Consider the following 51,826-nt stretch of genomic DNA (forward strand, 5'->3'; position numbering starts at 1 on the left):
AAGACATGACGTTTCAAGATTAAACACAAGTTGCTCAGCATTTCAATGTTTAGTAAATACATTTAGTTGTTTACTATTTAGTATTTCAAACCTTTAACAAATAGACCTGCCTGAAACAAATCAGTAACATTATTGCTACTGAGTTGAGTCAAAAGTCACAATGTGTCACAAACCCTTGTTGTTCTTTTTTTGTTGTTATTCCCACGCTGTCATGTCTCTCTATACGCGGTCATACAGGGGCATCAAGGAGAAATGTTTGATACTTATCCTTGATGCCACGCCAACTGACTGCATGTCACATTTAGCCATAGGTAAATCTGCCACACCAAGGAGGCCATAGAATGGCCGATAGCACGAGCTGTTTGTTTAGTCGCGCGTAGGGACAAATCAGTAGCCCGGCGTAATTCTATTCAATTCAATTCAATTCAATTTTATTTGTATAGCGCTTTTAGCAATTTTCATTGCCGCAAAGCAGCTTTACACAGTCAAAAGAATTATTTAAGTTTGTATGAAATGTGAATTTGTATGAATCAAAATGGTCAGTTTGTCCCTGGTGAGCAAGCCGAGGGCGACAGTGGCAAGGAAAAACTCCCTGAGATGGTAATAGGAAGAAACCTTGAGAGGAACCAGACTCAACAGGGAACCCATCCTCATCTGGGTGAAACAGAAAGCAGTAAATGATCTGCATTTATACAGTGTGTAGGGTGGGAGGCAGTTCAGCTATAACAGCTGATGTTAATTGATGTTAATATGGAGTCCAGGTAGTTATTCTGTGAATGCTTCCTGATTCACAGTGCCGCTCATGCTCAAACCATTCAGCAGATCAGTCTGGTACGTCTGCATAACCGCCATGGTGTGCAAAGAAGCGCCGGCCTGACCTGCCGCTTGGAATGCCTTCCCTACCAGGGTAGAAGAAGTTCTACACGGCTTGGAGGGAAGGGTTGGCTTCTTTAATGAGGATGATGTTCCAGGAGAGAGATAGCCCGCAAGTGTCTCTTCTATCTGGAGCATTACCACATAACCTCGTGCTTTTGCATCAACGATGTTCGAATAGAACGAAGTCAATAGTACAGAAATACGGGCTGAGAAAGGTTTTTACCAATAACGAGATAATTCGTTATGGAGGTCATCAAAAAAGGGGAGAGACAGCGGTGTGGTGGCGCCCTCTCCTGGCCACCCGACAGAAATCTGTCATCTAATTTTAATTGTTTTGGGTGAGCTTGCTCCTGTGGCCAATCAATGTGCAGTTGTTCGACTGCATGTGTTATAACTTTAAGCAACTTCTCATACTCTCTATCATCTTTAGAGGAGCGTTCTGAGGTAGCTACTTCCATTTCTACAGAAGAAAGAGAACGAATCTCTTCCGTACACCTATGAGAAGCACCGAAGTGCGCTTGTGAAGTGGAAGGAGAGACTTCGTGATCGGGGGAGAGAGTAAGAGAAAGGAGGGGCTCCGTCTCTCATGCCTCGGCCAGATCAACTTGTGATCTCCAAGAGTGCAGCGTGGCTCGTGGTTCCTTAAAGAACGCAAGGCGCGCGCAAAGTACCTTCCTCGGAAGATCACAGTGCTCACACTCTCCTCTAAGTCCTTCGAGAGCGTGGCTCTTGACCAAACATTCAAAGCAGAGAATATGTAAATTTGGCGTGTTTGATACACACATGCTTCACAACCAGCAACATGACAAGATGTTCCCATATTGTTTTCACGCAGCATTAAGTGTAGCCTTTGAATGGGAAATGCATTTTGAAGTGGTCACTGTGCAGGTGAAGAAGTGCCAAGATATTACAGAAATGTATTTTGGCTATGCAAACTTTCTTTACTTAATTTAGGCAAATTGTACCATAGACATCTTTATTGTATTGATATAAGCAGAAATAAGTACATATAATTAAGTACATTCAAATTTAACTGGAAATATACTGAGATTACCTTATATTAAAATTTGCATTCTAATGTATACCTGTACATTGTCACAACAATTATTTCGAGCATATTTTTTTTAAATATGCCAAAAATAAATTGAAAACCAAAGTTTTAATAAGTGTGCTTTGAAAACTAACTTTTCACTTAAAGTATATTTTTCTATAAAATATTTTTGGAAAGTGTACTATAATGCAATTATTTTAAAGTAAGTTTTCAAAAATTGGTAAAACCATGATTTTAGTATAGTTTTTATGTATTAAATGATTTATTAAGTGTATGAAGTTAATATTCTTTTATGTATTAATTAGGTACAACTTTTTGTTAGTATATTTGCAAATCGAAGATTTGAATACATTTGTCATGCACTAAAGTGTATTTTTTTTCACTGGGGGTCCCCCCTCACAGATTAAAAAAGCTAGTAGGAATTAAAGAAACTGTCCTCTTCTGGCTTATATTCTATTTGACTGATTGTTATCACTTGATTCAAAGATTTAAGTGGTGACTATTCTACATGTTCTCAAGTTAAAAGTTCCACAGGGTTCGGTTTTAGGCTTACTTACTTAAGAGGTTCTCTTTACATGCTTACTCAAGAAAACATAATTTGTAAGTCTGGTATCAATTTTCACTGTAATGCTGATGACACCCAGTTATATGTCTCAGAAAAAAATAGATGGGGAAAACCAGCTTAATAAAGTTTAGCAATTCTTGAAGGCCGTAAAGGGCTGACTGTGAATTAACTTCCTTCAGCTCCTGACAAGACAGAAGCTCTAGTCATATGACCACATGCAGCTAAAAGAAAATTTTTTTGACCACGTCTTAAGGGAATAAAAAAAATTTTTTAATTACAGTTGGACTATTGTAACGACTTACTGTCTTTGTTCAACTAGGTGCTTTAGGAAGCTTTAGTCAGCTCAGAATGCAGTAGCAAGCGGCATCACTAGAACCAAAAGACACCAGCACATCACGCCTATCTGATTCACACTACATTTGTCAAATTTCACATCACCACGCCTACTTTGATCAAAAGTTGCTTGTCACTAAACATGCTTTTACTGAGCTGCCAGTGTTCCAAGGCCCCATCTTCCCTTCCTGTCTGACTCGTCCTGGTGCGCGCTTCTGTTTGGAGACGTCATCGCATGGATGCCCCATGTAATCAGCTTAGGATGCATGTGGTGACTTGGGATGGTTCCACTTTACCATGAAGACAGTCCAGGCCTTGGCTGTTCTCTGAGGACTTTTGACTGCACTGTCTACATTATACCTGAGCCTCGAATAACAAAATGGACTCCATATTAACCTAAACACATCATCTGATATTGAACTTACAGTCGCCTAAAACACAGTATGACTACAAAACATTTTCCTGCTATCCGTTATCACCTAAATGAGGGTGGGTTCCCTTTTGAGTCTGGATCCTCCCAAGGTTTCTTCCTATTGCCATCTCAGGGAGTTTTTTCTTGCCGCTGTCGCCATCTGACTGCTCATCAGGGACTATTTAATCATTTAGATTCATATACAGTTTTCACATTTCATACAAATGACTTTCATTTTATCCGGGCTTGGGACCGGGAATGCATCCAGTGGCTGAGGTTTGGGCACTGGCTCGGAATCGAACCTGGGCCTTCGCATGGCAGGCAAAACTATATACTGTATAATATATACAGTAAAGTGTTAGAAAAATATGAGCAATCGCAGCTTAAAAAAAAGTAATGAGGGAGAAAGAAAAATAGAGGACCCATATTCTCATTGAACTTACAAGGTGCAGCTGTTTTCTATCAGTAATCTCCTTCATTACTGCCTTTATACAGTAAAATGAGCCTGTCATGTGGCTATGCTACAATATAGAGTTATTTAAATTTTTGTCTGGTGAACAATACAAAGAAGATAAAACACAGTGTTACAATGACTTTTTAGTATTAGCCTACTTATAAGTGCAAATAGCCTATCCCGGCATTAAATAGCCTAAAAAATTTTGTTTTTGCAAGGACACAATAACAAAAAAATGTGACTTGTATAAGTCTAACATAAAATTATGTTGCATTTTAATGTCTGTCTTTGCCAGGCATGACCTGTTCAGACATGTTTATTCAAAATCACACACCTTTTTTTTTAAATATATATATAGTTAAGTAAGACAAAGCAGAAACTAAATCATTCAGATTCATACATTGTTTTTGATTTTATAATATTGTTTGTTCATTCAGCACTTGAAAGTTTAATCTGCATTATATATTTAACCATATAAGCACTTTTATTCAAAACAAATAAATTGTATTTAATTTCGAGATTGTTCCATTTTTGTTTTTGTTTTTGTTTTCTTAGTGTTTTTATTTAGTGGATTACAGTATAAGAGCCATTTTTTTTAAATTAGTTTCAAGTGTCATTCATTAATTTACAAAACAATTCAGATTTGGTAAAATAATGAAAACTGATGTCTCTGTTTCCTTACTTTTGTCTGCATTACAATGAATTCGAGCTGAACATGTCTTCTTTCCATGTTTTAATCTGAAATATGCACACATTCATCATGAACGATCTATTGTAAAGCAAAACAAATTCATGTTTGCATTTAGCATTGGAAACAATATTGTTCTAGGCTAACTTATAATACACAATTCTTGTTGTACTTTATCTTTTTGCACGCATGCATCTTTAAATTTTAACAGAAAATAACAGTGAGCCAGTAGGCACTTTATTTTTCATATAATTTAAACAACTGAATAAAGTTAAATATACTCAATAAATTAATAGTTGTTTGCTTTTCACTTATACACTCATGTGTAAATAGCTTTTCATACTACCATATCATATATTTGTATCTAGTACTGTTTTATGCATATCTTACAACATTACATGAGGTTAATAATTTATCAGATTGAAATGTAATCTATGTGTCTATAAGCATATTTAACAATCTGAATAATAGAAATGAGTAAAGGAGCTATTTGGTCTGGCTTTTAGATACAGTGTGTTCTTTCAGGCGCCATCTGCTGGATGTTCTGTGAAGCACAACACATTTATTTAATTTCTAAAATGGTGCTGCAGGATTCAGCAGCACTCTCTAAGATGAATTCCAGACTGCCGCAGGAAAAAAACACTCATTCTTCATGGCTGCATCTGTAACACAATACGCCTCACTCACCAAACTAACACTTTAACAGCATTTTATCGTGTAGAAGCATGTTGAGAATGGTGAGTCTTCATGCGCTGCCATCCATGCCAAGTTTCATAACACCACTCCTTGAGCTGTCACTGCTGAGATGACCTTGGTGCTTAATATCAATTTTGCTTTCAATTTTTGTGCAAGGAGTGGCAATATGTGTGGGCATGCTAGCTGTCACACCTCTGAACCACTAATTAAGTATGGTTCAGATTTTGCTTTTGTAAATCTAAATTACATGGTGGTCAAGTTTAAATAGCACCTCACTTTTTACAATAATGTTAAATTTAGTAGACAACCATATACAAGTTGGCATATGTTTGTGTGCTAAATGGTACTTACAAAAATCCTAGTCAAAATAAATAAATAAATATACGTACGTTCTAAGTGTACTAGGGCATAAGCCTGAAATCAGAAATAGGCCAGAAATCTCATTTCTCCAATCTCAAATAGGCCAGAGTCATCATTTCGAGGCAATTGATGTGCCACGCGAGAAGATGACCTCTCCAGATCCCTTGGGCTGGACGGCCATCTAAGGCCACACCCCAGCCTCTGAGGGAAGCGTCTGTCGTTAGCAGCTTGCGACGACAACAAGAACCTAGAGTGGGACCCAAAGTCAGAGACCAGGGTCTGAACCACATAGAAAGGGTACGGAGCCCTCGTCGCGTAACCCTTGTTGCCTCTGGGGATCGGCCCTTGGATGAAATCCCCTGGCTCTTAGCCACAACTGAAAACACTCTGGGGACCTGGAAAACTTCCAGTTATTCAGTTGGATATAAACCACCTGTACACCAAAGAATTCTAGGAGCAAAAGTAAGGACATTTGTCCAAGTTTGGTTGAAATTGGGTCATGCAACAGGTCAATGATGTTTGAGGTTTATTAAGGCTTTCTACGCATGTGCGTTTCAATGGAATGTAAGTCTTGTGTATGTGAGGGATGTGAATGGAGCTGCCACAATGCTAATGAATCTACCGCAAATGTTCCAAACCCTAGAAAAGAGCGTCGTTGAGGCTCCTCCCTCTGGCCACCCAACAGAAACCTGTCATCTAATTTTGAGCGCTTGGGGAACTCCTGCTCCTGCGGCCAATCTCGAATAACTCCTGATACGCCCACTCATTGCTAGAGGAGCGCTCTGAAGCGATAGTTTCCTTCTCGGCCGAAGCGAGAAAGGAAGTTTCTTCTGCCCCTTCACAAGAAGCGTCGGAGCGCGCTTGAGAAGTGGGCGGTAATGGCTCATGATCCGGTCAGAGAGCAAGAGAAAGGGAGAATTCCGTCTCCGCTTTCACCAGATCAGCACGCTTACCCCATGAATGCGTTCTATTGATGACGTCACCTGACCGAGGTTATATAAGCCAAAGTTTTTGGCGTGTTTAACACACATGCTTCACAACCAGGGAACAAAGAGACGTTCCCATAGCGTTTTCACGCAGCATCAAGTGTAGCTTTTAAAAGGGAACATCATTTTGCTCTCAGTGTAATTTAAGTAATCCATTTATGGTAGTAATTTAATGCAGCTTTTCAAAGAGCAAAGTTTAGTCATGATTTAGCAATGGGGGCAATTACTTTTTTTCACATGGGCCAAGTAGTTTTGAACAGCTTTTTTTTCGTTATTGAATGAAATCATTGAAAAACTGCAAAAAGAAAATGCTATTTTAAAAAGGAGATAAATCGTTTCCCAGCATTTTATATTGCACTGTATGAATAAAATCATTACAGCTGATATAATAGGCTTTGATTGATTAAACATTTTAGCACCTACACGATGCACACTATAATCATGCTGCTCAAACTACTGTACAACACACACACATGGTAATTGTAAAAAGCATGCTCATTGGCTCACCGACACTGATGAGATTTACTTCAAAACGTCAATGCTGTATTAAAAGTCGATGCTGAATGACAAAGGTATTTTTTAATATTAAAAAAAATCAAAAACTCAGACTCAGAGTATGCAAGTGCAGTTAAGATATTTATTAAAATACTGTTAAAGTAACAGGTAAATAATCGGTTTTTCAGCACATAAAAACTGTATAAGCTCAACTGCATTAGCATGTAATCTTTAGAATCATAAAATGTAATCTTCAAACAGGGTGAACGGCTTTTCTTTGTATTTGTAATGAAACTGATTGCCTGAACACGTGTTCTTCAGCCATACCACTGTGTCACCTAAAAATAAAATATTTTGATAACTGTTATGATTAAGGACTAAGTAACGCGAATAAGATTTAAGTGGTGTAATTAAGGGTTTGATTAAGTACTGATAATTCAGTACCTACCCCATAATATAAAAATCGTATTACCAGTTGCTGGAAAAAAAAAGCTGGTTAAATCAACAATAAAGCAATATGATTAAGACAAACATAAAAACATGTTTTAATATATACTGTAATTAAGTTACATAATTATATTAACAGTTGGCTGGAAAATAAAATAAAAAAGTATGACATACAGTATGTCTGAATTATTTTTTTTCTAAACTGGTGGATGGACATCGACCTTCATCCAGAATGATGGAGCTACTGTATTTGTCCTCTAAAGGCTGATTCTGGAAGCAGAGAAAAGTATAACTTTTACAGAAAAAAATTACATACATTTTACTTGTGCTGCAACATATGCAGCACAGCATGTAACCTAATGCACATACATGTAGTCAATCATTTTTCTGGTTTTGACATGTTTTAATTATTTATTTTTTTCATTATTTTATTTATATAATATTTTTTTATTAAATAATTTAATTAAATTGTTATAATTTCATTACTTCTTAGATCTTATTGCAATATCATATTGCAGTACCCCTGGAAAAGACAGGGTTAAGGGCCTTGTGCAAAGGCTAAACAGTGGCAGCTTGGTCGTGCTGGGGTTTGAAATCGGAACAATAACCAAGCCACCACTACCACCATTCTGGGTTGTTGCTTCCAATTTCCCACACTACTCCAACTACACCAGAGAATTTCTCTAACTTTGCCAACATAAAATGTGTAATTTTATTTAGCCTGATTTTTTTTCTTCTAAATAATGGTTTATTCAGATAAATTTAAATGTACAAACTTTGCATAGGATAATATAGAAAATGTATTCCAATAACATTTAATAAAAGCATTTATTCCAACTGGTGCCATCTCGACTGCCTGACACAGTTGTTATGAATTGCAAATAAGAAAAAGAGAAATTTGAAATGGTTACTTAAAATTTATATATATATATATATATATATATATATATATATATAATGTTTTTATAAAATGTCTGATAAATTGATAAGAAAACAATAAAAGCATTAGACAATGTTTTTTTTGTGCACCAGTTGTTACTGATTAACTAATCAATTAATGTAATCTTTAATGGTAATAACTTACTAATGTAAGATGCTCCAATTTGACTTCATTTGCAATATCAAAGGGCATGTACATGAAATGGCGGGGGCATGTCGAATACAAGCGTCCTGGTTTTAAAGTTCTCAAGTCCTGCAATCTGAAAACATCATAAAAATCATTGTGGAAAACATTGCACTGTATGCTGAGCCATGGTGTCTGGCTTATAGAAAGATTATGATCAGGACCTGGTGTAAAAAAATGGTGCTAAATATAAAAAAAATACTGTACAAGACACATCACAAAATCATAACATTAACAAATAAAGAAAATGGAGCGTACCAAATACTGAATTTACCAAATTTACAAGACTGATAAAATTTAATTGTAAAATATTAGTTTATTGATCTATTCAAATTCAATTTATTCATCTTTTTCATATAAATAGACAAAAATAAACTTTTAATGAAAACATGAAATATGACGAATGAGATGAACCACAAATGTTGCACACTTTTGTGAGCTAGAAGTATGCTGTTGTTCACAATGTTTTTAATACTGTGCAGTACCATGCTGTGATGCTGCATAGCATGGTTTAAGCAGGAAATAAAGAAAACCTTATTTATCACATTTTGAATACATAACTGAACATTAAATGACAGAGACAGACTAGGAACATTAGGTTAATCATTGTCTGGTTTTAATATTATGCATGATATAAGGAGTGCCTCTGTTTAATAGTTTTTTGCACTGATTCGAAGAAAGTACATTTCAGTGCACATGAACAAAATGCATACTGTATTTATGTGATGCATGATCTTGTTCAAGAGTAAACACTGTTGGTCATTGCTATTTTTAAAAAAGTAATAAATGGTTGTTCTTCGTCCTGACTTTTATCGAGAAAAATGGCCAACACCAAATCTAGCAAGACACAGCCATACAAAGAGGCATCTACCCAGCTATGTTAACAACTGAGGGAGATGCACGATGCAACTTTATCTGTGTGACTGATTACTGCTGAAATACTAGTTCATTTAAGTACTGTTTCTGCAGTTCGTAGAGTTTTTTATGTCCTGTTACATTTCATCCTCTCAAAATTTCTCCACTGACACTCATTTTGGCATGGTGGTGGAGGGGCTTACATGAAATAAGTAATTTTTGATCATTATCTTCACTGATCATTAATGTTAGACTGAAGAGAACAAACTCACCTTGAATATCTCCTCAGTTTTTCATTTTGCTCCCTATAAAACCTCTCCTTCCTATTTTCAGATTGATTGGTTTCCATCTGGTTCCATCTGAAAGCAGTGTAGAAAAATATTAAGGAAGCCAAACAATATTATATAATATTAAAGTTTATCATTTTACATTGAGAAAGATTAGATTTATATATATTTAAGTGGAAAGCATTTAAGACATCTCCTTATCTATCCAGGAGTTGACGTTTCAGCACGTTTATCTCAAGATCAAACCATGTAATGTTCAGAGAAATACAAAAAACCCAAGAGGTTCATCTCTGATCAGAATGCTAATTGCATAATTATAACAAGATGGAGCAAATATAAATTGTTTGGAAGGGTTTCCAGGAAAAACATTTCACTGTAAAATAAACACATAAGCATGACATGGTTTGAAAAAACTGCACCTAAACAAACCACAAAAACACTGGAACTTCCTATGGTCAGATAACTCCAATGTAGAGTTATTTGGTCGTAATGTCCAGCATCATGTTTGGTGAAACCAAACACTGCATTCTGTAAAAACATATTATAACCACTGTCAAGCACGGTAGTGGAGCAGTGATGATTTGGGTTTGTTTAGAGAAAGGACCTGGGAAACTTCCAGTTATTTGTCAGTTGAATATAAACCACCTGTACACCAAAGAATTCTAGGAGCAAAAGTAAGGACATTTGTCCAAGTTTGGTTGAAATTGGGTCATGCAACAGGTCAATGATGTTTAAGGTTTATGAAGGCTTTCTACGCATGTGCGTTTCAATGGAATGTAAGTCTTGTGTACTGTATGTGAGGGATGTGAATGGAGCTGCCACAATGCTAATGAATCTACCGTAAATGTTCCAAACCCTAGAAAAACACTGGAGCTTCTGTCTGAAGGTGGGTGTGGGTCAGTCAATGATGGCCTTGAATTTGTATGAATCCATCTGAATCCTGGAAGGAGATATTGTGAAACCATTACAAGAGATGGATTCCTAGTGGATTTACACCTTTACATGCCTTAATGAAAAGTAAAAACCTCTGTAAAAACCTGGTGAACATGGGTTATGAAAGAGCGAAAACAGGAGGTTAACCCCAATGGCAAAGCCAGATATTCGTAGTGATCGGTGGGCATGTTAAATTCAGTTCCCTTTCAAAAGCTACACGACAGCACTATGGGAAACGATTCCTCGAGAGACGATTGTGAAGCACGTGTGTGTCAAACACGCCAAATATTTTGGCATGTATAACCTCAGGCAGGTGACATCAACCAATGAGGTGCACCTGGAGGTTATAAATGACATGAACCGGAAACACCCTCAGATCATTTTCTCTTCAGGATCCATGTTGTGTGTGTGCAAGCATTTTTTAACAGAAAGCGAAAATAGAAAGTGTCTTACTACTCACCAGAAAGATGGCAGAGTTAGACACGAGTCCGTCCCTCTCTGTAGAAGAATATCACGCTGAGGGCGATCTCCATGTTTTCTGTATGAGTGTTTGGGGAAAGAGCCCGCTATCCTCGGGCTTCAGGGAGCAGGTAAGTATTGCGATTTTCTCCCTATTAAAGTCCCGCGCGCTCGGGTTCGCCGTCTTAAAGCGAAACCGCGACCCGCAGCGCATTTCTTGCGTGCAAATCTGGCGGAGGCGCACGAGACAGAATTTTCCTTTTCTCTTGCTCTCTCGCCGGATCATGAGTCTTTTACCTTCCACTTCCACTTGCTTCCGCGGAGATGGAAACTATCACTTCAGAGCGCTCCTCTAGTGATGAGCCGGTGTGTTAGTTGGTGTTGCAGGTGGTAACGCGCGGTCTAACGCGTACACCTCGATTCGCCGTAAAAATAAATAAATTAAATAAATCCCCCAAACGCGCAAGGTCAGCCGACAGGTGCCTGTCAGGTGGCCGGAGGAGGGGCCTTAATGATGGCCCCTCCCCCTCCTGGCGACCTCCATGAGTTAACTCTTTCATGAAATAAGCCGTATTTATCCTGTGTTTTTGTGCTATTGACATTTGATTTGTTCCAATGTCATGGATGAAAGTGCGGTCCTTTATGATGATGTCCCAGATCAGAGAGACGCTCACGGGCTATCTCTCTTCTGGAAGCTCATCCTCTTGGGAAAAATCCACACTCCCCACCAAGCGTGCAGACTAACATCATCGTTGGTGGGAGAAGATTTTTCAGGCAGCGGGTCAGCCTGGTGCAGCCCTGCACACAATGGCTTTGCAGGCATACCAGACTGACCTACTGAGAGCTGCACCTTTTAGAGAGCCCGGCAGCGGGGAACCTACTGCCAGCTATGTCTCTTTAGGTACGAAGCGATGAAGAGGACCAGCATCCTTAGGAGGCCGCCATCAATCCATCAATCTCCGCCACCACTGGTGTTTCGGAGAGCAGCGATCTCCAGTGAATCGTTAGGTTTTCAGTCCCTTCCCTCTATGTTCAGGATGCCAAACACCTAACACACCCATCTAGCCGAGGTGTCAAAGTTCGAGCACCTTTAGAGAGGCTGGCAGCGGGGCACCTACTGCCAGCTATGTCTCCTTAAGCACGAAGCACTGTGAAAAACCAGTATCCTTAATACAAAGTGTTAGGTGCTTGGGTTCCTCCTGTCGTGTTTCAGGACACCGAACACCTAACAGCCACCACCATCACCACCCCTCTGTCGGCGTCAACACGTCGCCCTAGCTCACCTCACTTCTTAGGGTGCAGCCCTAACGCCACAAAGCGTTCTCCTTCTTACATGAGGTATGAAGTTGAGTGTCATGCGGAATCCAAGCGCAATGCGGGCACAGCTGTCTCTTGCGCGCGCCGAATTCATTATAGCATACTCTAAAGGAGTATATGCTAGGTGAGGTGGTAACAAGGGTTACACGCCGAGAGCTTCATACCCTCTCCACAGGACACTGGGTATATCCCTCCTCTGTCACATTACCAGCAATATGATGTGGCAGCTATTTGTTATTGTACCTATCATACATAAAATGTGTGAATGTCTCCTCCACTGGTCATGTGGAGCAGCTCTCGATACTGTTGTACGCATTGCATACCAACTTGAGGCAAATGGACAGCGGCTGCACGGAAGGCAAGACACAATCAATGCAGATCTGAAGACTATACACCTACACACAGATATCACATTTAATCATGCAAAATGGCATTTAAAGATCTGAACATTGGCCTCTGTGCCAGTGGGACAATATTAAGAAGAAGAAGGAAAAGGAGAAAAAGAAGAAGAAGGGAAAAAAAGAAGAAGAAAACTGTTGGCTTCATCTGCGATTCAACAGGTAAGAGGTTGCAAGAGTTGACTTGCTTAGTTTCCAACAAGATTCTATTACTATATTGTGATGCTATATGGCAATGTCAATGCTCCATTCAAGGCAGTGTGGCATGCCTTAATTTGTCTTCAGAGACAAAAAGGTGGTGAACAAAGGCAAATGGAAAACTTAAAAAATGTTGTCCCAAGTTATCCAAGTTATATAAAGGGGCTTATTTCATGTTGAGGCAAATGTATCCTAAAATGGGGTTACAGGTTCCTGTCATGGTACTTGGCTAAAATCTTTTTCCTTGTTTCTACTTTACCTGAACATATAAAGTAGACCAGGCTTTAAGAATGGAAAGGCTATTACCAGGATAGCATTCTTTAACCTCAGAAATATTGCTAAGACAAGAAATATATTGTCACTAAAAGATGCAGAAAAACTAGTTCATGCTTTTATCACCTCTAGGTTGGACTATTGTAACACTTTACTGTCTGGCTGTTCAACTAGGTGCATAAACAAGCTTCAGTTAGTCCAGAATGCAGCAGCGAGAGTCCTCACTAGAACCAGAAGATATGAGCACATCACCCCTATCTTATCCACACTGCATTGGCTCCCTGTAAAATTTTGCATCGATTTTAAAATACTGCTATTGACGTATAAAGCATTAAATGGTCTCGCGCCGCAGTATCTGAATGAACTGCTAGTGTCTTATGATCCACCACGCCTTGATTCCCAACAACTGGATGAAGTGCCTGTCCCAAGCCCAGATCTGTTGTAAACCCTGTGTCAAGCTCGTGTGCGGACCGGATTGTCTGCTGTAACGACCCATTGCCAAGAGCAGACGTAGGACCAACGACAATTTATTTGATTTGCAACAAAAAAAAAAAGATAATTGCTATTAAATAGTATGAGTTAGGCTACTCATTAATGCAAGTAAAGAACGATTAATATGAATAAGTACAACAAACTCAAAAACTCATAGTTCCATTTACTTAAAACTGGAAACATCATTACTTTAAAAAATTGATGTAACTGATTACCTCAAATGTTTTGAATTTTGCCAACGTAGTCGGGTTTACAGTTTACAGTCTACCTGAGCCTCCAAGAATGAACTGGACTCCATTTTAACTTAAACACATCTCCTGTTATACTGAACTTCCAGTCTCACACAGTATGATGCAGATCAATCCCTGCTAGCTGTTTCACTCAAATAAGGATGGGTTCCCTGTTGAGTCTGGTTCCTCTCAAGGTTCCTTCCTATAACCATCTCAGGAAGTTTTTCCTTGCCATTGTCTCCATCGGCCTCAGCTTGCTTATCAGGGACAGTCTTATCATTTTGATTTATACACATTTACATTTCATACAAACTTTAAAAAAATCTTTTGAGTGTGTAAAGCTGCTTTGCGACAATGTCAATTGTTAAAAGTGCTATACCAATAAAATTTAAATTTGAATTGAATTAAAAAGGCAGCTCCTCTGTTATTTTCAGAGTATTCACAGTATTTTAAAAAATAGCACTGCAACCATTCTTCCAGGGTTTCAGCCCGGCCACCACTACTACAATCCAGAACCCCAGTGCTTCTAAAAAGAAAAAGAAATTTTCCTACATTTCCGACATACAGTCTGAATTTACCCAAATGTTTTTTTTTTTTTTTTTTTTTTAATGATCACAATTTACAAATTTATAAATCCTTTTTGTGTTTGATCTTATGAAAATTATAATATTTTGAGACACTAGATTTTTTTTACTTAAGTGTATGACCTTTTCCTGCTTTTTTTGTAGCCCTTATTCTATTATCTATGAAGGCATTGTTTGTTTGTTTGTTTGTTTGTTTGTTTTAATAAACACATATAGGGCTCAGGATTGTAAATGTATATACAGGGGGAAGAAAAAGTATGTTACCATTTTGGAATTCCAAGTTTTTTTGCATTTAGTTGTCTTAAGCCCGATTCGGACGGGACTAGTTTTACAGGGGGTCATTAATTTCTGTTTCACAGACGTACTTTGTGATTTTAATCCCGTCCGAATCTGCCATGTCTGTCTTTCTCTCACACGACCTCTGTAAAAATTCCAGAGCAAATTACCTACTGTTTTTTTAGCAAACTCGAAGGTCCTCTGAGAAATCTAATCCCGTTTAAATGCGAATGTCTGTGATTGCCGAATTTCACTAGCGTGCCAGTATTCAAGTTTGTGAACCAATAATGGATGTGGATATAGACATGTGATCTTGTGCAACGCCCACATGTAAAACACTGACACTCCTACCTCCGTAATAAACACGGAGATGTTAGTCCCGTCCGAATGCATACATGAAATAACAGACGTCGTCTGAAATTTTTTTTAACTCAAACGTCGTTTGGAAAACTAGTCCCGTCCGAATAGGGCTATAAAATGTGATCTGATCATTACCTAAGTCAAGGGTATTGACAAATATAATGTGCCTAAAATAATAACAAACAGACAATTCTGATTGTTCATGTCTGTATTGAAAAGAACTGTAACCACATTATAATGCTAGTGAAAAAAGTATGAGCATATTTGAGTTAATGACCTCAGAAAAGTGGAATCAGATGTTAGTATACCTAGAGTCTTGGTCAGTTTGGAGGTATGGACTAGAGCTACTGTACTTTGACTGATTAAAAAAAAATTTGGTAATGGCATTTTTTTTTTTTAGAACCTACAGACTATTGATAATAATGGCTAGAATATAATAAACATGTCAAAAATTAACAGCCATAAAATATGTTTCTTCTTTGTAAAATAAATAGTACCTCTTAGAGCATTTTAGAAATTTTTTGTTCTGCTGTTTTTCATGTAATAATCACATATTGGGCTTCAGGATTCTGTAGTGTAGAGTATGATGAACTTAATTGTATTTTTTAACCAACTATACAAGCATTTCTTTGACATCATAGTCAAAGAAATAGCACAGATGCACATAATCACTGTTTTTTATATATATTCTACATAGTTGCAATGTCATTCCACCTGTAGTGGTAAAATTTACACATTAGAAAAGTAATGATAACTTTGGTTCTACCTTAAAAAAAAGCATACAGTGGATAAAGAAAATAATCACCCCTGCATTAAAAAAAAACTCACAAAAACTACTGCATGTTGTATTACTCAGGTTATCTTTGTGTAATATTTGATGATCTTAATTACAGTACATAAGTATGACAAATATCCAAATTAATAAAATTTCTGGAAGGGGGGAAATTCCTTTTTTTTGGTAGTGTACATACAATTTTAATTGAAACTAATTACAGTAATCTTGGCATACGAATTAGATCTACTAATGCACTAACATTTTAATCCCATTATATGTAAAAAGTTTTACAAATATGTTGGCACTGTGTTCAGTTTTATTCTAGAGCAAATCAGGTGAAAACAATGAAAACTTTTGAATAAAGTAAATTGGAGCCTTAATTTATGGACAATAATCATTAATAATAATCAATAAACACAGCACCTACTGTAGTATCATGCTATCACTTTATTACCATACACACTTTAATATAGTGCTAAATGATCAAACTTACGGTAGATCACTTGTGTCAAATTCTCTTTTGAATGATTGACTTGCATTGACACTGTGATGTGCACATTTTGATTGTGCTGATGTACCACTTTTTGTTTCCCAACTGAAACCATCAAAAAAGTATAATTAATATAGACAGTAATCAATGAAAAAAACTAATTGTTTAACTGTATATGAGGTTATTATAAAACAAATTTATATCTATCTATCTATCTATCTATATATATATATATAATGCCAAAGTTTAAAAGTTTAAAACATCTAGTCTCAAGATGTTTTAAGGATTTAAAAAAAAGAAAAATTGTCTACTAATTTGGATTATGTAGAGTAGGTTTAATCAAGTAATGTACTACTAATGTGATTTTATTATGTAACATGTTTTACATGGATGTTGGCACTATGTTCACTTGCATTCCAGAGCAAATCAGTTTACTGAATTAATTAAATTTAAATGTCAATTAATGGATGAACTTTAGGTTAAACATGTTATTACTTTAATAATTAATTAATATAGTGCAAAAGGATAAAACTTACTGTGGATTACTCGTGCCAAATTCTCTGATAATTGTTGAACAAACAGATTTTGATTGTACTGATGTATAACACTTTGTTTCCCATTTGAAACCATCACAGAAAGGACCATTAATATAGACGTAAAACATGATAAAATGACCTTATGAGTTTATAAGACAACATTTAATATACTTTTTTTTATTAAGGAATAAAAGGAAATAAGCGATTTTCTAGTCTCAATATGTTTTAAAGACTCCCCCCATTGACAAAAAAAAAAAAAGAATTTTAAAAAGATGAGAGAGGATTTTTTTATCATAGGTATACCTCAACTATGAGAGACAAAATAAAAATAAATCCAGAAAATCTCATTGTAGGATTTTCAAAGAATTTATTTGCAAATTATGGTGGAAAATAACTATTTGGTCACCTACAAACAAGCAAGATTTCTTGCTCTCATAGACCAGTACCTTTTTCTTTAAGGTGCTCATCTGTCCTTCGCTCGTTACTTGTATTAATGGCATCTGTTATCAGTATAAAAGACACCTGTCCACAACCTCAAACAGTCACAGTCCCAGTACATGTCCAGGCCCGTCTGAGGTTTGCTAGAGAGCATTTGGATGATCCAGAAGAGAATTGGGAGAATGTTATATGGTCAGATGAAACCTAAATAGAATTTTTTGGTAAAAACTCAATTTGTCATGTTTGAAGGAGAAAAAATGCTGAGTTGCATCCAAATAACACCATACCTACTGTGAAGCATGGGGGGGGTGGAAACATCATGCTTTGGGGCTGTTTTTCTGCAAAGGGACCAGGACCACTGATCTGTGTAAAGCAAAGAATGAATGGGGCCACGTATCATGAGGTTTTGAGTGAAAACCCTTTTTCCATCAGTAAGGGCATTGAAGATGAAACGTGACTGGGTCTTTCAGCATGACAATGATCCTAAACAAACCTCCCGGGCAACGAAGGAGTGACTTCGTAAGAAGTATTTTAAGGTCCTGGAGTGGCCTAGCCAGTCTACAGATCTCAACCCCATAGAAAATCTTTGGAGGGAGTTTAAGTCTGTGTTGCCCAGCGACAGCCCGAAAACATCACTGCTCTAGAGGAGATCTGCATGGAGGAATGGGCCAAAATACCAGCAACAGTGTGTGAAAACCTTGTGAAGACTATAAAAAAGTATTGAGATGAAATTTTGGTGTTGACCAAATACTTATTTTCCACCATAATTTACAAATAAATTCTTTAAAAATCCTACAATGCAATTTTCTGGATTTTTTTTTCTTTCTTATTTGGTCTCTCATGGTTAAAGTATATATGTGCTATAAATTACAGGCCTCTCTCTCATCTTTTTAAGTGGGAGAACTTGCACAATTGGTGGCCGACTGTTTAACTTGGTACTTCAGCTTTGTAACACAAATATCTAATTCCGAAAGTGCTGATCAACTGTGATTTTCATGCACAACCATTTCAAGGGTTTCCAGGGAATCGTGTAAAAAAAAGAAAAAATATCTATTGTGGGCAGTTCTCTGGGCAAAAATGCCTTATTGACACCAGAAGTCAAAGAGTCTGGCCAGAGTTTGAACTGATATAAAGGCAACAGTAACACAAATAACATCTTGGTACAACCGGCGTATCCCCAAGAGCACCTCTGAAAGCACATCATGTTTAAGATCAGCTGAGAACAGGAAACCAAGGCAAAAATAGTTGTGTGCTTTATTTCAGACCAAATCAGTTTATTCATGTGGAAACAATGAAAATATCTGTATAATGTATATTTGATTAGCTTTTTATTAGTGTGCTTAGCATCTATGGCTTAGCTGTATATGAGTATTTTTATAGTAATGAAAATGCTTCTGTCGTTTCCAGATTTTTATGTATTTATTTGATCCTATTTTAACCTTAAACCTAGTACTAGCATTTTTCCGCCTAAAATTGTAGATTGGATCCAGATTTTAATGAAACCTGAAGACTTTATCACATTTACCAATAGCACTTGAAATAAATTTGGTAAGACCGTATTGCATCATTATTCAGGTGGGGTAAAACATATGGTATTAATCATTTCATCAATCCTATTCCCTTAGTGATGACGTAGACCTGATGATATTTATTACAATATTCTAAGCCTCAATTAATAATAAAAAAATAAACCAGATGGATAAAACCATGTTATCATTTCAGTATGTATTGATATAGTACTAAAGGATCAAACTTACTGCTGATTTCTTGTTTCAGATTCACTTATGAATTTTGAAACTTCACACATGCTTTGATTCCCATCTTGTGTCATTATAAATCTGAAACCATCATAAAGAGAATAATAAAGACACTAAACATTAAAAACATGACTAATTGAATCAAATTATATGAGACGAATCAGTGTCTGATGACTTTTGGGACTAAATTAGGTCTTTTCCTAAAAGGTAAAAAAAAAATGGGCCAGCTTTCAGGGAGTGTTTTCATAGGAACCATACTGTAAAATAATTTTGCTGTGCTGAGAACAAAATATAAGATTGTTTTCGCAATAAGTTTTAATGCACAATTTACCAACATAAAAAATCGTGCCATATGAGTGTACATTGCCATTAAATACCTTCATGACAGTTGCTTCTAATCTTTTCATTTCTGATCAGAAGATATAAATAAGAAGATAAATAAGTAAAACTGAACTTTTATTAGCCTACTGCTACAGAATATTTTATTACTGAAGCACTTTAAATTTACTCCTTTACTTCATATTTACACAATATCACTGCTTTTAAGGTCCTCAATTAATATTTTTTTTATAATAGTTTCAGTAAATATATACTAATATATACTTTTAGAGATTACCTCTCAAATTTTGTTGCTTTTGATGCATTATTTTTTCCAGTCTGATGCCATCAAAGTCAATTTATAATAATAATAAGACTTTTCCATCATTATCAGAAACGTTATTATTCACAATTGACAAAATCAAGGCCTGAAAAAAATGTATAAATCAGAAATACACTGGATGTGTGTCTTTGGAGGTCATGCTGTTGTTACCTCTGAGTTGGACTACTGTAATGCCTTTCTGTCTGGATGTTCCACAAGGTGCATGAATTAGAGCACAATATAGCAGCAAAAGTCCTCACTAGGACTTAAAGATATGAGCACCCATATTTTATGCACACTTCACTTCACATAGTTTTGCACTGAGTTTAAAGAAAGTTGCATTAAGTTATTGACCTTTAAGCACTAAATGGTCTTGTGCCATGGTATCTAGTGTTTTATGATCTACAACAACAACCTAAATCATAGGATCTAGGCTGCTTTTGGTACCTTGTATTATGAAAACTACAGCAGCGGCAGCTTTTTCTTACATGGCGCAAAAAACATTACTTCTTTAATTTAAAAAGCACAACATTCTTCCCAGCAGTAAATGGCACAATTATTACTAAATACAGATATGAACCACTTATTATCAAGATAAGATTTCTGTTAAACTAGACTTAATGCAGTCTGGAGTTTGTGCAAACACCATGTTACAGTATACAGTACAACAATCAGCATAGTTTCCCCTTTTGCTGGCTGGGTTATTCTGGCTCTTCACAAGTCCTCTGCTGGTATGCCTTGGTGTCTGGCAACATGACATTAGCAGTGCATCCGTTTGGTGCTTAATTGGACTGGGATTTGGCGAGTTTTGACTTTTTGGCTCTTTACCTGCCGGGCCCAATGCAAGGTAGGCAGTGGTGCACTGGGTGTTCTGGTGCTTTTGTATCATGGTCGGAATTGACATTTTTTTTCAACAAGTTGTTTTGCATTGGCTTTTCTGTGAATTCGACCAAACAGACAGTTTTTTTCTCTTCACAGACCTAAATAAGCATTAGGTGCCTATGGTCTTGTCAACAGTTTACTGGTATGTATTGATAATCAATGTTGATGTTATTGCTGAATGATAGGGTATTGCATACTTTTGTTATGCTTTGGTAAGCTATTAAAGAACATACACTGTAGAACCCCAGTGTCATGCATATTTTGTGGAGATGGATTCACTAGAAATGGGGAATTAATTAATTTAGGCTGGAACCCAACTGTGTTCTTCAGGGCAATACAGTTAATACAGTACTGTGTATCATTTTTATGACAGGAGCTTAGAATTTCTTTCACCTTGTATAATAACAGCCATTACTTTCTGATAGTTTGGGTGTTTTTATAAGGGCAGCCTATAATCAATGGCTTTAGGAGGGAGACATAAAATAACAGTACTGATCAAGCCGACTAAGACAGTACAGTAATACCCATATCTCACCTACACTACCGTTCAAAAGTTTGGGGTCACTTGCAAATTTCTTTGTTTTTGTTTAGTGATTTATTTTCTACATTCTACAACAATACTGGGGATTTCAAAACTATAAAATAACATATAGAATTAGGTAATTATGTAACAACAACAAAAACAACAGTTAGTTGTTATTATAAGACACAGAGGTCAGCCTTTCTGTAATAGTTCTTGCAAGAACAGTATCGTCAAGTGCATTTGCAAAATCCATCAAGCACCATAATGAAACTGGCTCTCATGAAGGCCGTCCCAGGAGGACGAGACCAAAACCTACCTCTGCCACAGACGAGAAGTTCATTTAGAGTTATCAGCCTGAAAAATGACCAATTAACAACCAGCACCTCAGATTAGAGGCGTTATGAAGTCTTTACAGAGCAGAAGTAGCAGAAACATCTCACCATTAACTGTTCAAAGGAGATTAATGCATTTTTTGGACGCCTTCAACATTCCTTTACAATGTAGAAAGGAATAAAAATCAGGAATGATCATGGAGTTAGAAAGTGACTCCAAACTTTTGAACGGTAGTGTATGTGGTTTGACTTACGGTAAGATGCGGTGTTAGGCACCGTGAGCTGCCGCGAGTGACCGCCGGACGTCCTGCCGAAGCTCCGCAAGGTCCGCAAGCTTCCGTGAGGGCCGGCAGAAAAATGAAACTTGTTTAATATTTTATGCAGAAAGATGGAAACGTAATCATAGCGCCAAAACTCGCAGTAAATCATCATGAACCGTGTAGGTGAGATAGCTGGATAAGTGACATTGTTTAAGTACTTGATGTACAGTATATGAAAGCCATTTTTTCCAGAGTACAAAAAGATGTGTGGATGGTGCTCATGCATCCATAAGTTTTTTAAAATTAAACTTAAAAACTAAACAACATTCCTGCATAAGCTCACACCCATAACAACAGTTCCTGAAAAATCTTTAATCTTCGCCTAATAAAAATAGAAACACTTCCTTCATGTTTTACATGTTTTTTTTTTTTGGAAAAGTCACAAGCATTTCACATGACAATATGCTTCTCGCATGGTTTATGTAAACACCTGTACATAATCACATGTGAAGATAAATTTCACATATGCACATATGATCAAAATGGAATCACATAGTAAATGGAAAAAAAAAAAAAATAATAAAACCACGCATGAATCATGCCAGAAAAACTAATTACATGTGAAAAGTTTAGGAAACATTATGTTAAGTGAATTTCGTGTTTTAATTTCGTGTTTTTACAAGTTTGTTATTTTAAAGTTTGTTGTTTTGTGATGTAACTTTTCCTATTTATTGTGTTTGTTTAAATTAAATTCAAATCCTCTTTTCAGTTAGGATTATTGTATACATTATATATTATACATTTGTACACACAAACAGCATATTACCAAAGTAAGTCAATATTTAACATTTTAGATATTAAATTTACTTTATGCACTTACCAGGAGACAATGTTCTCTTACGTCTGACTGTAGGTTTGGAGTAAACAAGAGCTTTGCTGTGGTTTTAGTGGCTTCCCCAGAATGTCACAGAAATAGAAAGTAGAAGCTGCAATCTGACAAGCATGCTGAACCTGTCAGACAGAAGTTTCAAAACAGAGTGGCTTTTGTGTTTAAGTAGAACCAATACCTTAATATTATATTTGATGCAATATTTAATTAATTAATTATTAATCATTTTTAATTATAAAATAAAACTTGTTAACTTATAACTCTGAACTATGTCTACTTTGTCCATGTTTTATGGTGGTGCACAAATATACTAATTACTCTGAAAAAGTTTTATATACTGTAACAATACTAGCACATGTCAAGTAATGCTGCAAGGCCTGTCTGTAAATATAGCTTTAAAAAAAATAATTTTTTTTTTTTTTTTTTTTTATGAAAACACTTTATCAAAGTAAATTTTTGGTTTGGCAACCCTTCTTTAAAATACTTCTTTAAAACTGCATTAAAAGTAACCATGTAAAGTGCATAAATAGTATCATTAACATTAACAGGTGTTTAATTAATGTGAAGAACGGAGATCTTAGAGATTTTCTTTTTTCTGGTAGTGTGTGAATAGTCTAATTTTTTTTTAGCATAATGTTTGTTTGTTTGTTTGTTTGTTTGTTTGTTTGTTTGTTTATACACATTCAAAATACAATCGCTACTAAAGTTGACCTGTGGTTTTCCGTTTGTGGAGTTCTACACCAGGCAGCAGAGTTAAGGAAACTGGGTGTGTTTTAATTGTTCTGGTAATTAATATACTGTAATTACCGTCTGTCCATTGTGTTTAATAGAAAGACGGTAATTACAGTATAATAAACAGGTCTTTAAACAGAGGCATGAGATGGAAGATTTGGAAGGGTATAAATGAAGTCAGTGAACACCGCTGGATCAACATTGTTAAGATACTGTAGCAAAAGGTGAATAATGAGATAAGATAGCAAACCTGCTGCGCCCGAGTAAGCATCAGTGGTATGGAAATAGCATAGTCGTATAATCTGAAATAGTCACCTGAGCTGTACTGAGCAAGTCTGTAATAAGACATGAGCAGCAAACTAGGTCCATGATTTTTAGAGTGAATTGAAAAGGCAACAAAAATAACCCAACTTTGCATTTAAGTCTTTAATAAGTGGACAGTTAGTGTCATTATAATGCACATAAGTCTACAAGATGTCAGTGAGTTTATGCAAAAATCTTTTTGAAATCTATGTGACAGCAAAGTGTTCCCACTACAAACCAGTGCAGAGCAGAATCGGGTATAAATAAACAATATTTATTGAACTAATTACTACATAAACAAAGAATATATGATCAATATTAACTGGCTATAACATATTCTCCTTTATTATGTTTTTTAATTATTTATTTATTATTTCTTTTTTTTTTTATTATTATATTTACATAATGAACTTTGTGTTCCCTCTACAACCTGGGCTTGGGGCAGTGGTTAGGTGTTTCCCAGGAGCCAGAGAAGCAGACATAGCAGGTAGTCTTACGGTTCTAGGATAGCATACTGTAGGTGCTCTAAGATAGTTGTACATGCTGGAGCTAACGATATACGCCTTCGTCAGTCAGAAGTTAGCAAGGTGTTTAAATTAGCAAAGGTGATGTCCGATGAAGTAATATGCTCTGGTCCCATCCCAATGCGACATGGCGACATAGCTTACAGCAGGTTATGGTCGCTGAACCGCTGGTTGTCCACGTGGTGCCCCAAAAATAATGTGGGCTTTATAGAAAATTGAAAGACCTTTGAGGGCAAAGTTGACCTGTTAGGGCGGGACGGTGTCCATCCCACTCGGGAAGGTGCTGCACTTATTTATTGTACTATAGCTCATAGTCTTAGAAGAGGCCTAGTTAATCAGTGACAATACAGAGCCCAGGCCAGGGAGCAGACAGACAGGCTAAACCAACCGTCTACTAGCTGCATAGAGTCGTCACTCAGGGTTCATCATATTGAGACTGTGTCTGTTTCCCGAGCTAAACACACCTTTAGAAAGACTCAGAAAGTCTGTTTTAGTAATTTAATTAATATAAAAATCAAAATTACACTAAAAACACAGCCAGCACCTCTGATCCAAAGCAAGGACTGCTTTGATGGGAGTTTTTTTCTTACAAAGCAACAAAGTTATGGAATAGTCCTCCAATTAATGTTCAGGACTCAGACACAGTCTCAGTGTTTAAGTCTAGGCTAAAAACCTATTTATTTAATCAAGCAAGGTTTGTTGAGGCTAAAGTAAATGATCGCCTTACATCTCAGGGAGCCCTTATGCCCTGCTTCTGGTTGGAGATCTTGTCGCATGGATGCCCTGATGTGATAGTTCAGAACTGGAGTTTTCTACAGTCTACCTGAGCCTCCAATAACGAACTGGAATCCATATTAACTTTAACACATCTCCTGTTATACTTAACAGTCTCACACAGTATGATGCAGATTCAATCCCTGCTATTCGTTTTCACCCAAATGAGTATGGCTTGACTTGTTGAGTCTGGTTCCTCTCCAGGTTTCTTCCTATTACCAACTCAGGGAGTTTTTCCTTGCCACTGACGCCGTCATCCTCGGCTTGCTTATCCAGGACAATCTTATCATTGTGATTCATACACACTCACATTTCATACAAACTTAAATAATTCATTGTGTAAAGCTGCCTTGCGACAATGTCAATTGTTAAAAGCTCTATACAAATAAAATTGAATTGAATTAAATATTGTCTGCACTAGTTCTAGCCAAGGTTGCTGCGGAGAGCACATTTTGGTGCAAGCAAATGTGAATGCCTGTTTACACAAAGTGCTGTTATCATTTTCGAACTGCAATCCAAACACTATTGCCCTCTTGGAGTTTATAAAATGTATTAAATAGTTGTTCTTCACCCTAACTGTTGTCAGGCACAATGTCTGGATGGAACTGACAAACTATTTAGCAGAATACCGCCCCCAAGTGGTGTTAGCAACGTTTCTTTGTTTCTTTTTGTCTTTTGTCATGATCCTCATTATGCTTCATCCTCTTAAAATCAATCCACTACCATTTGCTTTCGCACAAGCGAGGGGCTTTTTTATATTGGAGGCCCTTACGCAACTTCTGTAGTGATATTATTTATCATATTTTAAAAATGCCCTCTATCTTGTGCCAAAACAACTTGTAGTAGTGAGACCACCACTTTTCTCAGGTATTATCTTCTGAACTGGAAACCACAGTAAGATTCATGATCTTGAGGATGTCAGCTTCCTGCAGTAGCTGGACAGGAAGTTTAAAGTTTGCTGTTAGACATAAAAGTTTTAGGTGAATATTTCAACCTGGAAAGCCAAGTCACAGCAAATAACATGACGAGCACAGCAAAACGCCACAGGAGTTTAGATGTGCACAGGAATAAAAACGATGCTTGATTTACTATTGTTTTAATACTTGTGAAGCATATTATTTTGAGTTTGTGTCACATGGCCGATACCCCACAATTAATGACATCCAAAGCTTTGAACATCTCTGGTTCTTCCGAATATCTTTAATTGATTTAATTGTTTTTAATGTTTTGGTGCTAAATTGAAGTATATACTTTAAAGCTTCACTAATATTATACAAGGCGACACAGTGGCGTACTGGTTAGTACCACAGTTATGTCCCTGAGCTATTTAAGAATAAAATAAACGAGCGTTATCAGAACACAGGTCAGCTGCACTCTGTGCTGCAACTGAACGCCTCACTCACAAACTCATGTAAAAACTCGGTTAAAAACAGTTAAAAACTAATATAACATGTAACATTTACTTGATTTACAACATTTACAGGATTCAGTAATGGTCGTTTGAGTTTTATGTAAAGTCAAATAGGCAAATAAACAGGTTATGTAAAACTCTAATGAGTTATGTGCCCTTTAGTGCATAATCAACCATGATGGGAGTAAATATCTAAACATAACTTTGACCTGGACACAGGTGTTTATGATGTGGGTAAAAGTTAATTCACTTGCTCTTTGGGAATATTCTTTTCTGCTTTTTAGCACATATAATCTCTCTCTCATTCTCTCTTCACAATTTCCCTTTGGGTTTAATGAAGTACTCTCTATCTATCTATCTATCTATCTATCTATCTATCTATCTATCTATCTATCTATCTATCTATCCCCCTCTCTCTCTCTCTCTCTATCTATCTCTCTCTGTCTCTCTTTCACACATTTGTGACATACACACATCTGAATCTCTTGTGCCCACTCGTGCTCCTAGCTTCTTATAGCCACCTCCAACTCATTGCAGCAGTCGAAAACAATTTTAAATATTCTAAATTAAGCCGTAAAATACAAATGTAATGAAATGGAGAATGCAGGCATGTCGTAAGTGCAGATTTAAACTTTAAAATAATGAAACAGTAACAACAAAAGGAATAGAACAACATTAACACAAACTGGAATTGAAACAGTAATTGTAAACAAACAGATAAAAGACAAAGATATTGTAAAAACCTAAAGATAATAAAACATTAACAATCATGGGAAAAAATTGTGAACATAAACAGGAGTTTTGAAGAAGCAGTGGTAATCAGTATAGTGGTATTGTCAATTAAAATTCTTAAAATTAAAAAACAAGGTCATAAAAAAACACACAAAAAGCCTTAAGCGTTTTTGGGGATTTATTTTATATATTTATTTTTATGGCAAAACGAGGTGTACACGTTAGACCGTGCGTTACCACCTTTAACAACAACTAACACACCGGCTCATCACTAGAGGAGCGCTCTAAAGTGATAGTTTCCATCTCCACGGAAGCGAGAGAGAAAGTTCTTCCCCCTTCACAAGAAGCACCGAAGCGCGCTTGAGAAGTGAAAAGTGAAAGGCTCATGATCCGGCGAGAGAGTGACAGAAAAGGAAAATCCTGTCCTTTGCGCTTCCACCAGATATGCACGCGAAAAATGCGTTGCTGCTCGCGGTTTCGTTTTAAAAAACTCCGAACCCGAGCGTGAGGGACTTTAAAAGGGAGAAAATTGGAATACTTACCTGCTCCTGCAAGCCCAAGATAGCGTGCTCTTTCCCCAAACACTGAAAACAGAAAGCGAGGAGATTGCCCTCAGCGAGATATTTAAATGGAGGAAACCAGCATACCCGGAGGAAAACCACCAAGCACTGGGAAAACATACAAACTCCATGCACACAGAGATGGAAATAGAGCCTGGCCAGGAATCGAACCCAGACCCTGGAAGTGCAAGGTGACAGTGCTAACCAAGTGTGACTTCTGCACTGAGAAAAAAAAAAAAAAACAAAGCTGACAAGTCCTGTCTGGTGTGTCTGACCTTAAAAGCACACCTTAATCGAGGCCTTTAAGAGAAGATCTGCTCTCAGTATGACAAACTGATTGAAATCTACTGTCGTACTGACCAAACGTGTATTTGTTTTGAGAAACAGGTAAGAATAAAAAGACCTTCCCAGAATGGATTCATCTAACTTTATTTTCCATAATCATCAGCTTTAGACAGTTATCAGATTTAAATTGGGTTTGCAGTGAAATGGTGAATAACATTTCAGAATGTTGTGTTCACACTCAATTTGTCCTCCTTACCCTGCATTAGTCATAATCACTTGAGAGCAGTCAGTGAATTTTGGAGCAGTTTAATACCACTTTACAAACGATTCCACACAAGTCTTTAAACATTCAACCTGCCATTAATATTCACTAACACATAATTGCAGCAACAAGCCGTTTTATGCAGCCCAAGCTATGTGATTTGTGCTTAGAGTAATCTAAAAACAGAGCAGAGGAAATCCCAGCAGCGAATCCTGGACAACCAGCAGAAGGTGGAGGAGCTGAAAAAGACTGTGATCATGATTAAGGTGAGTCCATGCTCAGACAGCAGTGGAGGACAGTGATATGATCAGGTCCATGGAGAAAAAAGTGCTTAGAGGTGATGAAGCTGATCAGAGCTCAGAAGAAAGCTGAACTGAGTTGAGCTGAACAACCTCTGGAGCAACTAAGAAAGAGATCACTAATCTTAAGAGGAGACTTACAGAGCTGGAGCAACTTTCACACACACAAGATCACATCCACTTTCATTTTCACTTTCATCCATCTCACGTTTCAAGTTTATTTGTCATATGCATGTCAACACACAGCCCACAATACTATAAAATGCTTTGGATGAGAAGAGCCAGGGTTGGCTGGAACAGTTCCCATAACACACTGTGATACATCCCATCAGCAGGCTGTTGATGGTGCACCTGTAGAAGTTTATGAGGGTGCTGGTCTTTATGCCGAACCTCCTCAGCCTCCGCAGGAAATAGAGCCACTGACGAGTTTTCTTTACCACAGTGCCCGTGTGTGTTGTCCAGGAGAAGTCATTTGTGATGTTGACGCCAAGGAATTCTATCGATGTAGATAGAGGAATGTCCGACCCCCTGCTACCTATAGTCCACTATCATCTCCTTTTTTTTGTGTGTGACGTTCAGAATCACCTAGAGACCTAGAATGGTTGTGTCGTCCGCAAACTTGTAAATAAAATTTGAGCTATGTGCATCAGTGCAGTCATAAGTGAACGGAGAGTACACGAAGGGGGCTGAGAACGCACCCCTGTGGTACACCTCTACTGAGGGTTATTGATGATGAAGTGTGGCTACCGATTTTTACCATCTGTGAACTGCTGGGCAAAAAGCAAAAAATCCAGCTGCACATGAAGATATCCAGACCCAGATCAGCCAGTTTGGAGGGAATGATGGTGTTGAATGCAGAGCTGTATATACTGTAGAGCATTTACATGTATGTGTTTTCTCTGTGCAGATGGGTGAGAGCGGTGTGTGTGGCTAAGGCAAGGGCATCATCAGAGGCCCTCTTTGGTCTGTAGGTGAACTGTAGTGGGTCTAGGTTGTCAGGGAGGGTGGAGCTGAATGCTAAAAGCCTTTAGAGTAAGATGTAATAATATTAGCTAAATCTTACCTAATCTTTTCTTGCACACAGTAAACTAGACACTATGGTGATATAAGGCTTTATTAAACACGCAGGTAATGATTATAAGTATCTATCAATAGTAAAACCAACAAAAGCACTTATAATTTAGTCTACTCAAATAGACTTCTCACTGACACAATTAAAATTTCTCACATTTTCTTCCATTAACAACTCACAGTTCTGCCATCTGGAATCTAACATTACATACGGCAGCAAAATATACAGTGGAACCTCGGTTCACGAACGCCCCGGAGTACGACCAAATCGGTTTACGGCCAAAAAAAATTGCTTAAAATCTGTCTCTGTTTACAAACTTCTCCACTGCACACGACCCAGAAACTGCTATCCCAAGCTGCCATTAGCTAAACAAAGTGCATGAGTGCATCACGCAGCATCAGTTTTTCTTAGTCAGCAGCCGCAGTTTATTCCTACGGAAAAAACTGAATCAGTGTATGACCAAATCAGGTTACAGCCAGAACTTAGGAATGAATTAAGTTTGTAAACCAAGGTTTCACTCTATCTAATAATAGTGATAAATCACATAAGTATAATAAAACGTCCACTACAAAGTACTCAAAGAATTCCCTTAACATACGACTGACCAAAATGAATCACACTCAAAGGGTTACATTGGCATCTCACAACCTTAAATCTATTAACTACTATAATATATTGTTAATGTAATCATAGGAATACAGTATATTAATCTTTGGGTAGCACGCATGAAATAAATTATCCTTGGCCAAAGTTTAAGCATTTAAAACATAAAATAGGATCCACACATATCTTTACAATCTTAGATATTACAGTATACAGCTAACTAGGTTTATTTTCACAACCAGAGCAGTTTCTGTCTGTCTCAGTGATGTAAAGTCATGGTTAAAAGTTAGTACCCACACTTGTACAATTGTATAAATTTTGGTGTAAAAACATAATGAATGTCATTTGATCGTTCATTAACCAAATACAACCTCAGATGGACATAATATACCTTTTTAAAATAGTTTTTTCTCACCAAAAATGAAGTAAAACATTCGGGAAATACTAAGTACACCAATAGCTTGTAGACCCACCTTTAAATAGATCCACTATGACTTTTAACACTCACTCATCATAGTGGAGAAATTTTGGCCCATTCTTCTTTACAACATTGCTTCAGTTAATTAAGGTTTATGAGCATTCACTTATGAACAGGTCAGACCGTGTATTGCTTAAAAATGTATAGCTATAGAGCTATAGATGCAGTTTTGTGAACCTTACCTGTGCTTTTCTGTAATTTTTAAAACAGAAGAGGCTTTCTTCCCCCACCGTTTAAAGAAAACCATACTTGTTCAGTCTTCTTGTAATTGGGCTATTATGGATTTTAACATTTAACATGCCAACTGAGGCCTTTAGATTTAGCTCTTGAATTTTGTGTATATTTCTAAGCAATACGTGGTCCAACCTTGGAGTTAGTGTGTCTTCATTGCTTTTCACTTGTGAATAATCTAAAAATTGTGTGGAAATGGTTGTATAACCCTTTTCAGAATGATGTGCATTAACAATTGATTTTCTAAAACCATTGCTTATGTCTTGCTCTTTTGGCACTGTAAATGCTCCAGACAGACCTTTACAGAGGTCTACACACCTACTAATGTTCTGTTCTGGGAGCATGACCATAAGTCGGATTTGTTCTTAAGTCAGACAACGTGAGTCTTATACACCTTTGTCACAAATATACAATGTAAAGCATACCAATCCATTCGACTAAATCTGTTCCCTTTCTCAACAAAAACAGTAACTGCACCTAAGGAAATAAATCTCACAGTAAAATGTTGTCTCTGCGTCTTTAAATCATGAATTTTTGAAAGCCATTTTTAGCTTAGAGTGAATTTCCTCAATTTCCTCAATAAATAATCCACTGATACATTCCACAACCCCAAAAATTGCATATACAAATATTATTTGAAAATATAAAGTCAAAATAAAAGTAGTTAACTTTACCTTACATTTACTTTACCTTTACCTTACGTGTACTTTACCTTTGAAAAGAACTGGGCTGTGTGAGAGAAAAGGGGAGATGGAGGGGGGTTATTGTGTAAATACAGTACACACACGCATGTGCACACACGCTCCCTGAAGACCAATACAAAGAGATTGAGGAGGAGCTTCTTGCCGCAGGCCATAAGGTCTCTCAACCACCCAATACAGGACTAATATCATCTCTTTTACATCCAACACTGGGCATTCATGGACACTATGGACACATTCACGCACACTTTTGCACTATATACTTATACTTTCAGTATGGACCACTGCACAAATCACTTTAATAATACGACACTTTAAGAAGTCACTTTATGCATATTTTCACACCTCAGCCATTTTTACATAACTTATATGGACAAATTTCTATTTTCTTCTTTTATATTTCTATATAATATATATATTTTTCTTATTTGTACAGTATATTTTTATTTTATTTTACTTAGCACAGTATATTTTATTTTTACTAGTTATTTCATTTTTCTGCAATATTTCTTTTACTGCAATATATCTTTATTTTTACTTGTACAGTATTTTTACCAGTTAACTTTATTTTCTACCGTATTACCTTTTATTTATAGTCACTGGTAGTCGAAAAAGCATTTCACTGCATATCGTACTGTGTATGTCTGTGTACGTGACAAATTAAATTTGTATTTGAATTTGTACAAACACACACACACACAGATTGCAGAGAATGGGAGTTTACATAATCCTGCAACAAGTGCGAGAAAGACAGAGAGAAAGAGAAAGAAACCCACTGGCTCTGCAAAAAACGCTTGCAAAGTGCAATAGTGCAAAATTCTCGCTAACTCTCTCACTAAGTTACTCCCAATCTAAGGTTTTACTTGTATGTGAAATGTAACAGTGTTGTTTCTGCGCCTTTAAATCATGAGAGGAATCCTGGACACCATTTTGTCAGCTGTTTTCCATTGTATTGGACTGTGAACTCTGTATTGTTGAGGATTTTCTGAAATTAGATAACAGGACAGCCATTTTTTATTTCATTTTTTGTTGCTTTTCCAGACTGATTCATTAAAACCAGTCAGACCAACTCATTTTTTTGCACCCCCACAAACATGTGCACACTTACAAAAGTTACCAGACTTTAGACATTTTCATTCGCTTATACACTGAAAATATTGTATATAACTGTAAATATTGGTATCTGGTGCACTGCAGGATTTACAATACACATTACATGTGATACACGTGAGCTACTTCCAGAATTTGTTCGCATCTACAAATGTTTGTAGAACCACTGCAAAAATTCATAAGTTAAATTTTTGAAAAAAAATTGGGGACTGCCTAGATAAGTTTTAAGTTTCTACTGAATTATGAAAACAAGACTGCATATGTATATGTATACAGTACATGTATATATGTATGTATAATGTACATATTTTACAGACAAGAATGGATTTACACTAAGGTTACATTAAAGTTTTTAATTCGGTCCTACTCTTATAACTATTTAAACTAAAAACCTTGACAATTTAGGGTTAAATTTTGTGATGTCTATGACTTAAAAATGATAAGCAAATTTGCAAGGCTTTTCTGCTAATGTTATTTTGCATTACACAATCTCACAGTTCCTCCATACAGCCCAAACCCAGCATATAGAGGCTGAGTGAATGTGTTATGGACTCTGTGGAGGAGCCTCATCGTGTCAGAGACGTTGTAGAAGGACAGACTTCCTGCTCTGTGATCCACGTACACTCCTATTTTGGAGGATGGTGGAATGGAAAGAACATTTTTAATATCATTGTGATAAAAAAAGAGTGAAGAAGAAGAGCACCGCAGACTCCAGGACTGGTTGTTGCGTCCAAACCCACACTCTTTATCTTTTCCTTTCCTCCAGATCTCTTTATAAGCGACTGAGATGTGCACAACCCCACTCCACTCTACCTCCCAGTAACAGCGCTCGTGCACACTCTCCTTACACAACACCTGACTACAGAACTCAAATCTATCTGGATGATCAACGTACAGCTGTTTCCACGTGAATGACGCCACCTTGTTATTCTCAGACAGACAAAGGAAACAATGTGTTGTGTTTGGATCCAGACTTAGATAGCGGAAATCTAAAAGAGAAAAGCAAAATTGAAAATTGTAAACATGCTGGAGATTGTGTGTGTGTGTGTGTGTGTGTGTGTGTGTGTGTGTGTGTGTGTGTGTGTGTGTGTGTGTGTGTGTATCAAATGTACATTTTAGAAAATCTTCTCTGCTCTTCGGCTCTAAGGGTAAAATCTCCCGAACTGCAGGACCTGTGGCTCCAAACGTAGGGAAAGACAGGTAGGAACCAGTTTCTATAAAAGATTAAATCAGTTTGAAGTGATACAGTGAATATATTCATTTTGTAACATTGTCGTCGCTCTTACAGGAACAGCTCCTCTTACTTTCTGGTTGTGTTCTGTTGAGTGTTTTTTGGTAAAACTCGCCCAAGGATCCTCCCAGCTTCGTCAGATCTAATGAATTACTCCCTGTTTCATGGAATGACCAACGCTTAGATAAAGTGTTGCTGGGTTTATCCTCAGGTCCAGAAGTTGCACACAAAGACTGGAAACTCTATGAACAGAGAATAAGATAAAATAAGGTAAAAAGTGAGTTTCCCAAAAGGAAAATTAGGCAAAGGACACATTATGGGTGAAAAATGCTTACAAAACAAGCCCCTATTTACAACAGCAAGTGTTACCTGGAGGAAATGGACATGATCTTGTGTGTATGAAAGCTGCTCCAATTCTGTGTCTTTCTTCTTAAGATCAATGATCTCCTGCTCCACTTGCTTCAGGTTTTGTTCAGCTTGACTCAGTTGAACCTGAGCATGACAATGTTACGAAAAAACACACACACTTTAGATTTCCATTAAATAAGTCTGGACACAAACATGTGTGTGTTTCTAAGAGCAGCTCTATCTCCACACACTGCTCACCTTAATCCTGACCACAGAACATTTCAGCTCCTGCTCCTTCTTCTGCCTCTCCTGGATTCTCTGCTGGGATTTCTTCTGCTCTTCCTTTAGCTTTTTCTGTACACAAATCACTTATATTCAGCTGGTTAAAAGTGAGCTAAGGGGAAATATCAATGGTAGCTCAGTGGTTAAAGATCACAGTCCTGTGTGGAATTTAAGCTGCTAAAAATGCTGCTCAACTGCTACACATTTCACAGATGACCAATATGTGTGGTTCCCAACTCTCGCAAGACGAATAAACAACCACAGCTTCATAAACAAGCCCAAAATAAGCCCATTATTATTATAGGACATTATGGCCAAGAAGGTTTTTTTTTCATGGCCTGCCCTGTAGAATTTGGACAACCCTTTGAATTCCATGGTCTGTCCTGATTTTTATTTCTTTCCACACTGTAAAACACTTCTGAAGATGTCCAAAATATACAATAATCTCTGAACAGTTGATATGAGATGTGTCCGCTATTTATTGTCTGTTAAGCCTACATAATGGCTCTAATCTAATGTGCTGGTTGTTAATTGATGATTTCTGAGGCTGGTACAGTAACTAAATAAACTCATCCTCTGCAGCAGAGGTCAGTTTTGGTTTTGCTTTTTTAAGAAGGTCTTCATGAGAGCCAGTATTGTTCTAGAATTTTGAAAAAAAATCACTAAAGAAAAAATAATAATTAGAAAGTGTGTTTAAACCTTTGTCTGATACTCTATATATTATTTATTTAGGCATTTATTTATTTATTAATTATTTTATTTATTTATTTATTTTAATCTATTTATCAAGTGTATTCATTATTTTATGAAAATAAAATTGCAACAACGTATTTATGGAACTGCAGACCCATAATGGCTCTGGGGAGCAGGATCTTTGAATCTCGGTGCAGATTCACTTAGGGATGGTGTTGTAGGGCTGACTAGTGCAAGGCTGTGTAGACAGTGTCAAACTATGAATTTGGGGAAAAGTAGACCATGAATGTTTTCTGTCAAGCAACTATATTTTAAAAAATAAACCTAAAAAATATGTGTCCCGCAATTTTTTCAAGTGGCTTAAAAAATATATGAAAATCGCATATTATAAGTGGAATTGGCAACTATGCTGATAAGATTACAACTAGTGAAGTGAAGAGAACAAATTCATTTAACACTCTTGGAAACAGAACAAATTAAAATGTAAAATATAACTTTAAAATCAGTCTGATGAACTAATGCTAGATAAAAAAATATATAATTCAGATAAATGTATTCTAAAAATATTTTTAAATTTTACCTCTTTCTCGTTTCTTTCTGCTAAAAGTGTTATAGTGTCATGACCTTTGTGGTTATCCAACACACACAAAGAGCAAATACACTTTTGATCAGAACGACAGTAGAAGTCAAGCAGTTTGCCATGTTGAGAGCAGGCCTTGTCTTGGAGTTTTAATGAGGCTTCAATTAAGGTGTGCTTTTTCAAAGCAAGAAGTTCAAGATGAGGTTTAAGGTGAGTTTCACAAAAGGAGGTCATACACATCAGACAGGACTTGATGGCTTTGAGTTTTTTCCCGGTGCAGAAATCACACGCCACATCTCCAGGTGCAGCGTAACAGTGAGCAGAAGAAGCGGCTTCAGTCTTCTTCAGTTCGTTAATCACTTCAGCCAGGATGGTGTTTCTGCGTAGAACAGGCCTCTGGTATAAATGGTCTCTACATTGAGGACAGCTGTAGAATCCTTTTATGGCCTCCTGATCCCAGCAGTTATTAATACACACCATACAGTAACTGTGACCACAGGCAAGAGTCACTGGATCCTTCAGGAGATCCAGACAAACTGAACAGACGAACTGATCCTCAGCTACTGGAATAAATGCCTCTGCCATTTTCCTGAACCAACACAAAGACAGAGAATTTTTTTTATTGCTCTTTAGTGTAATAAGAATTTGGAACTGTCCATTATGACACTATATACAGAACAAGTCAATCCAATTACAAGTTTAATTTCTCCAGAATTTTCCCCAAATTTTCTCCCTAATTACAGTTATGTTACTATGCTTGTATCCCTCCTTAATTCCGAATTTTTGGGTAAAAAGATTATGAAGTCATCAGAAATTAGCAGGTCTTATTATTAGGCAAATACTAACTCAGACAAACAACAAATAATGTTGCCATTATTGATTTAACATACATAAATTAAATAAATAAAAAAATAATAAATGAAAAATTTGTTAATTCCAATTAATGTTCGGGACACAGTCCCAGTGTTTAAGTCTAGGCTAAAAACCTATTTCTTAAGCCAAGCATTTTTCTGAATAGTTTTGCCTTAGATAAAGGAGCAGATCTGTGGGGGCTCATGGACGCAGAGAATTATGGGGAACAGTTATGATTAGATGGAAAGTCAGTTGGTCCTGATGGCATGCCTGTGGAGATGGAAGTGCTTAGGGGAGGTGGCAGTAAAGTTTCTGACTGTCTGTTTAAGAAGATCTTGTAGGATAACAAAGGAATGGAAGAGACAGAACGAGAGAGATGTGCAGAGCTGTACAACTACAAAGGAATAGAGCTAATGAGTCATACAATGAAGCTGTGGGAAAAAGTATTGTGAGCATTTGTGAGCAGTAATATGATTTCATGCTCAGAAAGAGTACAATAGATGCAGTATTTACTTTGAGGATGCTAATGAAGAAGTACAAAGAAGGTAATGGGGAGTTACAATATATCTTTGTGGATTTAAAGAAAGTGTATCTGTGGTATTGTATGAGGAAGTCTGGAGTGGCAGAAAAGTATGTTAAAGTGGTGCAGGACATGTATGAGAGCTGTAAGACAGTGGTGAGATGTGCTGTAGGTGTGACAGAAGCGATCATGGTGCAGGTGGTTATTTATTTTTTTTTTTTGTCCAGTTCATCTCAAGGTTTCTTCCTATTGCCATCTCAGGAAGTTTTTCCTTGCCACTGTCACCCTTGGCTTGCTCATCAGGGACTATCTGGCCATTTTGATTCATACACATTCACATTCCTTACAAATTTAAATAATTATTTTGCTTGTCTAAAGCTGCTTTGCGACAATGACAATTGTTAAAAGCGCTATACAAATAAAATAAAATTTATTTGAATTGAATTGAGGTGGGTCTGCATCAAGGATCGGCTCTGAGCCCCTTCTTGTTTGCTATTGTGATGGAAAGGATGACAGATGAGGTTAGACAGGCGTCTCCATGGACTATGATGTTTGCAGGTGGCATTGTGCTTTGTATCGAGAGCAGGAAACAGGTGGCAGAAAATCAGAAAAAGTTGAGGAATGAAGGTTAGCTGCAGCAAGAAGGAATGCATATTTGTGAATAAAAGGGGCCCAAGTGGAACATTGAGGCTACAGGGAGCAGAAGTAAAGATGGTGCAGGACTTTAAGTACTTACAGTAGGGTCAACTGTCCAAAGTAACAGAGATTGTATAGAGGCGTGTGTAGGCAGGTTGGAATGGGTGGTAGTTGTGTGATAGTGTTAGGCGTGTTGTGTGATAAAAGAGTATCAGCGAGAATTGAAGGAAAGGTGTTCAGTACAGTGGTGAGACCAGCGATGCTCTACGGTTTAGAAACAGTGGCACTGAAGAAAAAACAAGAGGCAGAGCTTGACCTTGTGGTTTGAACATGTTCAGAGGAGAGACTGTGAATACATCAATAAAAAAGGTTGAAACGGCCAGGCAGGAGGTCTAATAAAAGATCAAAGAGGAGATTTATGGATATAGAATCAAGTTACTGTAGCTGGTGTAAGAGAAGAAGATGCAAAGGATAGGGTTAGATGGAGGAAGATGATGTGCTGTGACATCCCCTGAAAGGGAACAGCCAAAAGACAAAAAAGAATGTTTAGATGCTGTCTTCACCCACTCTCATTGATCACTCAGGTTTGTTGACAGCGAAGTACCTGGATTACATCTCAGGGAGCCTTATGTCTGTTTTCTTCTGGCTCTCCCCTTTAGTTGTGCTGTCGTAGTTAGTCCTGCCGCAAGCTTGCACTTTGCGCTAAATATACATTTACCTTATACTGTATATTATGTTACTGTGACCATACCTAACTGTTTTCTCTCCTATTATTTTAAAATTTTAGCTTCCTAATACATATTATGACTGCATATCAATCCCTTTAATCAATTTTCACCCAAATGAGGATGGGTTTCTTAGTTGAGTCTGGTTCCTCCCTGGATTCCTCTATCACCCTCAGCTTGCTCATCAGGGACAATCTGATCATTTTGATCCATTTTTCACATTTCCATAATTTTCTTTGGATTCTGTATAGCTGCTTTGTGACACTGACCATTTTTAAAAGCACATACAAATAAAATTCAATTGAATTGAATTTAATCAAATCAATGTTTAATGTTTGGATGCTGTCCCCATTCTCATTAATCACTCAGGTTTGTTGACAGTGGAGTCCCTGGTAGGTCTCTATTTGTCAAGCTAGACCCCATTTGCCCTCTGGCTCATCCTGGTGCCCCGGTTCTGGTTAGAGATCTTATTGCTTGGAGGGCCTTTGGATGGATATGGTGACTAGGGTCTTGGACATGGTTGATGAAGACAGCTTTTCTCTGATGACCGCAGTCACACAATAGTCCTACAGACCTGAAATTCCTACTTTTGACAAAGACTTTTGTACCTGAGCCTCTAATAATAAAAGTGTACTTCATATTAACTTAATCACCTTTCCTGTTACATTGAACTTCCAGCCTCCTAACTTAAAACTGAACTGAAAACTGAATGTGAACAACACTTGTCTTCTCCAAGCCTGAGTTTCTAACATTTCCATCCACTTAGGCCGGAAAAAGAAACTGCCATCAGAGATCAGTTTCCTTTTATGTGAAATCCTTAGGTGTAACTTTCTGTTTCTGTTTGTTTTTCTATACAGAGGGAATGGACAGAGAGAGACAGAGAGAGCTTCTCCAAATTATGTTCATTAACTAAAAAGTGCCTAAAATTATGTTTTCTAATTACAAGCATCTCTCTCTCTCTTACACACACACACACACACACTATATGTTTATATAAAGTTTAATCTGATCTATAGTTTATGCCCATTGTACATCATTAAATTTTTACCTGTGGATTTTTTTTTTTTTTTTCGGATTGCCGGTTTTGTTAGTCTGTTCTTTGAACTGTGTTTTAGTGAATATCTTAAATGCACTTGCCTCCTCCAGGCATGATTTTCTAACATTTTTATCCACATAGGCCAAAAAGAGAAACTGTGCTCAGAGGCAAATTTCTTTTTATCTAAAATCCTTGGGTGTACCTTTCTGTTGCTGTTTGTGTTTCTAGACAGTGGAAACGGACAGAGAGAGAGAGAGATGCTCCATAGTTTTGTAGACTATTATATTCAGTGACATAGTTGAAACAGAAATTGTATCACATTTTACACAACCTCACCTCCAGTGCTGCTTGTGCTTGTAATAGTCAGTATTTATAAACTATTAATATTTAATATTTACAATATTTCAATATTTCTGTTTTTTCCCCCATTTAACACGATATAAATTTTCACATGCATGTCATAGTGTACTGTGAAATTCAGGTTTTTCATTTATTTTTGTATTTATTTTATTTGTGAAATAACTTGCATAAGCATTTTTTAACACTGCAAGATTCAAAGTCATTTTAATCACTATAAAACATTCTCAACAAAACAAAACAAACAACCCATATACCAAAATGTTTAGTGTCTACAGACAGAGATCAAATACAGTAGTTAATTGTATAGCATTATATATACTGCATAACAGCCAAACTCCTTCAGAAACTACAATATTATGAGCTAGATTACGAGAAGATGCATGAATTGTTTATAAAATAGTGTATTAAAAGTAGTATATTAAAATAGTATATAAAAAAAATAGAAAAATAGTTTGATACTTACAGTGACTTGTGTTCTACGCGGTAACTGGGTTTTTTTCTCTTTACCTGTAGAAGTAGTAGTTTTAATTAACATGAAGAAAACATGCAAACCAAGTGCAGGGTGTGTCTAAACAAAAACGTTGCACCACATTTGAACTGAGAGTATAATGGGTGCAATCACATAAGCAGAAGTCAAAGCAGAGACTGGAAAGTGCGAAAATACAGACATTACCCCCATGCTTTTAAAGGTAAACACACCTGCCTGTTGTGAATAGGTGCTAAAACCCGGTGGCAATATGTTTTTTGTCATGATCCTGCGTGTAGAAGACGGACGCAAATGCAGGTTGTTTTATCACTTATGTTTATTTATGTGAAAAGAAGGAAACGAACAAGCTCAACAAGACAAAGAGACAACTCCTCAGGCCGGGTCTGCAGGTGGGATAACTAGTGAGAAAAATAAACTCAAATAACCAAACAAAAGATATAGGTCTTAACTACAAGCTGATTACTTCTCAGCATTTAACTTGACTTTGCCGTCTCCAAACGAACCGGCCCGGTCCCTGCACACACTGCTCAGTCCTAAGGAGGAACCAAGTGACAAGTGGAGGGTTAATGATGACCATTGACAAACATGAAACCAACAGTGAACGAACAGGGGCCTACGGGTTCAGCTGGTTTAAATAATGACACAGGGGAGAGATAGGGGGGAAACTAATTTGATATTACTGGGAGACATAACGATGTAGATGTAGACACACTAGGGGGAGACAAAGTGGCGGCTCAGTACACCAGAGAACCAGATCTTATTCCCCAAGGCCGTGGTGGCACAGGTGTGACAGTAGCCCCCACCCCTCAGGATTGGCCTCCCGAGAGAGGCGTGGACGCCCCTATCGTCTAGGCGGAGGGAGTAGGGACCCGCTGACTGGATGGAATTGCCGGCGGGTGGGGCGACCCGGGGGTCGTCGTGCCTTTGTCCAGCGGTCCCCAGATCACTGGCCTGAGAAGGGAGATATAGAACACAGAATTAATACGCATATCATTGGGGAGTTTTAATTTAAAAGAAACAGGGTTAACTTAAGAGAGGATAGGGAAGGGACCGATGTATTTGGGGGACAGCTTACAACAAGGGAGGTGGAGCCCATTCCTGTTGTCGACTGCTACAGTATGCGCGGAGATATCTCCCGAGTTCCTGGACAGTCCACTCTGCCTGCCCATTCGACTTAAGGTGATAGCCGGACGCTAGGCTAACAGTGGTTTGTAACACTAACAAGCTTTCCAGACTTTGGCAATAAATTGGGGACCACAATCGGAAACAATATCTTCTGGGATGCCATAGCAATGAAACACTGTCTCGAATAGGGTTTCTGCTACCTGGAGGGCTGACGGAAAAGAGCCACACGGGATGAAACGACATCCCTTGGAAAACCGATCGTATACGACCAAAATTGTTGTATACCCTTTTGATACCGGTAGATCCGTTACAAAGTCCTCAGCGATGTGTGACCACGGTCTATTCGGTGTGGGTGGGGGCATTAATTTACCAACTGGCAACCCACTAGTATTTTTAGTTGTTGCGCAGACTGTACAAGATAAAAGAAATGTTCTCACTGTTTCCTTCATCCTAGGCCACCAATACTTTTGATCGAGGATTTTAAAAGTGCGTGTCACGCCTGGGTGTCCCGAAGACAGATTAGTGTGGGCTTCTATTGTCACTCGGTTACAAAGCGTTTCTGGGACGTAAATTCGATCCGGAGGGCAACCGGCAGGCACTGGATTGACCCGTGCCCACTGGGTGATCTACATACCGATTTCCCATATCACCGGGGCTACTACTAGCGATAAGGGCAAGATGGGCCCCAGGTTTGGGGTTTGGGGTTATTGCGGAATAATACCGCGATAAGGCATCTGCCTTTTTATTCTTGGAGCCAGGTCAATACGTGGTATGGAAGAGGAAACGCGTGAAGAACAGCGCCCACCAGGGTTGACCATTGTTTAATCTTTTGGCTTGTTGGATGTACTCTAAATTTCGGTGATCGGTGAGTACTATGAATGGGTACTTGGCTCCCTCCAGCCAGTGCCACCACTCCTCTAACACCACTTTTACTGCAAGCAGTTCTCTATTCTCGATATCATAGTTTTGCTTGGCAGGTGTCAGTTTGCGAGAAAAAAAAGCGCAAGGGTGGAGTTTTTCGGGTTGACCGTGGCGTTGTGACAGCACCACAGAGCACCACTCGACCACCTGCAGAGGTCGAGTTTTGTGAAGATGGATGTGCCTCGGAATTGGTCAATAGCGGCCGATACCAGCTGCAGTGGGTGCTTGTATTTTACTGTTACTGCATTGAGACCTCTATAAACAATACAGGGCCTTAAGCCTCCGCCTTTTTTTCTATAAAAAAGAAAACTGCCGAAGCGGGGAACGTGGACATGCTGATGAGTCCCTGCCGAAGAGCCTTATCCACGTATTCCTCCATCGCCCTGGTCTCCTCCAGGGACAATGGATAAATACATGAGCAAGGCAGTGTTTTCTCCGGCAGAAGCTCGATCCCGCAGTCCCACGGACGACGAGGGGGAAGTCTCGCTGCTGCCCTAATACTAAATACATCTTCAAACTGCGCATACTCTGATGGCATGTTAACTGATACTTGGGCACACGGGCTTTCAATACTTGTTGTTTGGACCGTCAATGGCAACGGTTTACAAGATTTAGCGCATCTGGCGGCCCAGGATATGATGCGGGAACTCACCCAATCAAAATTAGGGTTGTAGCAACCGACAGGATGGACTGGTCTGACCGAGGAAGCACATACAATTCGGGAAGTGCCGACGTCCATCGGCTCAGGTGGAGACCCTTCGCGATAATTCTGCAGTGTCTTCAACCAATTTTCTCGGTAATTAAGTCGTCTTCAAGTTTCACATTCAACTAAATTCAATTAAATTTCATTTGTATAGTGCTTTTAACAATTGACAGTGTTGCAACCAGCTTTACACAGTCAAAATAACTATTTAAGATTATATAAAATGTGAATGTGGATTAATCAAAATGATAAGATTGTTCCTGATGAGCAAGCCGAGTACATCAGCGAAAGTGGCAAGAAAAATCTCCCTGAGATGGCAGTAGGAAGAAACCTTGAAAGAAACCAGACTCTGGATGTTGATTGTTCTGGAAGTTCAGTATAACAGGAGATGTGTTTAAGTTAATATGGAGTCCAGTTCATTATTGATGGCTCAGGTAGACTAGGAAATTTCAGTTCTGAACTATCGAGTGAATGAAGTCGCGAGTCCTTTGAGAACAGCTGTCAGCATCGGCCAAGGCCAGGACAGTCTTCGTGGAAAAGTGAAACCATCCCCAGTCTCCACATGCATCCCAAGCAGACCACACGGGGCGATGAGATCTCCAACCAGAAGCAGGACACCAGAATGAGGAAAAGAGCGCGAAGAGGAGAGAGGAGAAGAGAAGGAGAGATAACAGACAATCAAACATTAATTGGAAGGTTATTCCATAACTTTGGGGATTTGTAAGAAAAATTCCTGCCCTTGCTGTAGTTTTAATAATACGTGGTACTGACAAACATCCTGCATCCCTTGTTCTAAGTACAGGCGTGGCGGATTGTAAGACACTAGCAGTTCACTCAGATACTGCAGCGTGAGACCATTTATTGCTTTATACGTCAATATTAGTATTTTAAAATCGAGGAAGCCAAAAGAGGTGTGGGAATAAGATAGGGGTGATTTGCTTGTATCTTCTGGTTCTAGTGAGGACTCGCTGCTGCATTCTGGACTAACTAAAGCTTGTTTATGCACCTAGTTCAACAACCAGACAGTAAGGTGTTACAATAGTCCAGCCTATAGGTGATAAAAGCATGAACTAGATTTTCCACATAATTTATTGACAATATATTCTTGGCAATATTTCAGAGGTGAAACAATGCTATCCTGGTAATATTCTCTACTGGAATCTATAATCACACCGAGGTCTTTCGCTGTTGCACCTGATATAACAGAAATGCCATTTAAAGTTACAGGGTGATAAAAAAAAAACTTACTTATAGCTGCATGTGGTCCTATGGCTAGAACTTCTGTCTTATCAGGATTAAGCAAAAGGAAGTTAATTAACATACAGTCTCTCATGTCCTGTGCACATTGCACAACTTTAGTAAGCTGTTTTTTCTTATCTGGTTTTGCTGAGACATATAACTGTGTGTCATCAGCATAACAATGAAAACTAATACCATGCTAATTGATTATGTTGCCCAGTGGAAGCATGTAAAGAGAAAAAAGTAATAGGCCTAAAATTGAATCCTGTGGAACACCAAACTCTACTTGAAAACATACAGATATCAGCCTGTAATTGGACAGCTGACAGGGGTTGAGGTCAGGTTTCTTAATTAGTGGTTTAATAACTGCTAATTTAAAAGTTTTTGGAACATACCCACTGCTAAGTAAAAAATGCCGATGCTTAATGCTTGAGAAAATGTGCCGGTATAGGATTGAATTCACAGGTTGATGATTTTGCAGAAAAGATAAGTAAAATTAGTTCCTTATCTTCAAGGGGAGTAACGTATTCTAGGTTCTAGTGTGATATGTTTAGTTTGTCATCTGTATCACTTAAACTATCTGGTTTTAAAGCCTGAATTTTGTTGCCTTTTATTTAGGATTTTGTTACTGAAAAAGTCCTCACTATTGTATAATGTTGTGGAGATGCATGTAGTGGTCTTATTTATAGTTAATTTAAGCTATGGTATTTAATAAAAATCTCGTATTATTTTTGTTATTTTCTATAAGATTGGAGAAATGCAACGATCAAGCAGCACTAAAAGTGTTTTTATAGTTCAGGATGCTCTCCATGCTATTTGGAATACTAACAGTTTAGTTTGCTGCCATTTACATGTACGTTCTAATTTTCGAGCGGTCTGTTTTAAAGTGCGTGTGTGGTCATTATACCAGGGAGCGAGTTTCTTATCTCTAATTATTTTCCTTTTAACTGGAGCTACGTTATCTAAGATATAACTTAATGTAACCCTAAATATTTAGTCGCCTGATTGAGTTCTTTGGAGTCAGATGGTAATCCAATCAACTCTTGATAACTCTGGGAGATTACTGACAAAGCTCTGTGGGGTAGTTGATGTAAATATATGTTTAATGTGGTAGCTTGGCACTGTACATAAATTATTACTATGACACACTTTAATTGAGACAAGACAGTGATCTGAGATAACTTTATACTGTGGAATTGTGGTTATATTTCTTATATTTAATCCAAAGGATAATATTAAATCTAAAGTGTGACCTGCTTTATGACTGGGTCCTACTACACACTGATTTACTCCTACCGAGTCCAGTATGGACATAAATGCTGTTCTCAAAGGGTCTTCTGGATTCTCAAAATAAATATTAAAGGCTCCAGCAATTAACACTTCGTCTACAGAAACGACCAGGTTTGAGAGAAAATCTGCAAATTCACAGAGAAATTCGGGGTACGGCCCTAGAGGTCTGTAAATGATAATTAGTGGGATTGACTGAGCTGACTTCTCATATTTGTAGCTACACCTTTTATGTTACTATTGAGAACTTTAAATGCATTAAAAAGAGAAAAGTCTCACAGTCTGGCAGGTGCTTTGTGGGTTTCATCCAGGTACTCTGGTTTCTTACCACATGTTCCAAGACATGCAGGGTAGGCTAATTGGTGTTCCCAGACTGCCTGTAGTATGTAAATAAGTGTGTGAGTATTTGTGTATATGTGCCCTGCAATGCATTTGGCACTCCATCCAGGGTGTTTCCCACCCCGTTGCCGAAATCACCTGGGTTATTCTCCAGGGTATATGTGGCCGTGAATGGGTTAAGCAGGAAGCAAAACAGAACAGAACTGAGTTGTGGCAGGCCCAGCATACACCACCAGATGAATCAGTGGAGTATGAGTGAAAGGCTATATAGAATAAGTGGCTGGCCTAATGAAACAACCTCAGGGCAATAGGAACTCGATAAAGAACATAATTTTTTATTAAATTATATTGGTTCCCACTAATCTTCATATTATAACGTAATGTAACCCTGGGACACAATGTTTTTAGATTATTGTTTTAATATCACATATTTTGTCTGTACATTTACAGTGTGACCTTAAACAAGAGAATAAAGTGACTATTTGAGGTTCAGGGAGAAGCTCTATGACTTTTAACACTGTTGTCATCAGGGGGAACAAGTAGGCCTCTTGTTTTGCAGGCAAGTTGTAACTTGTGGACAACAGTAGTTCCTCTATAGTCCTAGTGGTGTGCTCTAAACCTTTCACAGCTTAGCATGACGCACAAAATCCTGTGTGGAAGAAGTGAATTATTTGTGGGGGTTTTTGAAATTGTAACAAAAGGATATGCCGTTATAGTTAGTCCTGCCTGTTGTCATCTCGTTGCATGGAGGTTTGTGTGGTCTGCTTCTCTGATTCTCTGATGGCTGCAGTCACACAATGGTTCAGACCTGAAATTCATCTTCTATACCACTTTATCCTGTATTCCGGGTCACAGGGACCTGGAGCCTATCCCTGGCAGGGTACACCCTGGACAGGGTGCCAATCCTTTGCAAATCACACACACATTCACACACTGCGGGCAATTTGGGAACCCCTGAGAACCTGCAAATATTTTTTGGACTGTGGGAGGAAACCGGAGTACCTGGAGGAAACCCACCAAGCATGGAAAGAACATGCAAACTCCATGCACACAGAGACAGCAATCAAGCCTGGTCAGGAATCGAACCTGGATCCTGGAGGTGCAAGGTGACAGTGCTAACCACTACACCACCGTGCCGCCTGACTTTTGCACCTGAGTATCTAAAAATGAAAGTAGACTTCATATTTACTAAACCAGCTTTCCTGTTACATTACAGCTTCCTAACCTAAAACTGAAAAAACTGAATGTTAACTGCACTTGTTTTCTCCAAGCCTGAGATCCAAGCCCTTTCCAAGCCTGACATTTCTATTCAGTTAGGCAAGAAAGACAAAATGCACTCAGAGATTACTGTACTTTCATCTGAAATCCTTGGGTGTAACTTTCTGTTTCGGTTTGTGTTCCTAGACAGGGGGAATGGACAGCTATAGGGAGAGAGCGAGAGAGAGAGAGAGAGAGAGAGAGAGCGAGAGAGATGCTTCATGATTTTGTGGACTATTGTATTCTGTGACACGTTTGAAACAGGAATGGTATCACATTTTACACGATCTCACATTATGGCCAGTGCTGCACAATTTTAAACATTGCTGTTTATTTTATTTTTTAATTTATTTCATAAATTATTTTTTTTCAACTGCATAATCCCCAAACTAAGAATTTCATTGTACTGTACATGTAGCTTGTGCTTGTGTTAGTAAGTATTTATAAACCATTAAATGTAAGATTTTCAATAAATCTTTATTAATTTAATTATTTTGATTTAGATTTTTCTCTCCCATTGAAAACAAAAGCCTTCGTTAATGTGATGTTATGTGGATTGACTCTTTTTTTGGGGGGGCACCAGTACCATTTTAAAGAAACGATTTGGCACTGGTATCATAAAAAAAATGATGCAATCTATTTTTTTCCTTTTTTATAATAATAATAATAATGATAGATAGATAGATAGATAGATAGATAGATAGATAGATAGATAGATAGATAGATAGTATTATTGATTATTATTATTACAATTACACACAGGACTGTAAACTTTCAACGTTCATTTGTCATTAATAACCCTAACCCTATTCCCCCCCACACATTATTAATACCCAGAGTACAGAGTGAGCTGAAGGAGGAGCAGAGGAATTTCTAGCAGAGAATCCAATAGAAGAAGAAGAAGGTGTAGAAGCTGAAACAGTCTGTGATCAGTATTTAGAAGAGCAGTAAGCAAAGACAGCTTAACCAATCATTTTAAATCAAAGTAACAGAGGGCAAAACAATGTTTTAAAAGAACCTGCATAAATGAACCAGCACTCTATAGAGTCGTCAGGGGTCTGGGTCATCGAGCAGTCCTTTTATAACACTAAATTGTGAATTAGAGGGCCAAAGGCCATTTTCTTTTATAATCTCTGACTGTTGTCCAGTGTATCTCCTGGGAAAAGATCTAATGTGTAAACTAAATATCTGGATTACAGAGGTTTATCAGTAACCTACCCCAATAGCGCTGGTTTCCGCTGTGCGAAATATGACCCAAGCAGTTAAACTTATGTATATGAGTGAAAGCTGTGTGACGCTGCTGCAGGAGGAGTAAATTACATACTTATGGACAAGGCACATTCTCTCACTATTCCGCTGAACACAACCTATATGATGCCTGAGGCATTGCACAGCACAGCACATGTTCACAAAGGAGGGCCAGACATTGAGTATGAGTCAGAATAGTTTAAAGACCACAGAAAAACAGGAAGTGTTATTGCCAAAAACTGCACCTAGTTATGGTTAATGCAGGTAAGCCACTCTCATACACCATGTGGCAATCATGTCCACACATCTCCCTGACTGAACCATGCCAGACTAAGTGGAAGAAAATTGGTCCTTGGGTGCTAAATGTTGTGAAGCAAAGGGACTGGGTCCCAATCACTGACCCAATGGTCAGCTATAGCCTTAGGGCAGATGTTTACAGCTTGTGACTTAACTGGTGGTTGTGCAATAGCTCATAGTAAGGTTCTACTGGACCACAGAGCACTTAGTTGGACAACAGAAGCAAAACATGCATTCATGGATTTAAAAAAGGCCTTACAAGCCACCCCCACACTAGGTATACCAGATCCACACAGACCATTTACCCAGGCTGTAGATGCAAAACTGTTTGTGAGTCCTCTATTCTTCTCCAAGATCATGGGAAAAAGCTTAGACCAGTAGTAGTCTATTTTTCTGCTAAATTAGACTCTATGGCTGCAGGGCTGCCCATGTGTTTAAGATCTGATGTGTTTGCAGAAAAAGCAGTAAAATGCGGCATGTAATACAGTAAAATATAGTGAGCTCACTCTCTTGGTTCCACACGCTGTATCTCAATTGCTTCTGGAGGAATAAACAGCACACATGACTACAGCAAGAAGTTGATGGGGAACCACATAACTGAGTCGATGTGGTTAATAAAATTTGTAGCTCGAGACCAGAATCTACAGGAAACACCGCTTTAAAACCCAGATCTGGAATTGTTTGTGGATGGATCAGCATCCAGAGATGCATAAACAGGACAGAACCATATGGGGTTTGCAGTAGTAACACATAGCACTGACTGAAGCGTCATTGTATACACTGACAATAGATATGAAGTTAGTAGTGTTTGATTTTGGGACTCTTTAAAAACATTTTTGAGATCCTCAAGAAAACCATGCATCAAAACCTATCACACACCATGTCCTGATATCTGCATTACTTGATGCTATACTTTTGCCTAAAGCTATTGCAGTATGTAAATATGAAGCACACATTAACAAAACGGATCCTATTTCACAAGGAAACGCTAAAGGGGATGCAACTGCATGAGCGTCTGCCACACTTTGTTTTTCATATAAACACACTATGTTTGTGTCTAATAGTCTTACTCCCACAGCTGATATTAGATAGTTGCAGACTTCAACCACACCTGAAGAAAGAAAGGCCTGGAGAATGGGGGGTATGGGGGGTATGGTATGGCCCCAATCAGAAACCATGTCTGCCTAAGATGCTGTTTCCATAATATGCGAAATTAAACCCACGGTCTAGACCATATGTCAAAAGGAGGGATGTATAATAGTATTTCAATGTACTGGTTTACAAACGGTTTCATTATTTACTCCCAAAATTTTGTGAATAGTGTGTCATCTGCGCAAAGCACAATATAGGGCATGGTAACAAGACAGTTCAAAGCACACATCCTCCACCTGGATGACCATTTCAACACTTCCAAATAGATTTCATTGAACTAACACCCTGAAAAGGGAAAAGGTACTGTCTAGTATTTGTAGACATGTTTTCTAAATGGACTGAGGCATTTTCAACATCCAAACAAGATGCAAGTGCAGTAGCGTTAGCAGAAATTATCCCTAGATGGGGCATTCCAGAGAAAATTGGCAGTGACCTCCTAATATGGGAATTGGTCCTTCCACCACCCTAAGGTAAGCCTTTGTCTGTAGTCCACAAACAGATGAAAGACGCCCTACCAGAACCTAGGCAGACTGATCTTCATGACCTGAAGCCAGGAGATTGAATTGGCGTGAAAGATTTCAGGAGGAAGAGCAAAAAGCTGGCAAGGACAGTTGCAGATCTTGTTGATGACGCAAAAAGCTACCTGGATACACAGCAGTTATTGCAAGTGAGCTCAAGAGCCAAATTCAACTAAGTAGGCTAGTGGCAGCAAAGCTCTCTCTGAGAGTGTTGTGAAACCTCGTGAAGGTGGGACAAGTGCTGATTGGGCGTGCCCACACTCTGAACACCTAAGCGTCAAGAAGGATAACAGTTCACCATGTAGGTAGATAAAAAGTAGTTAATGAGAAAGTAGTGAAACTATTTTTTCCTAAAAAGCACAGGCTTAGTATAAAACTAAGATCATTCCTGTGCAAGTTACTTAAATCAGACACTGAAGTTTAGTTAGAAAATATTGAGGACTGCATCTCGAAACAACCTTTTTTGATCATTTTCATGTTCTTTGCTTTGATGTAGAGAGTCTCTTTCCCTATAATATAATCTATTATGACACACCTAACAGTATGAGATCATAACTGAAGACCTTATGGAGAGGTTATATTTGATGTATGTTGGAGTATTACTATGTAAATATGCTTACAATTTTGAAATTATGTTGTCCTTTAAGGACAAAAGAAGGGATATGTGGTCGAAATTTTTGATGAATAACCTTATATGGTAAATAAAATGCTTGTGTGTACGGTATGTGTCAAATTGTCCCAGTTTAAGGTTCTACTTAGTAGTTATGGTGATGATAGAAGGGCTTGCAAGGTAACTGCTAGAGCAACATGTTCTTCTTGAAGGGGAAGTTAACAAGGTGGGAGATTCATGATTTCAACACGCCAGCTTTAGAGAAAAGGACAGGAAACATCCGTCCAGCAACATATACATTTTGTGTGAGCGCAGTAATCTTCAGTGTATACAAGCAAAGTGAGAGAAGGGGAAGTACCTCTCTCTCATAGTGTGTGTGTGTCTGTGTGTGTGGAAATTATATTATATAATGGCAACAGACACCTATTACATTTATTTTAATTACTTTCATATTCTATAGATTGTCATAAATTGTAATACTGTATATTTAATCATCTCTATGCTTTAAAGCACTTAAGGCATCCACAGGAAAGCTTTATTGACCTTGGTCTATTGCCCTGCAACTTTCCAGGTCAGGCTTCGCCAAACTGGACAATCTCCCTCTTTGTTGTTCTTCCTAATTTACATTTAGGC

General features: G+C 37.8%; 1 protein-coding gene and 2 long non-coding RNA genes across 3 annotated transcripts; all 3 read right to left on the reverse strand.

Moving 5' to 3' along the window:
• Positions 1 to 8,453: 8,453 nt before the first annotated feature.
• Positions 8,454 to 16,512, reverse strand: LOC128506669 (uncharacterized). Its single transcript, XR_008355740.1, has 3 exons — positions 16,417 to 16,512; positions 9,614 to 9,700; positions 8,454 to 8,562 (listed from the first exon to the last, which is right to left on the reverse strand). It is a non-coding gene; the product is annotated as an uncharacterized LOC128506669 (long non-coding RNA).
• A 2,632-nt stretch (positions 16,513 to 19,144) lies between these two features.
• LOC128506670 (uncharacterized) lies at positions 19,145 to 22,729 on the reverse strand. Its single transcript, XR_008355741.1, has 3 exons — positions 22,662 to 22,729; positions 21,776 to 21,855; positions 19,145 to 19,225 (listed from the first exon to the last, which is right to left on the reverse strand). It is a non-coding gene; the product is annotated as an uncharacterized LOC128506670 (long non-coding RNA).
• Positions 22,730 to 33,218: 10,489 nt separating this feature from the next.
• Positions 33,219 to 40,566, reverse strand: LOC128506348 (E3 ubiquitin/ISG15 ligase TRIM25-like). Its single transcript, XM_053476769.1, has 7 exons — positions 40,474 to 40,566; positions 35,882 to 36,470; positions 34,585 to 34,680; positions 34,348 to 34,470; positions 34,052 to 34,220; positions 33,860 to 33,961; positions 33,219 to 33,736 (listed from the first exon to the last, which is right to left on the reverse strand). Exons 2-7 carry the CDS (start codon positions 36,464 to 36,466, stop codon positions 33,219 to 33,221), a joined length of 1,593 nt encoding a protein of 530 aa, XP_053332744.1. The 5' UTR covers positions 36,467 to 36,470; positions 40,474 to 40,566.
• Between the last annotated feature and the right edge of the window lie 11,260 nt (positions 40,567 to 51,826).

Source organism: Clarias gariepinus, chromosome 18 (genome assembly GCF_024256425.1).
Source record: "Clarias gariepinus isolate MV-2021 ecotype Netherlands chromosome 18, CGAR_prim_01v2, whole genome shotgun sequence".
In the NCBI taxonomy this organism is placed as follows: Eukaryota; Metazoa; Chordata; class Actinopteri; order Siluriformes; family Clariidae; genus Clarias; species Clarias gariepinus.

What these genes read in the sequence shown, in the direction of transcription:
- LOC128506348 (XM_053476769.1), bottom strand. Translation starts at nt 36,466, where the DNA reads ATGGCAGAGGCATTTATTCCAGTAGCTGAGGATCAGTTCGTCTGTTCA. An exon ending in GTTCTGTGGTCAGGATTAAG is followed by an intron (nt 34,471 to 34,584) that starts GTGAGCAGTGTG and finishes TGTCATGCTCAG; the next exon opens with GTTCAACTGAGTCAAGCTGA. An exon ending in CAACAGAACACAACCAGAAA is followed by an intron (nt 33,962 to 34,051) that starts GTAAGAGGAGCT and finishes AATCTTTTATAG; the next exon opens with AAACTGGTTCCTACCTGTCT.